The sequence below is a fragment of the Pristis pectinata genome, chromosome 5 (genome assembly GCF_009764475.1).
Source record: "Pristis pectinata isolate sPriPec2 chromosome 5, sPriPec2.1.pri, whole genome shotgun sequence".
In the NCBI taxonomy this organism is placed as follows: domain Eukaryota; kingdom Metazoa; phylum Chordata; class Chondrichthyes; order Rhinopristiformes; family Pristidae; genus Pristis; species Pristis pectinata.
The window spans coordinates 1,354,295-1,426,217 of record NC_067409.1 but is presented as its reverse complement, the minus strand read 5'-3'; the positions used below and the strand labels follow the sequence as shown (position 1 = coordinate 1,426,217).

The 71,923-nt window shown below is 48.4% G+C and overlaps 3 protein-coding genes across 4 annotated transcripts in view; all 3 read left to right on the top strand.

The window, feature by feature from the left end:
* LOC127570696 (latent-transforming growth factor beta-binding protein 4-like) overlaps positions 1 to 15,091 on the top strand; it is a 254,323-nt gene extending 239,232 nt beyond the window's left edge. For both annotated transcript variants that reach the window (XM_052016480.1, XM_052016479.1), the window contains 2 exons: positions 11,197 to 11,259; positions 14,972 to 15,091. In XM_052016480.1, the coding sequence (XP_051872440.1) occupies positions 11,197 to 11,259; positions 14,972 to 15,009 (101 nt within the window). In that variant the 3' untranslated portion in view covers positions 15,010 to 15,091. The remainder of the gene's footprint in view (positions 1 to 11,196; positions 11,260 to 14,971) is intronic.
* Positions 15,092 to 22,301: 7,210 nt separating this feature from the next.
* On the top strand, positions 22,302 to 32,047 carry LOC127570702 (fucolectin-6-like). Its single transcript, XM_052016489.1, has 4 exons — positions 22,302 to 22,314; positions 26,332 to 26,453; positions 28,066 to 28,342; positions 31,866 to 32,047. The coding sequence occupies exons 2-4, from the start codon at positions 26,393 to 26,395 to the stop codon at positions 32,005 to 32,007; spliced, it is 480 nt and encodes a 159-aa protein (XP_051872449.1). The 5' UTR covers positions 22,302 to 22,314; positions 26,332 to 26,392; the 3' UTR covers positions 32,008 to 32,047.
* A 27,171-nt stretch (positions 32,048 to 59,218) lies between these two features.
* LOC127570464 (protein rapunzel-like) lies at positions 59,219 to 60,391 on the top strand. The gene is given in 4 exon segments (XM_052016075.1): positions 59,219 to 59,947; positions 59,949 to 59,997; positions 60,151 to 60,318; positions 60,321 to 60,391. Coding segments are annotated over 4 exon segments (1,017 nt in total).
* Positions 60,392 to 71,923: the final 11,532 nt, after the last annotated feature.

Here is a 71,923-nt window from a genome sequence, read left to right as displayed (position 1 = left end):
TCGCCAGCAAGTTTGTCTGGCATGGCCTGCGCAAACAGGTCAATGAGTGGGCCAGGACTTGTCCGCACTGCCAGACATCAAAAATCCAGCGACACACCAAGGTCCCACCACAGCAGTTCGAGCCTACCCGTAGGAGGTTCGACCACATACACGTCCGACCTCGTGGGCCCTCTGCCAGTTTCAAGAGGAGCCCGGTACCTCCTTACCATCGTGGACCGGTTCACGAGGTGGCCTGAGGCAACCCCCCTGACTGACATCACAACTGATTCCTGCGCCCGAGCGCTGCTCACAACTTGGGTCTCACGTTTTGGCGTTCCGGCCCACATCACTTCAGACAGAGGCACCCAATTCACTTCCAGTCTCTGGGCTGCATTAGCGAACCTGCTAGGGACACAGCTGCACACCACCACGGCCTACCATCCTCAATCAAACGGGTTGGTGGAACGTTTTCACCGCCATCTAAAATCGACCTTGATGGCCCGCCTGAAGGGTCCTAACTGGGTTGACGAGCTGCTTGGGTCCTGCTCGGCATACGCACTGCCCCCAAAGAAGACCTCCGCACTTCGTCAGCTGAGCTTGTATACGGGGGCGCCACTAGTTGTCCCGGGGATTTCATACCTGCCCTTCGGGACCAAGGGGAACAACCCCCAGCAGTCCTACAAAGACTGTGCGAGAAGCTTGGCGCCTTGGCCCCGTTCCCACCTCAGGGCACGGTCAAGCCCCATCCTGCCAGCCCAAGGAACTACGGGACTGTAAGTTTGTTTTCGTTCGCAGGGGCAACACCTCGGCGCCATTGCAACGACCATATGAGGGACTGTTCCAAGTCATACGGAATAACGGATCCACTTTTATTTGGACATTGGAGGCAGGGAACAGGTTTTCACGGCGGACCGCCTCAAAACCGGCCCATTTGGATCTGCAACAGCCTGTCGAAGTTGCCACGCCGCGACGCAGAGGCCGCCCCCCTAAGCGGCAGCTGGCACAGCCCACGGACCTTGGGGACTGTCTCGCCGGTTTCTGGAGGGGGGTTGTGTGGCGACTCACCGTCTAGTCGGGCGAACCGGCTCGGCAGTTGGGTCGTGCGGTGTCGGAGCGACGAGGCCCAAGATGGCGGCGGGCCTCGTCTTTCCGAGCGACGGGGAGAACCCGCGCGCGGGAAAGTCCTGATGACGTAGGACTTACGTCATTGCCGGTTTTTTGGGGCGGGAGTTTTCTCCCTTAAAGGGCCCGTGCAAGGCGGGAAAATAAACCAGTTCTGTTTGGCAACCCTCCGAGTAGAGTCTTTTTTTATTCCGCGGTAGCAACCGCTACAACCGGTTCTTTCTGCTTATGACAAACAGAACTCAAATCCCAAATCGTTTTCTCACTCACATCGGCACAGCTGCAGGAGCCATTCTAATTCAAACCCAATGAAGTTTTGCAGGAGACACCGTCCCTAGAATCGCCCATGGCCTTGTCTCATCAGCCCTCTTTTGCTTATCCAACATTAACTACGAACGAGTACATGGCTGACAGCCACAACTTGCCATCAACCTTATGATTCCGGGCCAAGTTAGCTAACTTTGCTCTCCAACTAACTCTTCATCTCACTGGAGAACTCCTGATTATTACCTCCTTATTTAAATGATTACGATGAAGCACTGCCCTCACAGGCCCAGGAGTTTTACTCACTGCTTCTTCTTCGCTGTACGTAATTCTCATAACCTAACGAGATCCATCACAACACTTACTCTTCCTGAATCCAACTCACTCACCAGAACATTTCCTTACTTACCTTCAGCTGATCCCAACACTCCTACATATTCTCAAACCCGAACATATCACAACGTTCATTTTGGAATTATAGTTCAACAGAAACATTAGATTGTGGATCTAAAAATAAAAGTTCAAGTCTTTTTAATTACCAGTTGTGGTCTGGGACCAAAGAGGTGCTAAGTCTTTCATTCATGGTTCAACTCCATGGCTCAGTTAAACTAATAAAAAATCATAGTTTCTCAGGATCCACGGTGACTTAACCGTTTGGATGTAGAATTGGCTTGCCCATAGAAGACAGAGGGTAGTGGTCGATAGGACTTATTCCAGCTGGAGGTCTGTGACCAGTGGTGTTCCGCGGGGATATCTGTTGGGATCTCTACTATTCGTGTTATATATATAAATGACTTGGACGAAAACATGGATGAGTGGATTAGTAAGTTTGCAGCTGACACAAAGGTAGTATGGAAGATTGCCAAAGGATACAGCGGTTTACAGATCAGGTGCAGATATGGGTGGCAAATGGCAGATTGAGTTTAATCCGGACAAGTGTGAGGTGTTGCCCTTTGGGAGTTCAAATGCAAAGGGACAGTATGCAGTTAATGGCAGGACCCTTAACAGCATTGATTTCAGAAGGATCTTGGGTTCCAAGTCTATAGCTCCATGAAAGTGGCCTCACGTTCACGAGGTGGTATTGAAGGTGAATGGCATGCTTGCCTTTAGTAGCCAAGGCATTAGGTTCAAGAGTCAGGCAGTTATATTGCAGCTTCATATAACTCTGGTTATGCTGCATCTGGAGAACTACATTCAACTCTGGTCACCGCATTATAGGCCTTGGAGAGGGTGCAGAAGAGGTTTCCCAGGATGCTGCCTGGATTAGACGCATGTGTTATAAGGAGAGGTTGGACAAATTAGGATTGTTTTCTCTGGAGTGGCAGAGGCTGAGAGGAGACCTGATAGAAGTTTTTAAAATTATGAGAGGCACAGATAGACAGCCAATATCTTTTCTCCCAGGGTCGAAATGTCTAATACCAGAGGGAATGCATTTAAGGTGAGACGGGGAAGTTAAAAGGAGATGTGCGGGACAATTTTTTGCACAGAGAGTGGTGGGTGCCTGGAATGCGCTGCCAGGGGCAGTGGGGGAGGCAGATGAGATGGAGACATTTAAGAGGCTGTCAGACAGGCACACGAATATTCAGAAAATGGAGGGAAATTGACCATATGCAGGCAGGAGGGATTAGGAGTAACCAACTTAATTACTTCGGCACAACATCGTGGGGCGAAGCGCCTGATTCCGTGCTGTACTGTTCTATGTTCTATGAGTTACTTTTTTTTTGGAACCAAAAACACTTGCTGCAACTCCAAGCAACAGCTATGAAATAAATCGTTTTAAACTCACTTTACATCTTCTTCAGATAAGTTTTTACTTATCTTTGCTCCTTCTTCTTTACCAACTTACTTCTTCCACTTTCTCACCACAAGAGCTCGCTAATCTCCACTGATCTCAACTTACGTAAAAACCACGGTTAAAATTTCGTTTTTCCTTATCATTGCTCCCCAGTTCAACTTTCTAGATCAAGGCCTGGAATCTATCACAACAAACTGAAATTGAACTAATATCAGACCACTTGACATCGACAGTTTGACATGTCTTCCAGGACCACCCTGTGTGTTGCCCTCCAGATCACATGATCCATCCTCCAGTTTGCCCTCTGATACCCGCGCTCACGCCCAAAGCACAATTCTTTAAGCGTCTCCTTTGATTTCTTATTACAATAGTTATCGTCATCACCACCAACAACGTATTTAAAGGCTTTATTAGATGAGAAGGAATGGTCATCATATCATTGCTTCTCATTGGCTGATACAGTCGAACAGATGCGAGAACTGCTGCCCTCTGAGCCACAATCTATAACCGCATTGGAGATATTCTGTTAATTCTTAGCATAGCATGGTGAGCTATAAATGTCAATGCACGAGAAACCCAACTACTGTTTATTTTATCCATAGCATAAATTCACCTTTACCACCCCTTGGCCTAGTGTTGGCTGTTGTGGGAAAATCAGCACAGTTCTGTATTGAATATGAGGAGAGGCTTAAGGTGCTAGGGCTTTATTCACTGGAAAGGAGGAGGATGAGAGGAGACATGATAGAGGTATATAAAATATTGAGAGGCATAGATAGAGGAGACAGTCAGCACCTCCTTCCCAGGGCACCAATGCTCAAGACGAGAGGTCATGGCTTTAAGTTTATGGGTGGGAGGTTCAGGGGAGATGTCAGAGGGAGGTTTTTCACCCAGAGTGTGGTTGGTGCATGGAATGCACTGCCTGGGGTGGTGGTGGAGGCAGATACATTGAACAGGTTCAAGAGCTTGTTGGATAGGCATATGGAGGAACGTGAGATAGAGGGATATGCGGGAGGAAGGGGTTAGGTAGTGTGAGGGTGGTCTGATAGACAGCACAACATGGTGGGCCGAAGGGCCTGTTTTGTGCTGTATGGTTCTATGGTTCAAAATTGGCTTGTTGGAGAAGTGGTAGTGGGCTGCTGTTTTTTTTTCAGATTGGACGCATGTCACGTGTAGTGTGCCACAGGGATCAAGGTTGGGTCCTCTGTTTGTATTGTTGATTTGGATGAGAATGTGGGTGACATGATTGGAATGTTTGTGGATGACAACATAATTGGTGGCGTAGTGCACAGTGAAGAACATTATCTACGGATAACGTGGGCCAAGGAACGGCAGATTGAAACTAACTCAGAAAAGTGTGAAGTGATGCATTTTGGGAGGCTACGCAAGGGCCGGAAAACAGAGTGAATGGAAGGGCCCAGGTGGTGTTATAGAACCGTACAGCACAAAGACAGGCCCTTCGGCCCACCAAAGGGGGCCGAGGGACTTATTGAGCAGAGTTCCCTCGACATGCATGTTCACAGTTCCCTGAAAGTTGCGACACTATGAGGCATGGTGTTGACAAAGGCGTATGTCCCATTTCCCTTCATCAGTTGGGGTACTGACTACAAGAGTTGGGACTTCCATGTTACAGGTGTACAAGGTGTTCTTTAAAGATATGGCATGTTATGCGTAGTTCTGGTCACCCCGTTTTAGGAAAGCTGTGATTAAGCTGGAGAGTGTGCAAAAAAACTCAGAAAGGTGATGCCAGAACTGCAGAGCTTGACTTATAAGAAGGGACTGGATAAGGTGGGATTGCTTCCCTTGAGTGAGGGTGACTGAGGGGTGACTTTATATAAGATCATGATGGCAATGATTTAAATGAGACCTGAGCAATGAGCTTTTCTCACAGAGGCTGGTGGTTGGATAGAACGAGCTGCCAGAGGAAGTGGGAGAGATGAGTACAATTGCAACGCTTAAAGGGCACTCGGACACAAACAAGGTTCAGAGGGATTTGGGCAAAACGTAGGCAACTGGGATTAAATCATTTTGGCATCTTGGTCAGCGAGGAAGAGTTGGGCTGAAGAGTCTCTTTCCACTCTGTAAAACTCGATGACTCCAAATGAAACCTACAAGTAGATTGAGATTTCTACAACTTCTATTTGGGAGTTGATCCTCAGACCCAGTGTTTGCCCTGACCTTTTCCCTCCTCGCTCTAAAACGACATGGTAGCCAAAACCACTGACAGTGAAAACCCATGTATACCGCAACAAACTTGATACTCCTTCCTGAAAATATTTCAAGGTCTTTTACTCACAATATTCAGCGCCACAGAAATAACCTGATTTTATATCACCTTTGAAGCAATATTTATCCCAACCCTTATTATTATCACCCGATGGGCGAATTAGATTGAACACCTAAACACAGGTACATATTTCCTATTTTATACACTTAAGTGTCCCCTCCCTCTACTGAATGCCCAATTAATTTTACGAAAATACTTAAGACTCTCTGGATACTCATCATTCCATACTCGACATACATAAATCATCTTCATTCTCCAATAATTTCTGATGGGTCGTCTGCTTATTCACCATCCTTGTCACAGTACCTCTTCACAGAGTCCATCTCGAGGACAGTTTCTATCCCTCTATTATAAGACTCATGAACAGACCTCTTACACCATGAAGATGAACTCTTGATATCTCAATCTACCTCATCATGTCCCTTGCACTTTATTGCCAACTGCACTGTGCTTTCTCTGTAACCGTAATGTAGAACATAAAAAACCTACAGCACAATTCAGGCCCTTCGGCCCACAAAGCTGTGCCGAACATGTCCCTCTATTTTTCTCAGCTCCATGTACCTATCCAAAAGTCTCTTAAAAGACCCTATCATATCTGCCTCCACCACCGTTGCCAGCAGCCCCTTCCACGCTCTGATTATTATTCCTGACATCTCCTCTATACCTACTCCCCAGCACCTTAAACCTATGTCCTCTTGTGGCAACCATTTCAGCCCTGGGAAAAAGTCTCCGACTATCTACCCGATCAATACCTCTCATCATCTTATACACCTCTATCAGATCCCCCCTCATCCTCTGTCTCTCCAAGGAGAAAAGGCTGAGTTCCCTCAGCCTGCTTTCATAAGGCATGCTCCACATTCCAGGCAGCATCCTTGTAAATCTCCTCTGCACCCTCTCTATGGCTTCCACATCCTTCCTGTAGTGAGGTGACCAGAACTGAGCACAGTACTCCAAGTGGGGTCTGACCAGGGTCCTATAAAGCTGCAAACCACCCGGCTCCTAAATTCAATTCCCCAATTGATGAAGGACAATACACCATATGCCTTCTTAACCAAAGAGTCAACCTGTGCAGCTGCTTTGAGCGTCCTATGGACTCGGACCCCAAGATCCCTCTGATCATCCACACTGCCAAGAGTCCTACCATTAATACTACAAGCATAATATTATATTCTACATTCTGTTTCATTTTCCTTTTTTACTGCCTCAATATACTCAGGTATGAAACGATCTGTCTGGATGGCATGCAAGCAGAAGCTTTTCACTGTAATTCAGTAGATGTGACACTAATAAAACAATTACCTTTGGTTACGCTGAGCCCACGTTGAAGCCCCAATCACTGGCACCATGATCTTCGCTGCAGGTTTATTGAAGATAGGTGGCTATGGAAGAATGGTAATTGTTGTTATAGTTAACCCTCTTACAAAATAAATACCCACCCATTACTGATCCCAGCCCTTTGAGAGATTCTGATAATCAGCTCTATCTGCTAAGGACAAATGGACTTCAATCCCTAATCGCCTCCTCAATCACATGGTTGCAGGAACCATTGTAATTTAAAGCCAATGAAGATTTGCAGGAGCCACTGGCTCTAATAACCTCCCCCGGCTTGTCTCATTAAGTAACTTTTGCTTATCCGCTACTAACTATCAATGAGCACTTAACTGGCCCAGACTAATCATCTTGCTATTCATAGCAACCTCATGGTGCCCAGCCAATTTAGCCAACCTTCCCTTTCCTCCAGCTCCTAATCTAGAAGTAGAACTCATTATTATTTTAGTGATCAAGTTGAAGTGTTGTCCTCACAGGTCTAGGAGTTTTACTCACACTTCTTCCTCACTGTACGTGTTCCTCAAATTTCTACAAGGTCCAACATCATTACACTTTATCTTCCTAAATCCAACTCACTCATAGAAACCATAGAAACCATAGAACAATACAGCACGATACAGGCCCTCCGGCCCACCATGTTGTGCCGACCATTAAACCATGCCTAAATCTATCTAACCCCTTCCTCCCACATATCCCTCTACCTTAAATTCCTCCATATGCTTATCTAACAATCTCTTGAACTTGATCAATGCATTAGCCTCCACCACCACCCCAGGCAGCGCATTCCATGCACCAACCACTCTCTGGGTGAAAAACCTCCCTCTGATATCTCCCTTGAACTTCCCGCCCATTACCTTAAAGCAATGCCCTCTTGTATTGAGCATTGGTGCCCTGGAAAATAGGCACTGGCTGTCCACTCTATCTATTCCTCTTAATATTTTGTAAACCTCTATCAAGTCTCCTCTCATCCTCCTTCTCTTCAAAGAGTAAAGCCCTAGATCCCTTAGTCTCTCCTCATAATCCATACTCTCCAGTCCAGGCAGCATCCTGGTAAATCTCCTCTGCACCCTTTCCAACGCCTCCACGTCATTCTTATAATGAGGCGACCAGAACTGGACACAGTACTCCAAGTGTGGTCTAACCAGAGTTTTGTAGAGCTGCATCATTACCTCACGGCTCTTAAACTTGATCCCATGACTTATGAAAGCTAACATCCCGTAAACTTTCTTAACTGCCCTATCCACCTGTGAGGCAACTTTCAGTGATCTGTGGATGTGAACCCCCAGATCCATCTGCTCCTCTACACTACCCAGAATCCTGCCATTAACCTTGTACTCCACCTTGGATTTGGTCCTTCCAAAGTGTACCACCTCACACTTCTCCGGATTGAACTCCATCTGCCACTTCTCAGCCCAGCTCTGCATCCCATCAATATCCCTCTGCAAGCTCCGACAGCCCTCCACACTATCCACAACACCACCAACCTTTGTGTCATCTGCAAACTTGCCAACCCACCCTTCCACCCCCTCATCCAAGTCATTAATAAATATCACAAAAAGTAGAGGTCCCAGAACTGATCCCTGTGGGACACCACTAGTCACAGACCTCCAATCCGAATGCACTCCCTCCACCACAACTTTCTGCTTTCTACAGGCAAGCCAATTCTGAATCCACATGGCCAAGCTCCCCTGGATCCTTTGCCCTCTTGACCTTCTGAAGAAGCCTATCATGTGGAAACTTGTCAAACGCCTTACTAAAATCCATGTAGACCGCATCTACTACACTACCCTCATCAATCTTCCTGGTCACCTCCTCAAAGAACCCTATCAGGCTTGTGAGACATGATCTTCCCTTCACAAAGCCATGCTGGCAGTCCCAAATCAGTCTATGATTCTCTAAATGCTCATAAATCCTGTCACTTAGAAACCCTTCCAACAGCTTGCCCACCACAGACGTAAGGCTCACTGGTCTTTAACTCCCTGGACTATCTCTACTACCTTTTTTGAAAAGGGGACAACATTTGCCACCCTCCAATCCTCCGGTACCATTCCCATGGTCAGTGAGGACTCAAAGGTCCTAGCCAATGGTTCAGCAATCTCTTCCCTCACCTCGCAGAGCAGCCTGGGGAATATTGCGTCAGGCCCCTGGGGCTTATCTGTCCTAATATTTTCTAACAACTCCAACACATCCTCTCTCTTGATATCTACATACTCAAGAACATTACCCCTACCAACACTGTCCTCAGCATCATCAAGTCCCCTCTTCTTGGTGAATACTGAAGAGAAGTATTCATTGAGAACCTCACCCACTTCCACAGCTTCCAGGCACATCCTCCCACCTTTGTCTCTAATTGGTCCTACCTTTACTCTAGCCATCCTTCTGCTCTTCACGTACATGAGAAAAGCCTTGGGATTCTCCTTAACCCTACTCACCAAAGCCTTTTCATGTCCCCTTCTCGCTTTCCTCAGCCCCTTCTTGTTCCCTCCTTCATACCCTATATTCATCACGAGCCCTATCTGATCCTTGCTGCTTACACCATATGTATGCTGCCTTCTTCTTCCTAGCTAGTTGTTCCACTCTGCCTCACCAGGACAAATTTATCCCTAACATCCTGCAAGAGATCCCTGAACATCGATCACATCCCCATAGTACATTTCCCTTCAAAAATGTCATCCCAATTTACACTCTCAAGTTCTAGCCTTATAGCCTCATAATTTGCCCTTCCCCAATTAAATATATTCGTGTCTTCCCTGCTCCTATCCTTGTCCATGACAATGCTAAAGGTTAGGGACCGGTGGTCACTGTCCCCCAAATGCTCACCCACTGAGAGGTCTGTCACCTGACCTGGTTCATTACCTAAAACTAGATCTAATATGGCATTCCCTCTAGTCAGCCTGTCAACATACTGTGACAGGAATCCGTCCTGGACACACTTAACAAACCCTGCCCCGTCTCAGGAGAACATTTACTTATTCAGCTTCAGCTGATCCCAACAGTTCTACATATCCTCAACCTGGAACTCAACTTGCAATGGACATTTTGAAATCATAGTTTAGCAGACATTAGATCGCTGTTCTAAAAATCTTTTTAATTAACAAGAGGGGTCTGGGAGAAAAACCATTGTAATCGTTTCACTCATGGTTCAAGTCTAGTGGTCACTTAAGCTCGTGAAAAAGTAAAGTTATCTATTGCTCTCAGGAACCAAAACCTCTTGCTGCAACCCTTCGCTCAAGCTCCGATCTCCATTTTTCTTCCTTCCTCCTCATCTTTTACTCACTTATTTCTTCCACTTTCTCACCACAAGAGCTCGCTAATCTCCACTGATCTCAACTTACGTAAAAACCATGGTAAAAATTTGTTTTTCCTTATTAAGATAAGATTTCTTTATTAGTCACATGTACATTGAAAAATAGTGAAATGCATCTTTGCGTAGAGTGTTCTGGGGGCAGCCCGCAAGTGTCGCCACGCTTCCAGCGCCAACATAGCACGCCCACAACTTCCTAACCCGTATGTCTTTGGAATGTGGGAGGAAACCGGATCACTCAGAGGAAACCCACGCAGACACGGGGAGAACGTACAAACTATTTAATAGACAGCGGCTGGAATCGAACCCGGGTCGCTGGCGCTGTAAAGCGTTATGCTAACCGCTACACTACTGTGCCTGCCCTTGATATTCTTGTTCCCCTATTCAATTTTGTAGATGAAGGCCTAGAATTTATCACAACAAACTGAAATTGAACTAATATCGGATCACTTGACATCGACAGTTCGACATGTCTTCCAGGACCTTCACCCCTGTTGCTCTCTACGTGACATGATCCACCCCGAGTTTGCCCTCTGATACCCGCACTCAGACCGAAAGCTCAATTCTTTAAATTTATCATGTTATCCCTACAACTTATTTCAACTCTTTATCGGATGAGGAGTGGACATCATATCATTTTTTCTCATTGGCTAATGATACAGTAGAACAGATGCTAAAATGCTGCCCTCTGAGCCATAATCCATAATGACGTTGTTATAGATAATGGCTGTGTTAAAACTCTGAGCATAGCTGTATTAATTCTTAGCATTGCATACCGAACTATAAATGCCAGTTCTCGAGAAACCTAACTGCTATTTATTGCATCCAAAAACATAAACTTAACGTTGCCATTCCTTGATCTAGTCTTGGCCCCTGCTGGACAGTTCCGTCTTTCCTCGCGACTCCCTTCAGACACAGAGGGGCCCACACACTCTGACTTACTACATTCGAGCACAATAGTGGAAGCCAGTATCTTTCTTCTAATTCAGCTCCAGCCCCTAAGACAAATCAATCAATTAGTGCTAACAACCTATCTTCAGGAGCATTAACCACGTTATTTACATGTGCTTTTACTCAAAATGATATTTAAATTATTGTTGTCTTCTCTTGCCTTAACAGACATACTATTCTTACTTGACTTCTTCTCAAAATCCACCATCAGTGAAGCTATGAATATAACAGGTGAGATGAAGGGCCTTGATCTGAAATGTTGACTGTCCATTTCCCTCCACAAATATTGCCCGACCAGCTGAGTTCCCAGAGCATTGTGCTCCAGATTCCAAATCTGAAGTCTCTTGTGTCCCTATAAATATATCTCTGCTCAATGACTGAGCCCTTAACATAATCCTGGTTGCAACCCATTCACCCTTCTTGAACTTTACATCTAGTTTCATTCACCCTAATACAATTTCTATGATTCTCCCCACACTCACCAATTAATTGGTATTGGTATTGGTTTATTATTGTCACTTGTACCAAGGTACAGTGAAAAACTTGTACACCAATCGTACAGGTGAATTCATTACACAGTGCAGTTACATTGAGTTAGTACAGAGTGCATTGATGTAGTACAGGTAAAAGCAATGACAGTACAGAGTAAAGTGTCACAGCTACAGAGAAAGTGCAGTGCAATAAGGTGCAAGATCACAACAAGGTAGATCGTGAGGTCAGAGTCCATCTCATCATATAAGGGAACCGTTCAAAAGTCTTATCACAGTGGGGTAGAACCTGTCCTTACGCCTGGTGGTACGTGCCCTCAGGCTCCTGTATCTTCTACCCAATGGGGGAGTAGAGAAGAGAGAATGACCCAGGTGGTTGGGGTCTCTGATTATGCTGGCTGCTTCAGCAAGATAACGAGAGGTAAAGGCAGAGTCCAAGGAGGGGAGGCTGGTTTCTGTGATGCACTGGACTGTGTCCACAACTCTCTGCACCGACAAGGACAGGCTGTTGGTGACATTCACTCCCAGGAACTTGAAGCTCTCAACCCTCTAGACCTCAGCACCATTGATGTAGACAGGTGCATGTACACCGCCCCCTTTCCTGAAGTCAATGACCAGCTCTTTTGCTTTGCTGACATTGAGGGAAAGGTTCTTGTCATGATACCATTCCACTCAGCTCTCTATCTCCTTCCTGTACTCCGACTTATTGCTGTTTGAGAAACGCCCTACAACGGTGGTATCACCGAGCAGAATCTGGCCACACAGTCATGAGTGTATAGGGAGTAGAGTAGAGGGCTGAGGACACAGCCTTGTGGGGCACCAGTGTTGAGAATAATCGTGCCAGAGGTATTGCTGCCTATCCTCACTGATTGCAGTCTGTTGGTTAGAAAGTCAAGGATCCAGTTAAGATAAAATAAGATAAGATCTTTATTAGTCACAGGTACATTGAACCACACAGTGAAATACATCTTTTGCGTAGTGAATTTTGGAGGGCAGCCCGCAAGTGTCACTACGCTTCCAGCGCCAACATAGCATCCCCACAACTTCCTAACCCGTACGTCTTTGGAATGTGGGAGGAAACTGGAGCACCCGGAGGAAACTTGCACGGACATGGGGAGAACATACAAACTCCTTACAGACAGTGGCCGGATTTGAACCTGGGTCTCTGGCGCTGTAAAGCATTATGCTAACCACTATGTTACCGGGAGGTGTTGAGTCCTAGGTCTCGGAGTTTGGTGACCAGTTTTCTTGGGATTATAGTACAGAAAGCAGAGCTGTAGTCAATAAAAAGATAGTCTAACTATGTGTCTTTACAGTCCAGATGCTCCAGAGCCAGTGTAGGGCCAGGGAGATGGCGTCCGCTGTAGACCTGTTTTGGTGATAGGCAAATTGCAGTGGGTCGAGATTGTCTGGGAGGCTGGAGTTGATACGTGCCATGACCATCTTCTCAAAGCACTTCATGATGGTGGATGTCAGAGCCACTGGTCGGTAGTAATTGAGGCATGTTACCTTACTTTTCTTCAGTACCGGGATGATAGTGGTCTTCTTGAAACAGGTAGGAACCTGAGATTGAAGCAGGGAGAGGTTAAATATGTCTGCAAATACTTCTGCCAGCTGATCAGCACAAGATCTGAGCACACCGCCAGGGACACCATCTGGGCCAGATGCTTTCCTTGTATTCACTCTCTGGAAGACTGATCTTACATCCTCAATGGTGACCATGGAAATACCCCACTAGTATTAAGCCCAAATGAACAGTTAAGCTCCTTGCTGGCCTTGCCATCATTTCAAACATAACACTGACAAAAACCCAAATCGTAACAATCCCGTAATGCTGCACCACTAAAGCCTCCACAAATTATCACCCAACTACTATCTTTGTCTCCACTAAACCAAGCTCACCCATCAGCAACGTACTTGTCATAAAAGATTCCCTAAATAAACTACAAGATATCCTATTACCGCTCTGACCATGACTCAGATTCCTTCACTCCAGGGAAAACAATCCCAGCCCATGCTGTCTCACCCTAGAACTCAAGCCCTCCAATCCAGGCAGCATTCTTGTGAACCTTTTCTGCACCTTCTCGAGCTCAGCCACACCCTTACTACAGTGAGGCTACCAGTACTGGATGGACCACTTCAATTGTGGTCTTGCACAACTTTGTATTGACGTCCCAACTCTTGCACTCAGTGCCACGGCCGATGAAGGCAAGTATGCCGTACACCTTCTTCACAACCCTGTGTCACTGCATCACCGTGTTGACGGAACTATGTGCTTATAGATCTAGGTCTCTCTGGTCAAAATCAACGCCAGGGTCTGCTATTCACTCTGCGTGCTCAGTCCTAGTTTAACTTCCCAAAATCAGTCACTTTGCACTTGTCCGAGTTAAATTCCATCTACCGTTCCTTTGCCCATTTTGCCAATTGATGTAGATCACGTTGTAACCTAAGACAACATTATTCACTGTCCACTGTACCAACAATTTTGGTGCCATCTGCAAACTTATGAATTATGCCACCCATATTCTTATCAAAGTTATTAATATATGTTTGACAGACATAATGGGGCCCAACCTGAAGTCAATGACCAGCTCTTTGAATGCTAACATTGTATTTGCCTTCCTTACTACAAACTCAACCTACAAGTTACCTGAACTAGGACTACTGTCCCTTTGCACCTCTGATTTCTGAATTCTCTCCCCATTCAGAAAATAGTCTATATCTTTATTTTTCCTACCAAAGTGCACAACCCCACACTTGCCGACGCTGTGTTCCATCTGCCACTCCTTTGCCCACCCTCCTAACCTGTCCAAGTCTTTCTCCAGACACCCTGCCTTTACAACACTACCTGTCCCTCCATCTATCTTTGTATCTCTGCAAACTTGGCCACAATACCATCAGTTCCTTCAACCAGGTCATTAATGTATCAAGTGAAAGTCTGTCCTCCAAAACTGACCTCTGATGAACACCATTAGTAACTGGCAGCCATCCTGAAAAGGACCCTTTATCCCCGCTCTCTGCCTTCTGCCAGTCAGACAATCTTCTATCCATGTTTAGACCTTGCCTCCAATATCGTGGACTCTTATCTTGGTTAGCAGCCCTGTGTGCAGCACCTTATCAAAGGCATTCTGAAAATCCAAGTAAATAACGTCCACTGCCTCGCCTTTGTCCAACCTACGTATTCCTCCTCAAAGAATTCTAACAGATTTTTCCTCTTAAAGAAACCTTGCTGACTTCGCCCTATTTTATAATTCCAAGTGCTCCGAAATTGCATCTTAATAATGGACTCTTAAATACTACAGTCCCCTGAGGTCAGGCTACCTAGCGTATAGTTTCCTGTCTTTTGCCTCGCTCTCACCTTAAACGGGGATGTTATATGTGTAGTCCTCTGGGACCCTCGCTGACTCCAGTGATTCTTTAAAGACCACTACTAATGCCTCCACAATCTCTTTCAGAACTCTGGGGTGAAGTCCATCTGGTCCATAGGACATAGAACATTACAGCACAGTACAGCACCCGGAGGAAACCCATGCAGACACGGGGAGAACATACAAACTCCTTTCAGACTGTGGCCAGAATTGAACCCGGGTCGCTGACGCTGCAATAGCGTTATGCTAACCGCTACACTACCGAGCCTGCCCATACCTGGGCATAGGAAGCTACGGGCAAGTATACGGGAAGATAAGATTGGAACATAGAACATAGAACACTACAGCACAGTACAGGCCCCTCGGCCCACAATGTTGGGCTGATATTTTATCCGCCTCTAATATCTATCGAACACTTCCCTCCCAAATGTTAACCCTTCCCTCCCATTTCTCTATCATTCATGTGGCTATCTAAAATGTCCCTACTGTATCTGCCCCCATAACCTCTGCCAGCAGAGCGTTCCACACACCCACCACTCTCTGTGTAAAAAACTTACCTCTCACATACCCCTTATACCCGTCTCCAATCACTTTAAAATGCCTCCATGTGTTAGCCATTTTCGCCCTGAGAAAAAGTCTCTGATTGTCCACTCTGTCTGTGCCTCTTATCATCTTGTAGACCTCTATCAAGTCATCTCTCATCCTCCTCTCCAACGAGAAAAGCCCTAACTCACTCAACCTATCCTCATAAAACATGCTCTCCAATCTAGGCAGCATGCTGGTAAATCTCTGGATCCCATGCCTCCTGACTTTCTGAATAAGCCTTCCATGAGGAACCTTATCAAACGCCTTACTAAAATCCATGTACACCACATCCACTGCTCTACCTTCATCAATGTGCTTTGTCACATCCTCAAAGAATTCATTCAGGCTTGTGAGGCATGGCCTGCCCTTCACAAATCCATGCTTACTGTTGCTAATCAGCCTCTGCTTCTCTAAATGCCCATAAATCCTGTCTCTAAGAATCTTCTCCAATAATTTGCCACCACTGACATAGGACTCACTGGTCTGTAATCCCTTGAGTTATCCCTACTCCCTTTCCTAAACAAAAGAACAACATTTACCACTCTCCAATCATCTGGCACTACTCCTGTGGCCAGTGAAGACGCAAAGATCATCACCAAAAGCGCAGCAATTGTCCCGCAATGATCAGCGCTGGGTCATCCTTGTTTTTAGATTTGGATGAGGATGGTGCCATGATCAGCAAGTGTGCGGATGACACCAAAGTTGGTGGTATATCACACAGTGAAGTAGGTTTGGTCAGGTTACAATGGGATCTAGATCCAATGGGAAAGTGGGCTACTGATAAGCCTCTGGAATTTAACTCAGATATGCAAAGTGATGTGCGTTGTGAAGTTAAACCAGGGCAAGACATATACTGAGTCATGGAGAGTGTTGTATACCAGAAGAACCTACAGGTACAAGTTCCTATTTCCCTCAAAGTGGCAACACAGGTAGAGAGGGTTGCGAAGAAGGCAAATGGTGCGCTTGCCTTCATTGACAGAGGCATTGAGTAGAAGACTTGGGATGCCATGTTGTGGCTGCGCAGGATGTTGGTGAGACCAGATTGTGTGCAGTTCTGGTCACCATGCTGCAGGAATAATGTGATTGGGCTGGAGATCGTACAGAAAACATTCACAAGGATGTTACCGGTCTTGGAGGACTTAGGTTATAAAGAGAGCGAAAGGGGCTGACAGATGATCAAAGAGGGGGTTATATAATCCCAAGGTGCATAGATAAGGATTGACACTGTGATTTACCCAGTGTGGGGAACTCTTAAACTAGGCATAGGTATAAGGTGAGAAGGGAAATATTTAAAGGGGACCTGAAGAGCAACTGTTGGTGAGCATATTTATGATCCTGTTCACGTGACGCCTCTCTCTTTCCCTCTCTCCTTGTCCCAAATCTTTCCTCCTCTCCCACTCCCTCCACCATCCCTCTCTCTCCCTCTCCTCTCACTCTCTCTTGCTGAGTTTGCCTCGCACCATCTATTTTCTCAGCCAATGCTACTCGGTGAATTCCGACCCACTGATGGTGTGACCAACAATAGAACAGCACAGCACAGTACTGGCCCTTCGGCCCACGATGTTGTGCCGACCTACATGAACACCTGCTCTGTGATCAATCTAACCCTTCCCTCCTGCACAGCCCATAACCCTCCATTTTTCTTACATCTGTTACGGACAGTGAAAGTCCCTTTAAGATAGAGAGTGTGCGTGTATGTGTGTGTGTGGGGCGTGCTTACGTCAATAGAAGATAAAGGACGTAATGACGTTGTTGAAGAAGTCAGAAGAAAAGAGAGAGAGGGAAGGGAGAGAGACACCAGCCTGCTTGTTTTCTCTATCGATGGATGAGAAACAATAACTGTGTTTGCCACTGAAATCCATGTATGGAAGTTGGAAGTAATCCGGTGGAGTTCACTTTGTTGCCGACCTGTAGAAGGAAACAGGTATTTGTGTGTGGACGACCACGGTTCGGATGCTTTTCGGGGTGAGGAAGTCACTACCGAGTAAACACTGAAGTGTCGTTTGGGTTCCATCGTGGAACATTTGGATTTCGTATTTACTCTCTCTATGTTCTCTACATCTACGTCTTATCTTCTGACAACGGTGGTTGTTGAAGAAGCCCTTGCTCATGTTTCACCTTATGGCTTGCGGAACTGAACTTTAAGAACCATTCCGGAACTAGTTTTGGACTTTGTCACACACACACACGACGAGTTTAGTTTTGGAGTTAACGTTTGAGGTTTAACATTTTTGAATTCTAACATACTAACATTTTTACTTTTATTTTACGTATTATCATAAGTAGTGATTAATAAAATAGTTTTAACACTAAATCATGCTCAGTGTGTTTCTTTTGTTGCTGGTTCGTGACACATCCATGTGCCTATCTAAGAGCCTTTTAAATGTCCCTATTGTATCAGCCTCTACCACCACCCCAGCAGTGTGTTCCAGGCACCCACCACTCTCTGTGTAAAGAACCTACCTGTGACATCCCCCCTGAGCATTCCTCCTCTGACATTACATGTCCACTGGTATTGGCCATTGCCACCCTGGGGAAAAGGTGCTGGCTGTCCACTCGATCTATTTCCCCTCACAATCTTATAGACTGCTTTCGTGACCTATCATCCTGCGTCGCTCTAAAGAGAAAAGCCCGAGCTCGCTGAACCGATCCTCATGAGACATGTTCTCTAATCCAGGCAGCATCCTGGTAAATCTCCTCTGCACCCTCTCTAAAGCTTCCACATCCCTCCTATAATGAGGTGACCAGAATTGAACACAATACTTAAGTGTGGTCTAACCAGAGTTTTATAGAGCTGCAACATTACCTCGTGGCTATTGAACTCAATCCCCCGACTAATGAAGGCCCACACACCATACGGCTTCTTAACCACCCCATCAACTTTCGCAGCAATTTTGAGAGATCTATGCACTTGGATCCTGAGATCCCTCTGTTCCTGAACACTGCTCTGAATCCTTCCATTGACCTTGTACTCCACCTTCATGTTCTTTCTTCCAAAGTCTATCATTTCACTTTTGCAGATGGAACTCCATCTGCACTTTTCCACCCAACTGCACCCTGTCCATGTCTACATCCGGCTGTAACCTGCGACAAGCTTCTACACTATCCACAACATCTGAAACCTTTGTGTCATCTGCAAACATACTAACCGATCCCCCCATTGCTCCATCCAAGTCAGGTGTAAAAAATCACAAAGATCAGGGGTCCCAGAACAGATCCCGTGGAACACCATGACACCGACCTCCAGGCAGAATATTCTCCATCTCCTACTCCCCTCTGCCTTCTGTGGGAAAGCTAATTCCGAATCCACACAGCCAAGTCTGCATGGAACTCATGCCTCATGACTTTCTGGATGAGCCTACCATGGGGAACCTTGTCAAACGCCTTGGTAAAGTCCAGAAACACCACATCCATCGCTCTACCTTCATCCATTTGCTTTGTCACCTCCTCGAAAAACTCAGTTAAGCTCGTGAGGCACTACCCGGTCCTCACAAAGCCATGCTGACATTCCCTAAGTGATCTGGCAAAGTGATCTTGCAAAGTGATCTGAACCAGCTGGGAAAATGGGCTGAAACTGACAGATGGAATTTAATGCAGACAAGTGTGAGGTGATACACTCTGGGAGGACAAACAAGGGTAAGGCTTACAGAGTGAATGGCAGGGCACTGAGGTGTGCGGCAGAACAAAGGGACCTGGGAATACTGATCCATAATTCCTTGAAAGTGTCATCGCAAGTAGATCGGGTCGTAAAGAGAGCTGTTGGGACATTGGCCTTCATAAATCAGGGCACTGAGTACTGGAGTTGTGATGTTGTGTTGAAGTTGTATAAGACGTTGCTGAGGCTAAATTTAGAGTGTTGTGTGCAGTTCTGGTCACCTACCTACAGGAAAGAGATCAATAAGCCTGAAAGAGTGCTGAAAAAAATTACACGGATGTTGCTGGGACTTGAGGACCTGAGTTAGAATGAAAGGTTGAATAGGCACGGTGGTGTAGTGGTTCGGGGTTCGATTCCGGCCGCTGCCTGTGAGGAGTTTGTACATTCTCCCGTGTCTGCGTGGGTTTCCTCCGGGTGCTCCGGTTTCCTCCCACATTCCAAAGACGTACGGGTAGGTTAATATGGGTTTAAAATGGGCAGCGTGGACTCATGGGGCCGGAAGGGCCTGTTACCACACTGTAAATAAATTTTTTTAAAAAATTTAAAATTAGGGCTTTGTTCCCTGGAGCGCAGGAGAATGAGGGGAGATCTTATAGAAGAAGACAAAATTATGAGGGGTATAGATAGGGTGAATGCATGCAGGCTTTTTCCCCTCAGGTTGGGTGAGACGAGAACTAGAGGTCATGGGTTTAAAGTGAAAGCTGAAATATTCTCCATTCAGAAGGTGGTGCGAGTGTGGAACGAGCTGCCAGCAGAAGTGGTGGAGCAGGTTCAATTGTAACATTTAGGAGAAGTTTGGATAGGTGCACAGATGAGAGAGGTATGGAGGGCTATGATCCAGGTGCAGGTAGATGGGACTAGACAGAAAACCAGGCCGGCATGGACGATGGGCCAAAGGGCCTGTTTCTGTCCACAGTGCTCTATGACTCAATGACAATGCTTCTCTAAATGTTCATTAATCCTGTCCCTAAGAACCCTCTCCAATAGCGTGCCCATCACTGACGTAAGACTCACTGGTCTATAATTCCCAGAATTATTCCTATTACCTTTCTTGAACAATGGAACAATATTTTCCATCCTCCGATCCTCTGGTACCACTCCTGTGGCCAGGGAGGATGCAGATATCATCGTCAATGCCCCAGCAGTATCTTCCCTCACCTCCCGTAGTAACCTGTGGTTTATCCTACCCGGTCCCGGGGACTTATCTATCCTAATGTTTTTCAGAAGCTCTAACACCACCTCTTTGTTAGCCTCAACATACTCCAGCACATTAACCTGTTCTATGCTGGATTCACACTCGTTAAGGTCCCTCTCCCTAGTGAACACTGAAGCAAGGTATTCATTAAGGACATCCCATACTTCCTCCGCCTCCAGGCACGTTTCCCCCTTCATCCCTGGGCGGTCCTACCGTCACTCTAGTCATCCTCCTGTTTTTCTCATGGACATGTAGAACACCTTGGGGTTTTCCTCAATCCTACTCGCCAAGGCTTTCTCATGCCCCCTTCTAGCTCTCATAAGTCCCTTCTTCAGTTCCTTCCTGGCTACCTTATATTTCTCAAGAACCCTGCCTGATCTTTGCTTCCTAAAGCTGCCTTCTTCCTCTTCATAAAATATTTCACCTCTCTTGTCAACCGTGGTTCCTTTACACTGCTATCCTTTCGCTGTCTCAGTGGGACAAACCTACCCAGAAACCCATGCAAGTGTTCCCTAAACAGCCTCCACATTTCTTCTGTGTATTTCACTGAGAACATCTGTTTCCAGTTTACGCTCTGAAGATCCTGCCTAATACCATTGTAATTTGCCTTGCCCCAATTAAAAACTGTCCCATATCGTCTGCTCCTATCTCTGTTTATGGCTTTGCTGTTTATGGTCAGGGAGTTGTGGTCACTATCTCCGAAATGCTCGCCCACCAAGAGGTCTGTCACCTGACCAGGTCCATTACCTGATACCAGACCCAGCATGGCCTGTCTACATGTTGTATCAGGAATCCTTCTTGGACATACTGAACAAATTCTGCCCCATCTAAACCTTTTGCACTAAGGAGGTGCCAATCAATATTAGGGAAGTTGAAGTCTCCCATGACAGCAACCCTGTTATGTTTGCACCTTTCCAAAATCTGCCTCCTCTTCTGCTCCTCAGTGCCCTGGTGGCTATTGGGAGACCTATAGAATACTCGCAATGGAGTGATCACTCCCTTCCTGATTCTAACTTCCACCCACACTGACTCAGGAGACGATCCCTCCACGACGTCCTCTGATTAGCAATGCCACTTCACCCCCCCCCCCCCCTTTTACCTCTTTCCCTATCCCTTTTGAAACACCTAAATCATCCCGGAACATCAAGCAACCAATCCTGCCCTTACGTCAGCTGAGTCTCTGTCATGTCCACATCGTAATTCCACAGACCGATCCATGCTCTGAGTTATCACCCTTGTTCTTAATTCTTCTCGCATTAAAGTAAATACATTTCAACCCATCCAACTGACTGCATTTATGCCCTATCCATTGTCTATCCTTCCTCACAGTCCCTCTGCATAATGCATCTACCTTTACACCAAATGTTCCATCATCTGACCTCACACTCTGATTCCCATCCCCTTGCCAACCTAGTAGTAAACTTGCCCGCAAGTTCATTGGTCCCTCTCGAGTTCAGGTGTAACCAGTCCCTTTTGTACAGGTCATACCTTCCTCAGAAGAGATCCCAGTGATCCACAAACCTGAAACCCTGCCCCCTGCACCAACTCTTCAGCCACACATTCGTCTGTCATATCTTCCTGTTCTTACTCTCACTGGCACATGGCACAGGCAGCAATCCAGAGATTACCACCCTTGAGATCCTGCTTTTTAGCTTTCTTCCCAACTCTGTATATTCCCTCTTCAGGACCTCATCCCTTTTCCTACCTATGTCGTTGATACCAATGTGTACTACGACTTCTGACTGCTCGCCCTCCTCCTTAAGAATGTTGTGGACTCGATCCGAGACTTCTCTGACCCTGGCACCTGGGGGGGGCAGGGCAACATATCATCCGGGAGTATCAATGAATGAGCTCCCACAGCTAAGGCTGACACAGGCCCAACCGGAACCTGAGAGGGCTTGTAATGATCAGCTGGGCTCAGGGGCGTGTCTGAGCCTCCCTACAAATACTGGCAGCAGGCGGATGCTGCAGGTTCCTCCGAGGATCCTTTGCGAGGTAAGCAACACTTTGCATCTCTGTCTGCTACCTGCCGTGGGATTCCATGTTTGACGAGTGTGTTGAGATGTGACTCATGGACTAGATACAGACGGACAGTGTATGTGGGGAGAGAGATTCAGAATGCTTTCAATGAGATCTCGTACAGGAGATCAGTTAAGCTCGGTGCACCCAGTACTGGGGGAAATAAACGGACATGGGTTGAGAACAGTAAGTAAGGAGTGAGACTAAACAGATCCTCTGGTTCTCAGGCTGTGACTAGTGGGACACTGCAGGGATCAGTGCGGGACACGCTGTTCACACTCTGGGTCTGAGAGGACCAACTGTCACACTTCCAACAATACAAGACTCAGTGGGACTGGGGGAACAGAGGAAGAAGTAAAGACCTCAGGGGTGTGATCTCATGGAGTTAAATGTGAGATCACCAGCTACTGGCACTCCTGACAGAGAAGCAGCGTGTTTGATAAATGGCGGGAGATTGGTCGGTGTTGATATCCAAAAGAACCAGGATGTGTTTGTACACCTCTCATGGATATGTGGCAAGAGATTGGGAAGCCAATGTTAGCAGGTGACGAAAATGTTTGATGACAGTAGGGCAGTGGGTGTTCTATGCATGGATTTTAATAAAATTTTTGTCACTGTCCTTCATGGTAGGCTGATCCAGAAGATTAGGACGCGTGGATCCATGGAGACATGGGAGATTGGATTAAAAATTGGCTTGTCCATAAAAACAGAGAGTAGTGGTGGATGGGTGTTAATCTGACTGGAGATCTGTGACCAGTGGTGTTCTGCAGGGGCCAGTCTGGGACCTCTGCTGTTTATGATATATACTAAAATGTAGGTTGGCTGATCAGTGAGTTTGCAGATGACCTAAGTATTGCTAGAGTTGTGGGTTGTCAAATGATCCAGCAGGATATAGACCCGTGGGAAATGTGGGCAGAGAAATGACAAGTGGAGCTTAATCCGGTCACGTGTGAGGTGTTGCAGCTTGGAAGGTCAATTGTAAGGTTTGATTAGATTAGATTACATTAGATCATTTTCATGTACACAAGACAGAATGAAATTCCTTGTTCACACGAAGCTCACAGAGTAAAAGTGTAAATAGTAACAACTGCAACGTTCTATACAACGGCGAGCGTAAGACAGCAGAACAGTGCAACGATTGGGGTACAAACTAAAGTAGTGCAAAAAAAATGCAGTAACGGAATAATCGAAGAAGTAGAGTTAAGAGTTTGAGAAATTGGCAGCACCACCGCGAAGGGAGTGAAAGAGGTGATGAAGGTGATTGTCGGGGCTTTGGTAGAATCGAGAGGTCTGGGGAAATGAGGAAAACGATGCTGAGAGCAATGGGGAAAATCTGTTCCTAAGTCTGAACGTCCAGACTTCCAAGTCCCTGCATCTTCTCCAAAAAGGTAGAAGAGAGAAAAGGGAATCGTTGACAATACTGTCAGCCTTCCTGAAGCAACGCATCATGTGGCTGGACTGGATGGGAGTTATGATCCTGTGATGGACTGGGCTGTGTTTACCACTCTGCAGGTTTCTCTGCAGGCGAAAGTAGAAAGTAACTGGCAGGGCCCTTGGGAGCATTGGAGAAGGAGGGATCATGCGGTGCAAATCTCAGAAAATGGCCACGGAAGTAGACTGGGAGGTAAAGATGATATACGGCATACTTGCCTTCATGGGTCGCGGCGCTAAGCATAAAAGCCGGAAGTCATGTTGCTGCTGTATAAAAAGAGAAACCAGGGGATGGGTCAGAGGTAAGGAAGCTGTGGATGTTCAGTCACTGAGTTCATTCAGGACCAGGATGGAGAGATGTCGGGGCTTTGGTAGAATCGAGAGGTCTGGGGAAAGGAGGAAAACGATGCTGAGATGAAAGTTCAGTCATCACCCTGGAGACTGGTAAAGCAGGCTCAAGGGTCGACTGGCCTCTCCGCCTTATGATTCCTTTCAGCTGCAATGTCAGGGTGGTGGTGTCAAGCGGGGGGATGGGCGGCGAAAATGATGCTGGTTAGTAGTTAGCTGATTGCGTGCAGACTGTAGGATGGGAGCCCTCCGTCATGGCCTTCCCTGACCTCAGTAACTCCCCTCCTGTTTGTCCCCCTGAAAGCCCATCCCTCCACACACTCCATCCACGTTGAAACTTTCTGAGATCCTGCCACGAGCTTCGTGCCCGTCTGCTCCCTGCCCATCTGATTCTCTATCCCCTCTGCCCTGTGGGGTTCCGTGAGGTCTCTCCGGAGGGTTGGGGGCCGTGGAAACTGAGGCTCATTACACTGCAGAGAGTCATACGACACGGAAACATATCCTCTTACACAGCCCATGTCTTCTCCCCACATTCACATCAATTTCCCCACATTATCCCACTCACCGACATGTATTGGTATTGGGATTGGTTTATTATTGTCACTTGTACCGAGCTACAGTGAAAAACTTGTCTTACAAACCGATCTTACGGGTCAATTCATTACACAATGCAGTTACATCAAGTTAGTACAGAGTGCATTGATGTAGTACAGGTAAAAACAATAACAGTACAAAGTGTCACAGCTGCAGAGAACGTGCAGAGCAATAAGGTGCAAGGTCACAACAAGGTAGAGCATGAGGTCATAGGTCATAGTCCATCTCATTGTGTAAGGGAACTGTTCAATAGTCTTATCACTGTGGGGCAATTTGCAGAGGTCAGTTAAACTAACGACCCCACATGTATGAAAGATGTGGGAGAAAACAGGAGATGCAGGGTCAAGGGGAGAACATGCAAACTCAAAACCGACAGGACTGGAGGTCAGGTTCGAACCCGGGTCTCTGGAGATGTGAGGCAGCAGCACCACCCATTGCGCAACAGCTCCATGTGTAACATCACAGAACCGGGGACAGCTATGGGCCGCGTCACACAGCGGCTCAGCGCCATCAAACGGGGGCCGGTACTTTCTTATGAGCTGACGGAGGATTTTTGCTGCCTTCTTCAGAGTGAGAAGGGGTTACTTTGAGCAAGGGAACTTCGATCCTTCCGCCAGACGTACTTGCATCAGGACTGGGAAATGTTTGCAATGAAACAAGTGTCAAGTTACAGAGAAAGGGGGTAGGGAGAATTGAAGGAAATGTCGGAGGCAGGGGAGTTAATCGGCAGAGACTGGTTGCTGGGGCATCTTTGGGGAGCATTTTGTGCTAGCAATCATAACTCAGACTTAACATTGACCAGGAAAAGGACAAAGTATAAGAGTAAGGGTACTGATCAGAGGGAGCGAAATCAGTCTCAGGAAGTTTCAGGAGCACCAGTGAGCTCAGGATAACATGTTGCAGATAGTGTGGACGGCCGAGAAGGACCAGGGACAGAGAGGGTGAGAAATGGGAGAAAATGAGAAATGGGGGTTAATACAATAGTCTGGCTGGAGGAGGGCTGAGAGGGTTAAAGTGAAATCAAAACAGAGGAGTTGGGAAGCAAAGAGAGGAGCAGGAAAAGACTGGCACTAAATAAAGAGCATGCCCAACAGGGAGATGACAGACGAATCTGAGTGGAGACGGGCGGACTGGGTAAATGGCCATCTTCACCAAGTAGAGGATGTGGTATTGTAGCAAGGAGAGATGTGGTTTGATCCAGAGTGGAGTTCCCTTTACGTTGTCCTGTCACTTATTCCCAGTGCTAGGGTAATACACAGAGAGAAACTCCCTCTATACTGTCCCGTCTCATACACCCGGGGCACGGTTTGGACACAGTGGAGTTCTCTCCGCACTATCCCGTGACACACTCGCAGGGCACGGGTTAGATGGAGTGAAGCTCCCTCTACACTATCCCGTCACGAACTCCCAGGACACAGTTTATACACAGTGAGCAGCTCCCTCTACAATACCCGTCACATACTCGCAGGGCATGGTTCAGACACAAGAGTGAAGCTCCCTCTAAACGGCCCCGTCACACTCTCCTAGGCACGGCTTAGACACAGAGCCTCGGAAAAAACCATTAACTGATCTCTCACTCCGAACTCCCGAGTGCTTCCAGCATTTTCTGTTTGATTTCAGGGTTCCCGTTTCTGCAGGGTTTTGGCTTCGACTGGACATCCAGCTGTTGCGTGTCGCCGGGATGAGGGCAGCTGTGTGGATTGTTCTGGCTGCTTGCTGTGCTGCCGGTGCGCGGAACTGTGGTAGGGGAAGCTTCCTTTACCCTCCTTGTGCTTCACTGCCCTTCAGCGTGCAGGCTGTCTCATTCAGGTCCACTCCTTCCGTGTGTTCCCGGGATCATTTCTGTACACGGAGAGATCCCAGCATCCGGTCCGGACTGTGTGACACAGAAGGCGCGCCGCTCCGAGAACCCTTTCAGTGAATCCACACACGCAGCCACACACACATGCACACCCGTCCAACCATCCCATCCCCACGCCACCACCCCTTCTGCCCCTCCCCCGCCCCGGGAGGCCCCAACGCCAGCTGTTAGGACAGTGTTCAGGACGTTTGCGAGCCTGTGGTCCTGGGATCCACCGGGGTGTGGATGGTGCGCCCCGTGCTCCTGACCCAGGCTGTCCCAGAGAGCGGGCATGGAGAGGGGAAAGGCTGTTGTCAGGGGTTGTGCTGAGGTCGGGGGTCTCGGCAGAGGTTAGGACCACCAGGCCTGATAGTTGGACACTGAGTATGACGGAGGCGGCGACCGAGAGGCCTGGCCGATGATTCGGGAGAGGTGGAGCCGCGTCTGTGGGAAGGGAAGGGTCCTCAGAGAGGACAGCGGTGAGTCGGAACAGAGGCACGGAGCTGGTTATGTAGCCGTGTCCAGCTTGGTGGGGGCGGGGAGGGTGTGGTGGATGGAACATTTGGATGGAGTAAAGCGGGGGTGAGGGCACGTCAGGAGGGGGACACCCCGCGGGAAGCTGCCTGTGGAATCCGCGGTGACACCGTGAGAGGGATGGGCCGCTTCACCCGGCAGTGGGTGGCCGAGGTTCCGTCCCGTTCCCGGTACAGGCATGGAGGACGGAGAGGCTGCAGAAAGGTGGAGGGATCTGGTCAACGGGGCGGGGAAGCGGTTAGGCAGGTCTGGTTGGCCACGTGAGTGTTATGGACAGGGCGAGGTAATGGATCAGGCGAAGGGGAAGCAGCTGAAGACAGTGGTGACTGTCCCCTGACGGCGGCAGAGGGGAGGGGGTGGGCAGCACTGGTGGGAGTGGGGTACTTTCCAAAGATTGTCCCCATTCCACTGTCGTACAACGCAGGGACAGGCCCTTCGGCCCATTCACTCCTTGCCCACCATCACCCACTCGTTTACACCAATCCTGTACGAATCCCATTCCATTCTTTCCATATTTCCATCAACCCACCCAACTCCCCGCTCACACTGGAGACATTTTACAGCGGCCCATTAACCTCCCTACCTGCAGGTCTTGAGTGACGTGGGGGTAAAACGGACCACCCGGAGGCAACCCAGGCGGTCACATGGAGAAGGGGCAAACTCCACAGGAGGGGAGGTCTGGATCAAAGGCAGGTGTGGGACCCGTGAGGAGTGAGCACTGCCCGCTGCATCACTTTGTCGCCCTGGGTTTGTACACCTCTAAAAGGTCCTCACTCAGTGTCCTTCTCTCCAGCCTATCAGTCTCCCGCGGTGGTGGATTTTACCAAAGTCACTTACCAAGTCTGGAAGATGATTCCGCTGTGATTACCTGCCCCTGGCACCGCCCCGTTTTGTTGCTTTGGTCACTTTCAACGCCCGTCGGCTGGGGAACGTGTTGCCGTTCTGCCAAGGTCCGACCACAGGGCGGTTTGTGTTTGCAGGGAACGTCGCGCTCCGAGGAAAGGCCACCCAGTCAAGCACGTCCTCTGGCGGAGTCGCAGACAGGGCCATCGACGGGAATCGGAATCCTTATTACTTCAACCATTCGTGCACTCACACCAAATCGGAATCGCATCCGTGGTGGAGCATTGACCTGTTCCAAGAGGAATACGTGCTGGTGGTGAAGATCACCAACAGGGCCGACTGCTGTTGGGATCGCTTCCAGAACGCAGTGGTCCGTGTCGGCACGTCCCCCTATCTGCGCAACAAGAACTGTGTGTAAGTGTGCCCAGAGAAAGTTCAAGGGTCAGAGTCAAGTAGGAGAGGTCAAAGTTCGTGGTCAAGGTGATCTCAGTCGGAAATGTCCTGGGAGGATCTGGGAGCCGGAGGATGATACAGTATAATGTAGAGTCACAGAGTCACACAGCAGGGGATCAGGTTCTTCGGCCCACCCTGCCCGTGCCAACCATCCAGTACCCATCTATACTCAGCCCAGTTACCGTACCTTTCTCTGCCTTGGTGATTCAAGTGCTCGTCCAGATACTTCTCCAGTGTTGTGAGCCTCTCCTCCGCCAACCGCTCTGGCAGCGCGCTCCAGATTACAACCTCCCTCTGGGAGATAAATCTCTCCCTCAAATCCCCTCTGAATCCTTTGCAACTTTACCCTAAGCCCGTGCCCTCTGTTCTCAACACGTTTACTATGAAGAAAAAGCTTCCTCCCATCAACGCTACCCGTAGCCCTCATAACTGTGTCTCCTTTTATCAGATCCATCTTCGGCCTCCTCCGCTCCAAAGAAACAAACCCAGGCTGTCCAGCATCTCCTCATAACTGAAACGCTCCATTCGGGGGAACACCCAAGGGAATCTCCTCTGCTCCCCCTGCAGTGCAATCACGTCAGTCACTCTGAATTCCCCAGGGTGGATGTTGGGAGGGCGGTGAACTGGTGGGATGGGTTTGGACGGAACAGGGCTGGGAGTCAGCAGGTCACTGTCAACCTCGGTACCCCAGAGGTGCTGAGATTTGACATGGTGTGATTGTGGGTGTGATAATCCAAGCCTTCAAACGTCATATGTTTAAGGTGAGAGGCGAAAGATTTTCTTGGAACCTGAGAGGCAAAATGTTCACCCAGAGAGTGGTCCCTACATAGAACGAGCTGCCAGCGGAAGTGGTGAGGCAGGTACATTAAGAACTTGGACAGGTACATGGACAGCAAAGGTTTAGAGGGATATGGGCCAAATGCGGAAAAATGGGACCAGATCAGATGAGTACCTTAGGCAGCATGGACCGGTTGAACGGAAGGGTCACTCTATGACTCTACCTGTGCAAGGTCTTCTCCAGGAGTTCCCTGTTCAGCATCTCCCTTTGCCTTCCCGCCCCACATAAGGCGAGCTTTGGTCCTTGCGCCAAATATTGTCAGAAGGCGCATGATGGGCCACGGAGATTCAGCTGCTGCATTGTAACCACCCCTCCCCCCCCCCCCCCCCCCCCACACACACACACACACACTTCCGTGGGTTGTTTCCAACGGGTGGAATTCTCCAGAACGCCCCCAGAAGGTGACCTCTCATATCTCCGTGTAACTTCCGAATGCACCAATTGGGCGAGGAGCGAGATTTAACCAATCACAATCACAGAAGGAAGACTTTACTCACGTCGCTGCTAGAGCCTTTTGCCTCTTTATCTGCTCACCTTTCCGATATCCTGACCTTTCAGCCATTGGTCCTCATGGCGAGCTCAGGGATAAGCACTTCACACAGAGGGTGGTGATTACACGGAACGATCTACCAGAGCATGTGGTGGAGGCAGATACAATTACAACGTTTAGTAGACATTCCGAAAGGGATGATAAAGGCGTATCAGGATATGGCCTACTGCAAGCAAATAGGATCAGCGTCATTATAATCGGCATGGACAAGGTGGGCCGGGTTCAAATTCGTTTGCTGTCATGGGCAACATACCCAGGGTATAGATGCCATGAAAGTTAGCATTTTTGTAGCAGCGACACATACAGTAACATAAACTTAAATTAACATAAATTATACATAACTCACAGGGCAAAATAAACACAGCGAAATTAGTACAAATTGAGAGAGTAAAGGAAATATAGTCCGAGGTAGTGTTAAGGTTTTTCAGGTCGGTTCAAAAATTTGACGGCAGTGGGGAAGAAGCTGTTGTTGAACCTTGAGGTGTGGGTCTTCAGGCTCCTGTACCTCCTGCCTGATGGCAGCAGTAAGAAGAGGGCACAGCCCGGATGGTGAATCCTCATCGGATGGTGACGAACCTTAATGATGGATGTCGCCTTCCTGAGTTATCACCTCTTGTAGATGTCCTCGGTGGTGGGGAGAGCTGTACCTCTGATGGAACTGGCTGAGTCCACCGCGCTCTGTCGCTTCTTGCATTCCTGCGCATTGGAGTATCCAAACCCAGGCTGTGATGCAACCAGTCAGAATGCGTTCCACTCCGCATCTGTAGAAGTTTGTTAACGAGTTCGATGACATGTTGAGCCAGCTGAGTGCAGGGAAGATGTTTCCCCGGGCTGGGGCTCAAGAACCAGGGGTCACAGGCTCAGAATAGGGGACCAGCCATTAAGGACTTAGGTAGGGAGAAATACCTTCACCCGAAGCATAAGGAATGGATAGAATTCTCTTCCCTAGAGGGGTGTGGGGGCTCACGCACTGACTGGCATGGAGTGAGCGATAGATTTTGAATATTATGGGAATAAATGGATATGGAGTTTGGTGCAGGAACAGGGTGCTGAGGTCAAAAGTCAGCCGTCATCTCGTTGAACGATGCAGCGAACTCGAGAGGCCGAAGAGCCTCCTCCTGTTCCTGGTTAACAAGGCAGCTACCGAGAATGGAGGGAGTGATGGAGGTTGGGGTGAGAGAGGGAAGAATATGCGTGAGGGAGGAGGGCAGTGATTGAGGGGGAGGAGTGATGCAGGAAAGGTAAGAGCAAGGGAGGTAGGAGTGAGAGCGAGAGGCGAGGAGTAAGAGTATAGGGCAGGAGGAAAAGGGGGAGATGCGGGGAGAAAAGTGTGAGGATGAAGGGAGGGGAAGAAGGAGTGAGAGGGAGGGAAGGAGTGAGAGGGGAGTAGTGAGGGGAGGGGAGGAGAAATGAGAGGCGAGGAGCGGAAGGAAAGGGGAAGAGTAAGGGAGGTGGGAGAGATCTAGAGGTGAGGAGTGAGGGAGGGAAGGAGTGAAAGGGAGAAGTGAGAATGGATGGAAGGGTTGAGAGAGGTGAGGGGAAGGGGAGGAGGAATGAGAGGGGAGGAGTGAGACAGGGGAGGAGAGGGGGAGGAACGTGGGGCAGGGAGGGGAGGAGGAAGTGTCGTCAAAAGCCCAACACAAGAAGAATCAGCACCTGAGAGCTGTGGGTGGGTGAACTCTACCTGAGCACGTGGGTGGGTGAACTCTACCTGAGCGATGAGGACCATCTCTGTGGGATGAGAGTGTTTAGTGAGTGGGGACCGTCGATGAGAGTGAGGGGTCTCAGTGGGTGGACACCGTCAGTGGGGTGGGGGGTCTGTGGGTGGAAATCTCTGTGGTCGGTTGTCTATATGGGCGCTGCACTGTGGGTGGGTCCGTGTGGGTGGGTGTCTGTGGATTGGTCTCTGTGGACCGGGCTCTGTGGGTGGATCTCTTTGGGCGGGTGTCTGTGAATGGGATCGTCAGTGGGGGAGTCCGGCCCGTGTTTCCGTAACATTCCAGGGCACCTGATATCCCCCCACCCCGGCCTGCGACCGAGGGCGAGACTGTGGCCACCACCGTTTGCTGAACACTGTGAAACTTTCTTCCTTACAGCTGTGGGATGATCAGTCAACTGGGATGCGGAGAGACCGCTGTCCTGAACTGTAAAGGGATGCTCGGTCAGTTTGTCAGCGTGACCCTGAGCGGCGTCGGCATCCTGACCATGTGCGAGGTCGAGGTTTATGTGGTTAGCTGAGACGGGAGGCGCCGATCAATAAAACTGTGAAGCATCCACATCCCAGTGTCCAGCTCTTGATTCACAGCTCGGGGCCCTGCCTGGGTGACCAGACCGCTAGGTCTTCCAGTCCCGGTGGGAGGCGATGTGCAGTTGGGGAGAGTAAAGTGGAATTAGTGGAGATCAGTGGAGCGCTAAGCCATGGTTAAACGTGGTGCCCCTGTTCCAGAGCCCGCCAGATGCGGAGGCGAGGGTTCCTACACGTGCACTGTGTGGAATCCTGCCCACTGACTGATCCTGGGGCTAACGCCCGGCCTGTGGTAAAAACTGATCGAGAAGGACTCTGTCTTCCTCCCTCCGATGCGGCCCACACCTGACTCCCCGTGTCCCCGGAACACGCGCGATGGGGCACAAACACTGATCACAGAACCGTTCAGTTTTCCCTTTCCAAACATCGATTGGCACTGCCATTGTACTGAGGGCTTGGGCGGAGAGTAACTTGTCACATATGTTCAAGAGAAATTTCTCAATCAACATGGAGTTGTCCCTGTCGAGAAGGAGCAGAACTCGACCTCCTCTTGGGAAATAAGGCAGGGCAAGTGACTGAAGAGTTGGTAAGGGAACTCTTTGAGACCAGTGGTCGTAATCTATTAGATTTAAATGGTAATGGGAAAGGATAGGACTGGTCTACATCTTAAAGTCCCAAATTGAGGCAAGGCCAATTTTGATTAATTTTAAACAGGAACTTTCTAAAGTTGATTGGGAGAGGCCGTGTGTGGGTAAAAATGTGGGTTGGCTTAGGGTTAGGTTTAGGGTTAGGGTTAGCTATAACTCAGCTGATGAGGTCTATCATGGCCAAAGATCCGCCCCTGGGTGGTTGGATTAATCTGTGATGCCTGGATGACAAGGTACTGTCCCTCATGCTGTGAGACACCAGCTGGGGCATCGCGGCCCGCGGTGAGAGTGATGCGCAGCGCCTTCTGTTTCCACGGCTGTCTGCTACACATCGTATTCTCCATCACACCGTGGCTCGGTAATACAGTGCGACCCGTTATGACATCCTTATGATTCAGTAAGGCTGAAAGCAAAAGGTAGAAAGGTTAGGGAACCTTTGGTGACAAAGGTTGTTTGAACGTTTCATCGAGACAGGAAACAAAGTACATTACGGGTATAGAGTTAGAGAGTGACAGACTAATACAGCACTGAATAGGCCCTTCTGCCCAACTCGTCCACGCCGACCAAAGTTCCCATCTGAGCTACTCCCATTTTCCCGCGTTTGGCCCAAATCCCTCTGAACCTTTCTTGTCCATGTGCCTGTCCAAGTGTCTCTTACATGCTGTAATTGCACCCTGCGCAACTACTTCCTCTGGCAGTTCCTTCCACATACGCACCACCCTCTGGGTGAAGAAGTTTCCCTTCAGGTCCATTTAAAAGCTTTCGCCTCTCATCCTAAACCTATGCTTTCTAGTTTTCAGTCCCCCTTCACAGGGAAAAGGGACCAGTGTTTTACCCTATCTCTACCCCCTCATGATTTATACACTTCTATAAAGTCACCTCTCAATCTCCTTCGTTCCAAGGAATAAAGTCCTAGCCTGTCCATCCTCTCCCTATAACTCAGTCCCTCGAATCCCATAAATCTTCTCTGCATTCCAGTTTAATGGTGTCTTTCCTATAACACTGCGACCAAAACTGTACACAATATTCCAAAGGGGTCTTAACGCCTTGTATAACTGCAACATAACGTCCCAAATCCTTTCCTCCATGTTTTAACTGATGAAGGCCAGCATTGCAAATGCCTCCCTCATCACCCTGTCAACCTCTGACGGTGTTTTCCGTGAACTTTGCATTGCACTCTTAAGTCCTTCTGTTCCACAATGCTTCCCAGGGGCCCGACCATTCACTGTATAAATCTTACCCTGGTTTGACCTCCCAAAATGCAACACTTTGCACTTACCTGAATTGAACTCCATTTGCTAATCTTCGGCCTACTTGCCTGGCTGGTCAAAATCCCCTGTAATTTTTGATAACCTTAACTTTCTACGATTCCACCTATTTTGATATAACCCACAAACTTACTAACCACGCCTTGTGCATTAACATCCAAATCGTTCATATAAAAAACTAACAAAGGTCCCAGCACCGACTCCTGTGACACACCATTAGTTACAGGCCTCCAGTCCGAGGAATAACCCTCACTCGCTGTTTCCTGCCATCGAGCCAATTATGAATCAAATTGGCTCTCTCTCCCTGGATCCCATGCGATCTAAACTTCCAGAATAGCCTGCCATGCGTGACTTTGTCGATGGCCTTGCTAAAGTCCAGAATAGACAACGTCCACTGCCCTACCCTCATTTACCCTCTTGGTTATCTCTTCGAAAAACTCTGAGATTTGTCAGAGACAATTTCTTATACACAAAACCATGCCGATTGTTCCTAATTAGACTTTGCCTATTCCAAATGTTGATAGATCCTGTCCCTCAGAATCCCCTCCAGTAACTTACCCACGACTGATGTCAGACTCACTGGCCTGTGGTTCCCTGGCTTGTCTTTGCTGCCCTTGGTAAATAATGCTACGATGTTAACAACCTTCCAGTCTTCCAGGACTTTACCCAAGGCTAAAGATGAAGGAAATATGTCTGGAAGCGTCTCTGCAATTTCTTCCTTAGCTTCCCACAAGTTCGGAGAGTGCACTCGATCACGTCCTGGGAATTTATCCACATTAATGCACCTTAAAACCGCCAATACGTTCTCCTTGGTAATCCGTATGCAGCCCAACACATCGTAACTCATTTCCTTCATTGCTTTAGCATCCATCATTATAAATGGCCACGGGTGAACCCTGCCCTCTCCCCTTGTCCTTCCTGGTGGTCACCCAACTACCTGTAACTCAGTTGTGACCACCTTACTAAAAGATATCTATCATGATCTCAGTATCTCGGATGATACTGAGTGCATCCAGCTCCGGCTCTTCCTTGATGTTGTCAGCTCGGAGCTGCAGCTGGGCGCACCTCCCGCAGAAGTCCTCATGGACACTGGAAGGCTCTCTGATCTCCCACATCCTGCAGGAGGAGCACGCCACTGCCCTAACTGCCATCTCAACTGCGCTGCTTGAAAAATAAATTTAAAGGGACCTGACTGTCCTTACCTGTGCCCCGATCAACATCTTCTAACCAAAGCCTCAGGAGTCAAAGCTTCAACATTTCCACTCAAACACTGGCCACTCTCACAAAGGCTGTTCCAAAATGGCCACGTCTAGTTTTTGATTCTCTTTCCCTGGGAAAAACACTGTGTATCCACCCCATATATGCCCCTTATGATTTTATACATGCAACCACTGTGAGGGGAATCCCTGGAGGAATATAGAGGTGTAGCAGAGAAGTTAAGAAGGAAATTAGGAGGGGAATAAATGGCCAGTAAATATACTTGGCAAGTAAGATTACGGAGAATTCTAAGTCCATAAGCATATTTGGAACGAGATGGATCCTAGGGAAAAAGTGGGTCCCCTTAGTAACAAAACGGGTAATTTATGTGTGGAACCAGGGTATGTGGCCAAGATTCTAAATGAATATTCACCAACAAGGACATGGAGATAAGTGAGTTCAGGGAAGGAGACGGTGAAGGTTTGGAACAGGTCAGTATTAAGAAGGGGGTATAATAGACGTCGTGGAAAGAATATGGGTGGATAAATCTCCAGAGCTGTGTGAGTGTATTGTGGAGGTCGTGGCTGTCACGTCACGACACTGCCCCCACCTGGTCAGATGACAGCACTGCCCCTATCTGGTCGGAAGACACACCACTGTCGATCAAGGCCTGGCTCCACCACACCCATCAAGTCGATTGGTCTTTTAAGCACCTTTGTACCGGGCCATTGGCACTTTTGAACTACCTGGGCTGGACCACCCCTAGCCTCCCAGCACTATAAAGAGTGCTGCATGTGCTTGGTTCTCTTTTTTGTCTCTGAGGGATGCTGAGGTAAGCTGTGTATTGCTTAAGAGAAATTAGTTAGGATATCCCTCTAGCATAGAGCCGTGCCTACTCTGAATCAAGTGGTGGCAGGTATTATGTTGACTGTTCCTTGATTGTATAAACCCAGTTCGTTGTGTGTGTACGTGTGTGTATCTTACCCTTGTTGTGATTCCCCCATGCTCGCTATCACTGGCGCGTGTGTATGTGTGTGTGTTGTCCCCGTTACCTTTTCCCCGCATTTGTCTTTGTAAATAAATAATTTTAACTGCAAAGACTGTGTCCAGAGTCCTTGCCCTTCAAGTCCTTTCGAACTTGTTTCACAACAATGAGATCTATCCAAAAATGCTATGGGAATCAAGGAAGGAGATTGGTTGGGCCCTGAGAGAGATATTTGCATGTTGGCTAGCCACAGGTGAGGCACTGGAAGACTGCAGGATAGCTAATGTTGTTCCTTTATTTAAGAAGGGCCAAAGGGGTAAGGCACGTACATACAAACTGGTGAGCTTTCCATCAGTGGGAAGGGAATTATTGGAGGAAATCCTACACAACAGGATTTATGTACATTAGGCAAGACGGAATTACCAAGGATAGTCAGCATGTCTTTGTGCTTTGTGATCGAGTCTTTGGAGGAGGTATCCAGAGTGATTGATGAAGGCAGTGGTAGATGTCATCTTTATGGACTTCAGTAGGGCATTTGGCAAGGTCCTGCATGGTACACTGGTCCAGAAGGTTAAGGCACATGGGATCCATGGCAAGCTGGCTACTGGATCCAAAATTCGCTTGTTGATAGGAGGCGGATGGTGGGGGTGGCAGAATGTTGGAAGAATGTCAGCAGGCTGGAACTTTGTGACCAGTGATGTACCGCAGCTGTCGGTGCTAGGACCCAACAGACAGCAGCTGAAAGGAGGAAATAAGATATTTTAAAAGTCCATTGACAGGTAACAATTTGTTGATTTCAATCCCGACAGACTCATCAGCTGAGGGGAGGAGCCATAATGCCATAAGGTATAAGAGCAGAATTAAGTCATTCGGCCCATCAAGTCTGATCTACTATTCAGTCATGGCTGATATAATTTTCTCAACCCCATTCTCCCCGTAACCCTTAATCCCTTTACTAATCAATTATCTATCAAACTCTGCCTTAAATACATCCAATTACGGCCTCCACTGCCCTCCGTGGTAACAAATTCCACAGATTCACCACCCTCTGGCTGAAGGAATTCTTTCTCATCTCAGTTCTAAAGGGACGCTCCTTTATTCTGAGGCTGTGCCCTCGGATCCTAGATTCTCCTGCCAATGGAAACATCCTCTCCATGTCCGCACTATCCAGGTCTTTCAATGTCCGTTAGATTTCAATGAGATTCCACCCCCCACCCACCCCTTACCTTTATGAACTCCATCGAGTACAGAGCAATCAAATGCTCCTCATACATTAAGCCTTTCATTCCCGGGATCATTCTTGTGAACCTCTTCTGGACTCTCTCCAGGGCCAGCACATATTTCCTTAGATGTGGGGTCCAAAATTGCTCACAATCATGTGCTTATCTAAGAACCTCTTAAATGGCTCTATTGCACTTGCCTTCACCACCAACCCTGACAGCACATTACAGGCGCCCACCACACTCTGTGTAAAAAAAAAAAAAAATCTTGCCCTGTACATCTCCTTTTTCAGGTCCCCTCTCAGCCTCTGCCACTCCAGAGAAAACAACTCTAGTATGTGCATCTCGATATCATCTGTCCTCCAAATCAGGGCAGCATCCTGGTAACTCTCTTCTGCACCCTCCCCAAAGCTTCCACATCCTTCCTATAATGGGGCGGACCAGAATTGAATGCAATACTCCAGATGCAGCCTAACCAGAATTTTATAAAGCTGCAACATAACTTGTTGACTCTTGAAATCAATGTCTTGACTAAGGCTCCTTCACACAAAGGGTGGTCTGTATTTGCAATAAGCTGCCAGAAATAGCAGTTGAGTTTGGGCATATTAGCAATGTTTAAAGGCTATGCAGATGTACATGGATAGGAGAGGTTTAGAGGGCTATGGGACAAACGCGGGCAGATAGAACTAGCTCGCCGGGCAACAACAGTTGGCATGGACAAGTTGTAAACAGGCCTGTTTCCATCTGTGAGATGCTGACTCTAATAGAGGCAAGCATGTCTACACCTTCTTTACCACTTTATCAAATTGCATGGCACTTTCAGGGTCATTCCTTTAACTGTTTACTGTCCCTTGACATTGATCGCCCAAAGTGCAACACCTCACACTTTCCCGGATTAACTCCATCTGCCATTTCTCTGCCCATATCTGCAACTGATCTATATCCTGCTGTATCCTTTAGAATATTTTAGTTCTATCCATAATGTCACTGATCTTTGTGTCATCTGCAAAACATACTAACCCACCCATCCATCTTTTCAATCCAAAAACATTCAACAGCAGAGGTCCTACTACGGATCCCTATAGAACCCCACCTGTCCCTGACCTCCAGCCAGAAGAAGTCCCATCGACCTCTACCCTCTTTCCTCGATGGCCAAAGCCAATTCTGAATCCAAACAGCCAAGTCACCGTGGATCCCAAGCATCTGAATCTTCCGGATCAGCATACCACAACGGATCTTGTCAAATGCCTTCCCAAAATCATAGTTATACCGCACGGAAACACTGTTTCCTTTGGCCCTACTGTTCCACGACGACCAAGATGGCCCCTTACTAAGCAAAATGGGAGGAGCCAGATCAGCTGAAGATTTCGTTGGCAGCTAAGGACTCGTTAATTTCCTTCCTGACGGACGCAGCAGCAGAGAGATGGAGCCAGTGCATTTTCAAAGTTTGTTGGCGGGTACAAATGTGTTAATTTCAAGCCCCTACAAGCTCAGCAGCTGAGGGGGAGAATCGGAGCAGTTTAATAGTAATTGGTAATTATTAGATGGTGATTGGTTTAATACTGTCACGTGCGCCGAGATACAGTGAAAAAGCTTTGGTGGCAAGTCATGCAGACAGATCATTGAAATAAGTCCGTGGGTGACATACTGAAGGAAAAACTATAACAGAAAGCAGAATATAATGTCGCACTTACAAACAAGGTGCAGGCAGGTGTTCAAATGAGGTGCAATGTTCATGAGATTGAGAAATCAGGAGTTCTTTTTCATACAACGGATCCGTTCAGAAGTTGTTATAGCGGGATGGAAGCTTGTGTTGCGTGTTTTCAAGTGTTTGTCTCTTCTGCCCGATGGAGAGGGTGAGAGACAAGAGAAATGACTGGGGGTGGGGAGGGGGTCCTTGGTTATGTTGGCTGCTTTCATTATGTCTGAATTCATAATGTTTCATAATTCCTCCTTTTACAAACAGCTTCATTCCGCACTACTTGCTTCTTCTTCTGGAAGCTTGCCACCAGGTCACTCGTAATATTCTCAAGTAGACTAACCCCCCGAGGCGAAATCAATCTTATTCTTTCTATTTCGGAGCAGATGTTCTGCTTGATCCAAGTCCTCTACGATGTTATGAGACCGTTGCCCGCTATAGTTGGTGTGGGTTTTACTCGTAATCTCAAAGCGGAGTCCTCTATCTGATCTTTTCCCAAATCCATGTTCACCACCACAACTGGCAATGGGATTACCTTCGTCATTCATTCCACGAGTGCCTGTAGGATTTCTTGGTATAATTCTATGTTTATCCGATATTTGTTTGTTGGTCTTCGTTGTTAGGACCTTCACAATGTCAATATTAATATATCTTGCCCCCTTAAATCGTTCCTCCTGAGATATGTTCTGAGCTGTGTCCACAACTTTCTGCACCTTCTTGTCGCCTTGGGCAGTGCAGTTGCCGTACCAAGCTGTGATGGATCTGGATAGGATGCTTTCTATGGTGCATCTATAACAATTGGTGAGGGTCCCTGGGGGCATATTGAATTTCCTTAACCTTCTGAGGAAGTATAGACACTGGTGTGCTTTCTTGCCCGTGGCGTTGCATGGCTGGACCAGGACAATGTATTGGTGATATTTATACCTGGGAATTTGATGCTTTCAACCTCAGCACCATTGATACAGACAAGGATGTGTACTCTGCCTCACGTGTGTCAATGACGAGCTGTTTTGTTGAAATTGAGGGAATACTTGTTGTCACTATGCCACTAGGCTCTCTAGCTCCTTCCCATACGCTTGTCTCCTCATTTTATGATATCCGGTAGTGTCATCTGTAAACTTGTAGATGGAGTTAGAGCAGAATCTGGCCACACTGTCGTGAGCGTCTGGAGAGTAAAATAAGGAGCTAAAGATGCAGCCTTGTGGGGCATCAGTGCTGTGGACGTGTTTGCTGCCTATCCTTACTGATTGCAGCCTGTTGGTCAGGATCTAGTTGCAGAGGGGAGTACCGGGTTCTAAGACTAAGAGTTTTGGAGATGAGTTTGCTTGGAATTATGTTATTGGAAGGCAGAGCTATGGTTAATAAATAGGAGTCTGACATAGGGTCATTGTTATCCAGATGTTCCAATGTCGGGCCAGGAGAGATGGCGGCCACTGTGGACCTAATTCTGCGGTAGGTAGAAGCTGCCTGGGGAGGCTGGAGTTGATGTGAGCCTCTCGAAGAACTTCATAATGACGGATTTTCAGAGCCACTGGGTGGTAGACATTAGGGCACGTTCCATTATTTTTCTTTGGCACCGGGATGACAGTAGTCTTAAAGCAGGTGGGAACCTCGGAATAGTAGAGGGGAGTGATTAACTAATTCGTTGGCAGGTAAGGATTTGTAAATTTCACTCCTGACGGCCTTAGCAGCTGAGTGGAGGAGCCAGAGCAGTTACTATTTCGTTGACAGGTGAGGATTTGTTAATTTCAGCCCTGACAGACTCGGTAGCTGAGAGGGACAGCCAGAGCAGTTTAATCGTTCATTGGCAGGTTAGGACCTGTTGAATTCAGGTCCCGGCAGACACAGCACATGAGATGAGGGACCATGGCAGCTAATAGTTCGTTAGCAGGTAAGAATTTGTTGGTTTCAGTCTCGACAATCCTAGCAGCTGAGAGGAGGAGCCAGAGCAGTTTCTAAGTCCGTTGCAGGGAAGACTGGAGGACAAAGTTTTAAGGTGAGAGGGGAAAGATTTAAAAGGAACCTGAAGAACACATTCTACACGCAGCGGGCGGTACGTATGTGGAACGGACTGGCAGAGGATGTGGCTGAGGCAGGTACAGAATGTATAAAAGATGTATTAAAGATACATGGTAGGATAGCTTAGAGGGAGATGGGTCCAACATGCACAAATGGGCTCAGATTAGATGGGCATCTTGGTCGGCATAGACAAGTTGGTTTCAGTGCTGAGTTCCTCTATGACTCTAGGACCAGACGTCAGGATTGAACCTGGGTCTCTGGAGCTGAGAGGCAGCAGCAGTACCCACAGTGCCACTGAATCCATTTCGGTCCTTGTTGGGATGGCTTGCTCATTCTATGGGGAGGGGAGAAGTCCATTCAGTCTTCGGACTCCTCCGCTATTGTTTTCATTTGATCTTAGCTCCATGAGTAACATTACAGAAGCGGGGATATTGTGGGGCAGTGTAACACAGGGGCTCAACACTATCAAACAGAGAACGGACCTTCCCAGTGTAGGATCTTCGCCGCCTTCCTCAGGGTGGGAAAGGGAAGGATTTTCATCAACAGAACTTCCATCCTTTCATCCAGATTAGGAAACGTTCCGAACGAAACAAGTGTAAGGTTGCAGAGAAGGCGGAGAGGAGATTGAAGGAAAGGTCAGAGGCAGTGGGTTATCGCAGAGGCTGGGAGCTGTGGCGTCCTGGTTTAGTTTCAGTTGGAAAGGTGGTAATGAGTATCAGCGGGGAGCATTTTGTGCTAGCGATCATAACTCAGAATTACCATTGTCCGGTAAAGGCATAAGTATAAAATTGGAGCAAGGGTCCTAACCTGGAAGGTGACAGGCCGGAAGGAGACCGGAGAACATCTGCCTGAAAACGAAATCAGTCTCAGAACATTTCAGGAACATCATTGAGCCCAGGATAAACAGGTTGCACATAGTGGTGGATGGGCCAAAAACGGATCAGGAACAGAGGGGGTGAGAGATGGGAGATAATGAGAAAACGTTTAATCTAACACCGGTAGCTGGAGCAGGGCTGAGAGTATTGACGTGGAATCAAAAGAAAAATTGGGAAGCAAAGAGAGGGGCTGGAAAAAATACTGCCAAAGGAAAGAGCAGGTCCAACCGAGAGGACAACAGATGGCTGTATGCAGAGACGGACAATGTGAGTAAATAATGAATGCGTTGTGACTGCCTTCACCAATTATTGGATGGCGTGACGACGTAGCAAGGAGAGCTCGGGTTAGACCTGGAGTGAAGTTCCCTCTACAACCGTCCCATCAACACACACCCGGGGTCAGACACAGAGAAAAAGCTCCCTGCACCACACTGCACCACAGTGCACAGGTTAGACAAAGCGAAGCTCCCCTGCACTTTTCCTGAACACGGATTAGACACAGAGTCTCAGGCGGAAACATTAAAACCGTCTCTCACTCCTGACCTCTCGGGCGTTTCCAGCATTTTCTGTCTGATTTCAGGTTCCCCGTTTCTGCAGGGTTTTGGTTTCGATGAGGGCGGCTGCGTGGATTGTTCTGGCTGCTTGTTTTGTTGCCGTACGCGGAACTGTGATGGGAAAAGCTTCGTTCATCGTTCGTGTCGCTTACTTTCTCGCAGCGTGTGGCCTGTTTTATTCAGGTCCACTCCCTCCCTGATCCCAGGATCGTTTCAGCACACGGAGAGATCCCAGGATCAGGCCCGGACTGTGTGGGACGTTTGCACAGCCGTACCTCAGGTGCACCTACAGGAGAACAGTCCCACCTGCTCCACACCTGGGGCCCCACTCCGAGAAACCCTGCTAGTGAACAAACCCAGCGCTCCCACACACCCACACCCACCAGTCCAACCTCCCCCTCCGGGATCTCCAACACTGGCGTTGGGACAGTGTTCTGGGCCTTTGTCAGGGAGGGCGAGGGCCTGTCGGGTCGGGGGGTGGAGCTGGCTGGACGACGTCTGCATCTCAGGATGGGCGGAACCTTTAGATGGAGCGCATGAGCGGTACGGCAGGACGGCTACAACCCTTGCGGGAAGCTGCCCATGGCCTCGGCGCTGACACGGTGAGAAGGTTGAGCCTCAGCAAAAGGGTACGGTGTAGAGGGGCTGAAGAGAACCCCCTCCCCCCCCCCCCCCCCCCCCACTGCCCCTTCAGCGATGGAAAGGCGATGAGTTGAGGGATGGTGGGGCAGGAAAGAGGTGGAGAGATCTGATTAACAGGGTGGGGAGTGGCGGAGACGGGGGCTGGGGTGGTCGTGTGGGATGTTGGAAGAGAGGGTGAGGTAATGTATCAAGTGAAGAGGCAGCATCTGAAGACAGTAGTAACAGTCACCTGACGGGGGCAGAGGGGTGGCTCAGCGCAGGATGGGAGTGGGGGACTTTCCAAAGAATTTCCCCCTTCCATGGTGTCACACAGCGCAGGGACAGGCCCTTCGGTCCACTATGTCCACGCCGACCTGCCAGTATTGATCCCATCTATCAGGACTCAGTCTGTCCCCTTCTGTGCCTCGAGCTCGCCCAGATACTGCTGAACGCTGTGAGAGTCTCTGCCTCCACCACCCCTCAGACAGTCCCTTCCAGATTCCAGACTCTGGAGACGGTGGGAATTCCCTCTCAAATTTCCTCTGAACCCCTTACTCCTTAAACCAACGCCCTCTGGTCATGGACTGCTCTGCCATGCGGACGTTTCCTCCTGCTATCTCTGCCTTCCCCAGTGTCCCCGGACAGCAGACCTTCACCCCGCCTCACCAGTGCCACCAACCGCACAATTGTTGCATGACACCAGTGGGATCTTGGTGTGTCAGAATTTGCTACATACAACACATGCCGAAGATCCAGAGCACATCAAGCCCGTTCATTCGCCGCACACAGACGTGACAATCCAGACGAGGGGGCGTCTCCCTGATAAGACTATTTCAGGCTCTGCCCGAACGATGTCCGGGCCACAGAGTGATCCGTGTCTCCCTCCAGCTGCTCCGCCTCCAGCCAGCCTGTGCGGGCACTGTGCGAGGCAGAGCGCAAATCATCAGAACTAATCCAGGCCCTCAAGGCTTGAGGGATGTTTCCCCAGTTCTCCTCGGAACTTTCTCCCTCTCATTTTAAACTATGCCCTCTAGTATCTTGCATTTTGCACCTTACTTATGCTTCTTTTAATGGTATGTACTTCTGTCAGGTCGTTTCTCAGCCTCTGACGTCCAAGTGAAAACAATCTTATATCTAATACTGTCTTATCCAGGCAACATCCTGGTTAAGCGATGTTCCATCAGTTCAGGGTCTCAAAGGTTTTGTACAATCATCCGTTTGTATAGTCATTCGGCTCAACTCGTCCATGCCTACCAAGTGTCTACGAGAGCAAATTCTATTTATCCTACGTTTTCCTCGTATCTCTCCAAAACTCTCCTGTCCATGTACCTGTCCACATGTTTTTTAAACTTAATTGTACCCACCTCTCTCACTTCCTCTGGCAGCTCGTTCAATATACCTGCCACTCTCTGTGTGAAAAACCTACCCCTCAAGGTCCCTTTAAAATCTTTCTCCTCTCACATTAAACCTGTGCCCTCTAGTTCTAGACTCCTCTGCCCTGGGAAAAAGACTGTCAATCTGCCGTCTGTGCACTTCAACTCCTAACCCTCTTTAAGGCCCCCTCTCACCCTCTTCACTCCCAGCCTATCCAATCTCTCTGTAGCTCAAGTCCTCCAGCCCAGGGGCACATTCCTGTGAATCTTTTCCGCACCCTCCGAGCCTCCCATAGAGTAACAAACAATCTCAGAATCAGAATCAGGTTTATTATCGCTGACATATGTCATGAAATATGTTGTTCTGCGGCAGCAGTACAACGCAAGACATACAAATTACTAGAAGTTACAGAAATAAATAAATAGTCCAAAAGAAGGATAATGAGGTATAATGTGTGTTGATGGGTTCACCGACCATTCAGAAATCTGATGGCGGAGGGAGAGAAGCTGTTCCTGAATCGTTGGGTGTGGGTCTTCAGGCTCCTGTACCTCCTCCCCGATGGTAGTAACGAGAAGAGGGCATGTCCCGGGTGGTGAGGGTCCTTAATGATAGATTCCGCCTTCTTGAGGCACCGCCTCTGGAAAATGTCCTCAATGATGGAGGAAGTCAGAGGATTGAGCAGTATCTGTGGGAGGAAAGGAATTGTTGACGTTTCAGGTCGAAACCCTGCATCTGGACAGTGGAGAGGCGAGTTGACTGGTAAAAAGAGAGAGTGAATAAAGAGTCCGAGGCCAGCATCTGCAGTCTCTGTGTCTCCTTCCCAGAGAGTGGCAAACAGAACCTAACAGAATTCTCCAAGTGCGGCTTAAGCCACGATTTGTACAACTCTGACAAGGCATCCCAGCTCCAATCTTCAATGCCTCAGCTGATGAAGGCAAGCATACCATGTGCCTTCTTCACAACAGTCTCTGACTTTGTCACAACTGTGAGGGAATGGTGTACCTCTAGGTCTCGCTATTCTACAACACTGGCCAAGGCACTGCCATTTCAAGTGTAAGTCCTGACTTGGCTAAACTTCCAAAAATGCATCATTTCGCACTTGCAGTCATGCAGCACAGAAACAGGCCCTTCAGCCCAACTGCTCCATGCCAACCAAGATTCCCATCTGTTAGTCCCATTTTCCCACGTTTGGCCCATTTCCCTCCAAACCTTTCCCATCCATGTACCTGTCCAGTTGTCTTTTAATACTGTTAATGTACCTGCCACAATCTCTTCCTTTGTCAGCTCATTTCATATACTGACCACACTCTGGGTGAGAAAGTTACCCCTCAGGTTCCTATTTCCCTCTCACTTTAAAATCCCATGTCTTCTTGTTCTTAATTCCCCAACCCTAGGAAAAAGACTGTGTGTATTCACCCCATCTATGCCCCTCATGATTTTATACACCTTCAGAAGATCACTCCTCATTCTCCTACGCTCCAATCAAAGAAGTCCAAACCGGTCTAACCTTTCTCCATAATTCACTCCCTCGAATCCTGGCAACATCCAAGTAAATCTCATCTGCGCTCTTTCCAGCATAGTGCCATCCTTCCTTTTGCAGGGCGACCAAAACTGAACCCAATATTCCAAATGCGCCTCGCCAGCATCTTGTACAACTGCATCACAAATCCCAACTTCTATATTCAATGCCCTGACTTATGAAGGCCGGCGTGCCAAAAGCCTTCTTCACCACTCTGATCACCCTGTCTACCTGTGACGCCACGTTCAGGGAAACATGTACTCCTTGGTCCCTCTGATTTTCAACATTCCATTGCTCACTGTGAAAGTCCTACCCTGATTTGTCTTCCCAAAATACGACACCTGTCACGTATCCGATTTAAACTCCATTTGCCATTCCTTGGCCCACTGACCCAGCTGATCAAGATCCCTCTTTAATTGCTGGTAATCATCTTCACTGTCAACGGCACCACTTACGGGAACCCACTAGATGCATGGAATGAGGAAACTTGGAACACTCGGTGTTCATGTCATTGGGTTGCAGACTACCCAGGCGGAATATGAGGTGTCTCTCCAGTTTGCATTGGTAGCCTGTCAGTGCAGAAGGCCGAGGATGAGCAGGCCAGTGTGAGGATGGGCAGGGGAATGCAACTGAAAGCCCGGATGGCCAGACCGAGCGGAGTCGCTCTGCGTAATGCTCACCCAGTCTGACGCCTGGTCTCGCCGATGCAGAGGAGGCCACATCGGGAGCACCGAATGCAGTAGACGAGCGTGGCGAAGGTCCATGTAAATCTTTGCCTCACATGGAAGGGCTGATTAGGTCCCTGGATTGTATTGAGGCAGGAAGTGTAAGAGCAAGTGTTGCACCCCCTGCGAATTCAGGGGAAATTTACAGGTGTCGGGGGGAGTCATGAAGGGACTGTTCCCTGCCGAAGGCGGAAAGAGGTAGGGAGGGAAAGATGTAGCTGGTGGTGGGACCATTCATGTAGATGGGCAAAAGGTCAGCATGGGCGTGGTGGGCCGAAGGACCCGTTACTGTACTGTGCTGCACTGTGACTCAATGAGAAGAGCATTGCTTCAAACGTGAACTTCAGCAGCTGATTGAGATGAGCTCACTGGATGCTTGCTGAGGGGATCATTATTTATCGTAATTATCTGTCACTGATATTGTACAGCTGTATGACCGTAAACTGTATGTGTTTGTTTTTTTTTACGGATTACAGCATTTTTATTGCCCATCACTAACTGCCCTTGAGAAGGTGCAGGTGAGCCGCGATCTTGAACACTGCAGCTTACTGTTGGTGTAGGTGCTCCCGCAACTGGGGCCCGAGTCCGGGATTTAGACCCAGCAATGATGAAGGACCTGTGGTATATTTCCAAGTTTGGCTGGTGTGACTTGGAAGGAAACCTGCAGGTGGTGGTGTCCCGCTGTACCTGCTCCCCTTGTCCTCCTTGGTGCTAGAAGTGGCATGTTTACAATGTGCTGCTGGAGCAGCCTGGGCGAGTATCTGCAGTGGGTTTTGTAGATGGTGCACATCATAACCATTGTGCGCCAGTAGTGGAGGGAAGGAGTGTTTCGGGTGGTTGATGGGGTGACTATCAAGCGGGCTGCTTTGTCCTGGATTGGGTCGAGCTCCCTGAGTTGGATCTGTTGGAGATGACCCATTCCAGCCTCAAGACATCACTTCAGGGGTTCCTCAGGTTAGTTTACTGAGCCCAATCATCTTCAGCTACTTCAATGACCTTCGTTCCATCATAAGTTCAGAAGGGTGATGTTCGATGATGGTTGCACTCTGTCCAGTTCTAGTCACAACTCCTCTGCAAATGAAGCGGTCAATGCCTGCATGCAACAAGACTGGGACAATAATCAAGCATGGGCTGGAAACGGCAAGGAACATTCGCACCAATAAAAGTGTCAGATCATGAATATTTACAACAGAAGAGTCTAACCACCTATCCTTGACATTCAATGAGTTACCATCACCGGGTTCCTGCGTATCACCAGTGACCAGAATCCCAACTACTGAGGACAGTCTCTCTCTCTCTCTCTCCCTCCCTCTCTCTCTCTCTCTCACACACACACACACACACACAAACAAACAAACAAAGAGAGGCACGTAAACGCACACACACACACACATTACATGCACAATACAAACCATGCACCCAACACACAACACATTCGCTCGCAATTACCCTAATTGTTCTGGGGTAATTTGCAACCTCCTCACCTTGTTTACAGAACTCACTCCTGTGAACCTGCCTCTGGTCACGTTCATCATGCTTGCTGATGATAAAGTCTATCAGTCTAACAGGTAACTGAGATAACAATACTTGACAGTTAGAGGTCCAGGTGACTCAGCCCAGTGACATTCACTCTAGCCATCCAGAACCAAAGTTCAGGTGAACGTCAGTAGGATCATCGGAGGGAGGGAGGGAGGGAGGGAGGGAGGAGTGTGGGGTCTAGGTTTGGATCCCTGACAGCCCGGGCACCAGAGGTTGCTGGAAATTATCTTCCGCCAGATCTGCTGCTTTAGAGCCAGAGAGTTGTAGAGTTGTTCAGCACAGAAACAATCTCTTCAGCCCAACACGTCTGTACCAACCATCATACCTATCTATACTAATCCCACCTGCCTGCATTAGCTCCACATCCCTCTGTGCCCTGCTCATTCAAGTACCTGTCCAGGTGTCTCTTAAATGTCATTGTTCCTGCCTCTACCACCTCCACGCAGCTCATTCCAGATACCAACTACTCTTTGTGTGAAACAATTTACCCCTCAGACCCCTTTAAACCTCTTCCCTCTCACCATAAACCTATGCCCTGTAGTTTTAGACTCTCCTACCATGGGAAACAGACTCTAGATATCCACATGATCTATGCCTCTCATTATTTTATATCCTGCTGTCCTGTCATTTCTCACGCTCTTTCGCTCCAGGGAAAATAGACCCAGCCTATCCACTCTCTCCTTATAACTCAAGCTGTCCAATCTAGGCAACATTCTTCAGAATATTTTCTACATCCTCTCTAGCATAATCAAATCCTTGCTGTGGTTGTGTGACTAGAACTGCACACAATACTCCAGGTGTGGCCTAACCGATATGTGTACACTTTGTCTGTGTGTGTGTGTGTGTGTGTGTGTGTGTGTGTGTGTGTGTGTGTGTGTGTGTGTGTGTGTGTGTGTGTGTGTGTGTGTGTGTGTGTGTGTGTGTGTCACTCTCACTCTGTTTTTTTCTAATGTGCCCAACACTGTAAATATTGATATGCTGATTGAGGAGCTTTAATAACTGAAGGTCACCCTTATTCTTAGAAACTCCCGGGAGTCAATGTCCAAAGTGCAGGATGATCCAGGGCAGTGGGCAGGAGCGGTAAGACCACGGGAGTACCCTAGGGTCAGTGGGACAGGTTGCATCAAGCTTCCAGTTGATTGTGATGTGGATGGAAAAACTGGGAGAAGAACATGGGAAAGAGTGCGGATGGAGCATTCACTCTCTTAGTTCAGGATGTGGAATTCAACCTGTAATGAATATTGGCCGGGAAACCTCCTTATGAGGGAGGGAGGAGCATCCCGATCGGTTCAGGTCACTGCACTTCAGGAAGGATGGGAGGGTCCCAGAGAAGCTGCGGAGGGGATTTACTGCGGTGGTCTTTGGGAATGATGGATTCCAGCTCCACTGGAGGAGCAAGGGTTGTTCCACTGGGCAACAGAAGGTGGAGGGGGATCTGTTAGAGGTGGATAGCGTCAGTACGAGTTCAGAGACGGGGATGTAGAAAAGCTCTTCTCATCAGCAGATGTTTCAACGACTAAGGGACATGGGACTAAGGGTATTGGTATTGGTATTGGTATTGGTTTATTATTGTCACTTGTACTGAGGTACAGTGAAAAGCTTGTCTTGCAAACTAATCTTACAGGTCAATTCATTACACAGTGCAGTTACATTGGGTTAGTACAGAGTGCATTGATGTAGTACAGGTAAAAACAATAACAGTAAAGTGTCACAGCTACAGAGAAAGTGCAGTGCAATAAGGTGCAAGGTCACAAAAACGTAGTTCATGAGGTCATAGTCCATCTCATTGTATAAGGGAACTGTTCAATAGTCTTACCACAGTGGGGTAGAAGCTGTCCTTATGTCTGGTGGGACATGCCATCAGGCTCCTGTATCTTCTACCCGATGGAAGAGGAGAGAAGAGAGAATGTCCCGGGTGGATGGGGTCTTTGATTATGCTGGCTGCTTTGCCAAGACAACGAGAGGTAAAGACAGAGTCCATGGAGGGGAGGCTGGTTTCCATGATGCGCTGGGCTGTGTCCACAACTCTCTGCAGTTTCTTGCGGTCCTGGGCAGAGTAGTTGCCATACCAAGCCGTGATACATCCAGATAGGATGCTTTCTATGGTGCATCGGTAAAAGTTGGTGAGAGTCAAAAGGGACAGCCCAAATTTCTTTAGCTTCCTGAGGAAGTAGAGGCGCTGGTGAGCTTTCTTGGCCATAGCATCTACGTGATTTGACCAGGACAGGCTGTTGGTGATGTTCACTCCCAGGAACTTGAAGCTCTCGACCCTCTCAACCTCAGCACCATTGATGCAGACAGGTGCATGTACACTGCCCCCTTTCCTGAAGTCAATGACCAGCTCTTTTGTTTTGTTGACATTGGGGGAAAGGTTGTTGTCATGACACCCTTCCACTATGCCCTCTATCTCCTTCCTGTACTCAGACTCATTGCTGTTTGAGATAAGGCCTACAACGGTGGTATCATCTGCAAACTTGTAGGTGGAGCTAGAGCAGAATCTGGCCACACAGTCATGAGTGTATAGGGAGTAGAGTAGAGGGCTGAGGATGCAGCCTTGTGGGGCACCAGTGTTGAGAATAATCGTGTCGGAGGTATTGCTGCCTATCCTCACTGATTGTGGTCTGTTTGTTAGAAAGTCAAGGATCCAGTTACAGAGGGAGGTGTTGAGTCCTAGGTCTCGGAGTTTGGTGACAAGCCTGCTTGGGATCATTGTATTGAAGGCAGAGCTGTAGTCAATAAACAATAGTCTAACATATGTGTCTTTACTGTCCAGATACTGGGGGCTGGGTGAGGTTACGCCATTCCAATTCAGCAGGTAGTGAGGTTCTGAAGTTCTCTGCCTGTCCAGGAAGGACTTGAAGGTCACTGGCATGCCCAGCGTTTATTCTCCATCCCTAATTGCCCCTGACATAAGGAGGCAGCCAACCACAGGAGAGCGTATGGAGTCAGCTGTAGGCCCGACCAGGTGTGGACGGCAGATTTCCTCCCCTGAACCACATTGAGTATAAACGTCAGGAAATCATTGCGCAGCTGTATAAATCTTTGGTCAGGCCACATTTTGAGTACTGTGTGAAATTCTGGTCGCCCTGTTACATGGAGCTTTGGAAAGGGTGCAGAAGAGGTTCAGCATGATTCTGCCCGGATTAGTGGGTACGGTCTATATGGAGAGATTGGAAAAAATTGGGCTGTTTTCTCTGGAGCTTCGGAGGATGAGGGGAGACATGATAGAAATTTATAAAATCATGAGGCATAGATGGGGTATATAGTCAGAATCTGTTTCCCAGGGTAGAAATGTCACGTACTATAGAACATGCATTTAAGGTGAGGCGGGAAAGCTTCAAGAAGATATGCGGGGCCAGTTTTTTTCACACGGAGTGTAGTGGGTGCCTAGAACGGGCTGCCAGGGGTGGGGGTGGAGACAGATACGACAGTGATGTTTAAGAGGCTGTTTGACAGGCACATGAACCTGCAGGGAGTGGAGGGATGTGGATCATGTGCAGGCAGAAGAGATTTACTTTCATTCTTGTTCGGGCGCAGACAGTGTGGGCCGAAGACCCGTTCCTGTGCTGTGCTGTTCTGTGTTCTATGTTCCATTAGTGATCCAGAGGAGTTTCGCAATCCTCCGTTGCTTCTGTTACTGAGACAAGCTTTACTTGTTTCCCAAATTTAAATCCCCTGGTGGGATGAGGACTCCCGAACTCAGGCTGCAGCCTAACCAGTGTAACCATGCGGTCATATAGCGCGGGAAAAGGCTCTTCGGCCCACTCTGTCTACGCTGACCTCAATCAGCCATTTACACAAATCCTACACTGATTCTATTTATTGTCCCCACATTCCCATTAACTCCCTCTAGATTCTACCCCTCACCCACACACTGGGGCAATTTACAGTGGCCAAATAACTCTACAACACAAGCCTTTGGGATGTGGCAGGAAACCAGAGTACCGGGCGGTCACAGGGAGAACGTGCAAACTCCACACAGACAGCACCCGAAGTCGGGATTGTAGTCTCTGATGCTGCGAGAAAACAGCACTACTGGCTGCACCTCTGTACTGCCCCTATACACAATCTTCATCTCAACCACTCCGACCGCCCCCATCCTGTTCCACAATGCAATACGATCACGGCAGATCATTCAAAATCACCCAGTTTTCTCCCCGTATCCACGATCCCCTCAGCCCGAAGAACAATGTCCAGCTAGTTCTTGAACATGTTCAATGATTTGGCTTCAGCCGCTCTCTGTACCCGAAAATTCCATACATCTTCATCACTCTCTGAGAGAAGACATTTCTCCTCATCTCGATTATGAATAGCTTCCTCCTTATATTTCGACAGAGAGCCCGGTTCCTGACCTCTCCAATCACCGGGAACAACATTCCTGCATCTGGTCTTCCTAATCCTGTTGGTATCTTGAAGGGTCCTGTGAGCTCCCTCTCATTGCTTTAAAGTCTAATGACTGCAGGCCCAATCGGCCCAACCTCTCCATGTTTAACATTCTTTCCTCAACCTCCTCCGCCGCTCTCTCTGCAATGTAAAAGTTGTAAAGTAACCACACTGAAATGCACCTGCTTCTTCCCCACCCAGCGTTGCTGGCCTGCGGAGGCCTTTGTGGCATTTTCCGTGGTATTCAGGAGAACACAGTTCTCGATCCCTCCCCATGGGACTCCCTGTGATCTCCAGCAAAGGAAGCGCCCTGGCAGCATCTACTCTGTCCGAGCCCCGAAAAAAATCGGACGTTCTTCAGTGAGGTCACCTCTCATTCCTTAAAAACAGGCCAATAAAGGCCAATTCCACCCAACCTTCCGTCAATGGATCCCTTCTCATACTAGGAGCACAGATTTTCTCTAAACACTGTACTTCAGGCATGGGCACTGCCGATGACTTTCCCTGTAGCAGACAGTGGGGAAACCCCTCAGTGGTCACCACTTGTTTGGAGATGGTCACCATTATGCCGAATCGGAGGTCCCCGGAATATCTTCCTATTCCCAGATGTGATTCAATAGATTGAGTGTTAGTGATTAAAGTTCTCCACTACCAAACTTCAGAACTTCATCTGGGAGACGTCCTAATCCAGATACCTTCAGGCTTTTATTTGGCAAATAGCCTCTTGCACTTCGGGTGTGGTTGTGAGGCTGAACCAGGTGGTTCACTGTGGGACGGACTCAAGGACAGAATGGCGGTTGAGGTGGTCACCCAAAGGGTTCCTCCCAGTGGTCCTGACTGCCTGCCGTGTCTGACAGTCTCTGTTCTTGGCTTTTATTGCTGCCGGGGCCGGTGGATGATCCTAAGTGCCCTTGTGCTGTCGGACCTCCTGCTCTCTCACCACACAACATACTCAGTTAAACTGCATTTATTTCAATGCGCAAGGCTCAATAGATAAAGCAGACGAACTCAGAATGTGGATTGGCTCTGGGGACTGGGATGTTATCGCCATAAACAGAAACATGGCTGAGAGCAGGGCAGGACTGGCAGCTCAATGTTCCAGGTTATAGATGCTACGGGCGTGACAGAGGTACAGGTAAGCGAGGAGGAGGTGTTGCCTTTTTGGTAATAGTCAGTGGGAACTTGAGGAGCAGGTGTGTAGAGAAATTGCTGATAGTTGTATGAATAATTTGTTTATATTGGTGGGAAATTTTAATTTCAGAATGTTGAGGGTCAGGACGGGATGGAATTTGTGAAATGTGCCCAGGGAAGTTTCCTGAGTCAATATATGGAGAGCCGTAATTGGGAGGGTGCAATACCGGACCTCCTCTTCAGGAAAGAGGCATGGAAAGTAACTGAAGTGGTAGTCATGGAGCTCTTTGGCTCCAGTGAACACAAGATTTGAGACAGTGTTGGAAAAGGGTAGGACAGGTTCACAGGTTAGGATCCTAAACTGGAGCAGAGCTAATTTTGGGGGAAATAGGCAAGATCTAGCAGAGATCGATTGGGTGAGCCTTTTTGAAAGGAAAGGAATGAATGGCGAGTGAGAGGCTTTTAAGAGTGTGATATCAAGGGCCCCGGGGCAGCACGTTCCTGTTCGGGTGGAGGGTAAACTTGTCAAGTTTAGGGAACCCTGGCTGATGAGGGATATTAAGACTCTGGTCAACAAAAAGCAGGAATACACATTGGGTTTAGGAAGTCACGGATGAGTGAACCTCTTGATGACAAAAAATGATTAAGAATACACTTAATAGGGAAATCAGGAGGGAAAAGAGAGGCTATGAGATGGATCTGGTAGGTTAAGGAAAATCCCAAGAGGTTCTATAGCTATATTAAGTAAAAGGGTGGCCAGGGAGAGAGTAGGTCCCCTTAGAGATCAGCAGGGCTACCTATGTCTCTCGAGCCACAGGAGATGGGTGGGATTTTTAACGAATATTTTCTCCTCAGTAAACACTGAGAAGAAAATCATGGTGGCTCAGGAGATAATGGAAACAAGTGGAGATATTTTGGGGAACATTCATATTACCAGGGAGGAGATAGTTGCAGCCTTACAGCACATTAAGGTGGATAAATCCACAGGGCATGATCGACTGCATCCTCAGACTATGTGGGAGTCTGGAGCAGAAATTTCAGAGGCACTTGCAGAGATATTTAGAACATTACAGCACGGTACAGGCTCTTCGGCCCACAATGTTGTGCCAGCATTTTATCCTGCTCTAAGATCTATCTAACCCTCCCCCCCCCCAACATAGCCTTCTATTTCTCCATCATTATTGCTTCATCATTAGCCACTAGTGAAGTTCCCAAAGACTGAAAGGTGGATAATGTTGTTCCGTTGTTTAAGAAGGGCAGCAAGGAGAAGCCAAGGAACTACCAGCCAGTCAGCCTGAAGTCAGTAGTGGGGAAGTTACTGGAGGGAACTCTGAGGGACAGGATCTGGCAGCATTTGGACAGACAAAGCCTGATTAGGAGGAGTCAGCATGGCTTTTAGCGTGGAAAGTCATGTTTGGCGAATCCTTTGGAGTGTTTTGAAGAGGTAACCAAAAGGGTAGATGAGGGGAGGGCAGTGGATGTTGTCTATTTGGACTTTAACAAGGCCTGCGACAAGGGCCCATATGGTTGGCTGGTCTGGAAGGTTGGGTCCCATGGAATCCAGGGAGAGCTAATTAGGTGGATTCAAAATTGGCTCGGAGGTAGGATGCCGAGGGTGGCGGAAGTTGTTTCTTGGAATGGAGGTCGGTGACTAGTGGTGTGTTGCAGGGGTCGGTGTTGGGACCCTTCTTATTTGTAATTTATATAAATGACTTGGATGGGAATGCACAAGGCTTGATCAGTAAGTTTGTGGATGACACTAAATTAGGAGGTGTTGCTGATAGCAAAGAAGGTTATCGTAGATAATGGTGGGGGGGGGGGGTTGATCAGTTGGGGGAAGTGGGCTGAGGAACAGCAAATGGATTTCAATGGAGATAAGTGTGAGGTGATGAATTTTGGAAAGTCAAACCAGCGTAGGGACTTGTACTGTGAATGGTAGGGCACTTGGGAGTGTAATGGAACAGAGGGACCGAGGAATACAAGTGCAAAGCTCATTGAAAACGGCGTCACGGGCAGACTGGTTTAAAAAAGGACATTCAGCATTCTCGCCTTGTCAGTCGGGGCACTGAGAAACGGAGTAGGGACATTATGTTACATTTGTATAGTCGTTGGCTAGGCTGCACTTGGAGTACCGTGTACAGTTAGGGTCACCCTTTCAGAAATACGTGGTTAAACTGGAAAGAGTGCGGAGAAGATTTACGAGGATGTTGCCAGGTCTCGAGGGCCTGAGTTATAGGGAGAGGTTGGCCAGGCTGGGTCTTTATTCCTTTGAACGTAGGAGAATGAGGGGTGACCTAAGAGAAGTGTTTTACAATTATGAGAGGTATTGATAAGGTGGACGGTAACAGTCTTTTCCCAGGGTAGGGGAGTCCAAAACGAGGGCGCATAGGTTTAGGATGAGAGGGGAAAGATTTAAAAAGGAACCTGAGGGGCAACTTTTTCACGCAGAGGGTGGTGAGTGTATGGAACGAGCTGCCAGAGGGAGTGGGTGAGGCAGGTACAAACAGTATCATTTAAGAAGCACTCGGATAGGTACATGGAGGGGCGGGGCTTGGAGGGATAGGGGCCGAACGCAGGAAATTGGGACTAGTTGCATAGGAACCGTGGTTGGCATGTACTGATGGGGCTGAAGGGCCTGATCCGTACTGTATTGCTCTCTGACTGTGTGACTCTATAAACCCACAGAACCCGAGTAGAAATGTCATAGTGTATCTCAAGGGAGAGATGCGGAGACATTGTGCTGTGTGAGAACTTGCTAGATCCCTGGGCTATCGCAGCAAGACTGCCTTTCACTCCTTTCCAACAACGGAAAGGCCAACATATCATTGACTTCTTAAATGTGTACCTGCACAGCAACCTCCAGTGACCCACTCTCAGATCCCTCTGCACGTCAGCTGTTAACATCTGCACTCCGGCAGAAACACCTGGTTACCCTGTTCTTCCTCACGCACCAAGAGGTAGTCACACATCCTCGGAGATCGACCACAGGCTGTTCACGTGTCCCGCTGAGATCCTTCTCCGCCGCTAATGTCACGGGTAGACATCTAGTGGGGACGGATTCACAGCCCCTGATGTTCACATCTTCCTTCCCTCAGTCCCCTAATACTGCCAACCGGCCCTGGCTTTGAGATGTGGGCTTCGGAGGCTGAGCCGCCATTGAATTGCCTATCCCTTAATTGTCCTTGAGAAGCTGGTGGTGAGAACTGCTGCGGGTGTGGGTATGCCCACAGTGCTGATAGCGAGTTCTAGGATTTTAACTCAGCGACGGTGATACATTTCCAAGTCAGAATGGTGTGTGGCTTGGGGATTGGTGGTGGGGGAGGGGGGGGATGAGCTTCCAGGTGGTGGTATCTCCATGCTTTTGCTGCCCTTGTCCTTCTCGCTGGTGCACGTCATGGGTTTGGAATGCGCTGTCCAAGGAGATTTGGGGAGTTGCTGCATTGCACTCGCCAGTTCCTGGCAGCGAGGGAGCAAGAAGGCGGACAGCATCTATGAAACGAGAAACAGGGTTAACGTTCAGGTCTCCGTGTCCGCACCCATCGATGGCTCGTTTCATTGCTGTTATCTCCAGTGCTGCTATAAACCCTCTGCCCAGTTTGTATTGCCGGGCTCCTGATAGGGAGGGAGGGACCGGGGGGAGGGTCTCTTCCTCAACTGTCCCTCCAACAGGGTGGAGCACATGAATTTAAGCCTGGGGATGAATTAGGGAGTGCAGAACCGTTGAAGGACCTGGAGAGGGACGGCAGAGGAAGCAACTCAGAGCTCAGCAAGCAGCAGCCAGCAAGACTGCACAGCATGCGTAACGGGTCATCACTGGCCATCACTGTGGGTGAGGGGTGGTGAGAGATGTTGTCCACGGAAAATCGTGATGGTCGTGAACTGTGAGGCAGCTGGAAATAGAATTATTCGGGGCTTTCACTGGGGTTTGGGAGCTGCACTGGAGGGGGTGTAATTCACAGGGCAGGAGAAGAGTGCGGGATGGGAGTGAGGTTTCTGTTCCAGTGGGACCAGTGCAGGCTGCCTCCTAGATAGTGATGGGGGGTGGGGATGCTGAGGGAGTGAGGTCACGGCCTCACCACTCGTCCTTCCTTCAACTCAAGCACCCAACTTGCAGTGTCCGTGTGTTTAACGAGGTGCAGGGGACCAGGAATCCCGTGCTATCTACAACCCGCCTCTGAGATGAGGACTCGTTGGGGCTGCAGGGCAAACCAGCGAGAACAGCTGCTGGCTCGGTGGGCTCTTCTTGTGCCGGAGACCGGGCGGTCCCAGTGGCAAACTTCACTGCAATGCTGGACCTTTGCAACCACGGAGGATACTGGCCCAGCCGGGGGCAGTCTGAAGCCGGAGCCCGGGTTCAAACACAGCTGCCCGAGTATAGAGGGAGTGGCAAGTGCGCAGAGACGGTGGGCTAGAGTACGGCTTGGGCGCAGGGTACCTGCCACCCATTCCCCCGAACCCCACACTGATCCCATTCCATCCCCCCCCCGACCACATTCCTATCAGCTGCCCCCAGATTCTACCCCTCACTCAACCACTCGGGGCGGGGAGATTTACGGCACCGATGTGAGAGGAAACCGGAGCACCCGCGGTCACAGGGAGAACGTGCAAACTCCGCACAGACAGCACTCGGGGTTAGGACGGAATCCCGGTCTCCGGAGCGGCTGCACTCGCTCCGCCGCCCTGAAGAACGGGTTGGAGTATACACAGGTGATTGGTGGTCGGCGCGGACTCGGTGGCCGAAGGGCCTGTTTCCGTGCTCTATCTCTCGGTAAACCGAGAAGGGCGATATTCGTTCAGCCCTTTCCTCTCGATGACCTGCTGCTCTGCTTCATTCGCTCTTGGTCTCAAGTTTATACTTCAGCCTCTGTCCCCACCTATCGCGTCTCCCACGCCTGCCAGCTCCTTCTTTGCCCCTTTCATAGAACACGGGACAGTGCAGCACAGGAACAGGCCCTTCGGCCCACAATATTGTGCCGAACCAATTACATGAGTAATAAAATGCCCAACTGAACGAATCCCTTCAGCCGACACAATGTCTGTATCCCACCATTTCCCTCACATTCAAGAGCCTATTCAAGAGCTTCCTGAAAGCCGCTGTCGTATTTGCCTCCGCCACCCCCAGCAGCGCATTCCAGGCACATCGTCACCCCTTTATACCGGCTATCTGCCGTCTGGCTTTCAGTCCAGATGAAAGGTCTCGATCCGAAATGTCGACATTCCTTTCCCTTCACAGATGCTGCCTGACCCGCTGAGTTCCTCCAGCATCTTGTTTGTTCCTCCAGATTCCGGCATCTGCAGTCTCTTGTGCCCCTGTACGTAATTCCCTGGCAGTGAAATGGCCCGCATACTCCGGATGCAGATTAATTTAATCCCCCTTGGACCTATTTTTTATTTTCACCAGCGGCGGGGTAAGCATCGAACTCCGAAAACTTTGTTCTAGAATCCAACATGGGGACCAGCGAGGAACTGGAGCACGCTGCTGCAGAGCTGAAGGCCAACATGAATGATGCAAAGGCTGCCATGCAAGTATTCCAGGACAGGGCCCGGTTCTCAACTGTCGCTGGCGTGTTGAAGCCCATCTTCCAAGTGGCCGGAGCCATTCTGAAACTGGTGCTGGGCAAACGGGAGAGCGAGGAGCTGATCTACATGAAGGAGCAGTTCCAGACCGTCAGGAACCAGCTGGATGTCATTTCAGAGCAGATCAGGCAGGTACTGTGGGAGATCGAGAGAAGCACCATCAACAACCAGTACTTTCCCATTGAGGAAAACCTCAAGAACCAGTTCAGGAAGTACATGGACATCCTCAACGCAGCGCCAGAGTTCCGACAGAAGGAGAAGGAAGAGTTCCTGACACACTTTGACGTGACCAAGGGAGACCAGAACCTCCGCACTCTCTATGATGCGGTGATGGGTTTCTCTGCCGTCTTTGGCAAACCCATCCTGGAGACCGCCATGAACTGTGACCAGAGGAACCGGCGCCTGATGGAGGGGCTCTGCGCCCGATTGAAAGAGCTCTTCTGCATCGGTCTGATCGCCCTGTTGGGACACGCCGCCGTCACCGGGAACGACGTCGAAGCGTTGAAAAGAGAATGGGACGAGAAATTAGCTAAAGTCGAGGGCAAAATGAAATCCATGATAGATCGGTGCATCCATGAGTTTGCGCAGCAGGCGGAGATAGGATGTGGAGAGACTGGTGAAGGAGAAGGGTGAGAGAGATACAAAAGCTTGTGCAACCTTTGTCATTGAGGCTTTTAGCAGACAAGTATGACTGGGTCCTTTGTCGGTGCGGGTCTATGATCCCGTCTCTGGGTTTGACAATCACTGCGTTAGTGGCCCTACCCGCTTTCACTTTTTCAGGCTTAATAACGTTAACGTTGTAGTCTCCTACACCACCGACCCAAAGCCCATTGACGAGGTCCACATCACGCAGTTAATGCAGGGGAAAGACAGCTGGAATGATGCCAGAGATGTGGTCGAATACATCTCCAGCAACCTGCTGCCCACCTACGTGGTCCACGCAGTCAGGCGCTACAAAGACCTGTGAACCATAAGAACTTCCCCAGAGACAGCCACTCCTGGGAGACCTACAGCGGGGTCACCCTCTGCGTCCATTCCGCATGAGGGCACCTGCTCCCCAGCGCTGGCCTTGGGTTAACAGGCGCCAGTCGACTAATGGCATGGATTTGTTGATCTTTAGAAATAGAATTAGAAATAGAATTGAACAGGAGATTCAATGGATACCGGGTCAGATCAGTTGGCAGCGTGGCCGCGTCCAATCAGCATGAGATTACATTTATTAACGCTGAAACTCGCCGATTACAAATTCCAATCAGAGGTCACAGTGGGCTTGTGACTCCATCGGGTTCCAACCAATCAAAGAACGCGATCCCCAACCCCTTGCCCAATCTGTCCCTCCACTGACCACACAACTGCTACCGATACTTCCGATTAACTCTTCTGTAATCAGTCTCGGCTGGCGGTCACTCGATGTCATACCAAAGGTTGCAATGGGCACAAACTACGGGATTGAACGGGATTCTGCTCAACGCGTTCATGCTTTTGGAAATTAATCGTTGTAATTGCTGGCTCTGCTTAAAGTGATTGATTGGATGTTAGAAATAAAACCGTTTCAAGGTGTACATGTTAATTTGTTGAATAAACTCAGATCCAAAGCTCAGTGCTTGTGTAACTGTTGCCAACACGCCGCTGCGCACACCAGCTGGGTCAATGCGTCTACAGTTGTTCCTGACGCTTCCGTGAGAACACAACTTTCCGCTTCCGAGCCCCTTCAGTCACGTTGAAGAATGATAGGTAGATAGTAGGACACAATTCACCCGTGACAAAGGTGTCTAAAGCCAGAGCGTATTTGTTTAAGGTACGGGTTAAGAGGTTTAGAGGAGATCTGACGAGGATTCCCCCTCGTACCCCAAGGCAGGTTGGAATCTGCAACGCACTGCCCGGGGAGGGTGGCGGGGGGTGGGGGGTGGGGGGAGGTGGAGAGACTCTCACAACGTTTAAGCAGTACCTGAAGCAACACCTGAATTGTCAACGCATAGAAGGCTGTGGACTAAGTGCTGGTAAATGGGGCTCGTGTAGGTGGGTGATGGTCGGCATGGACGTGGTGGGCCGAGTGGCCTGTTTCTGTGCTGTGTTATTTATACCAGTGTGAGGGGGTCTGTAGGACAAACTGCGGAGCAGCTCGGCACCAGTGTGATCAGTCTCCGAGCAGGTACTTGGATTCTCACTGAAATTAAATTGTTGTGTATGCCTAGGGAAACAAACCAAGTGTGAGTCGAATGGGGAATTCGCACCTCAGCCGCCAAACCCCAAACCAGAGACCACTGGGCAGCCTCCAGCACTCCCTGCCCCTCAACAACAACCCCACCCCCGCCCACCCCACCCACTCCATCACGTCAGACCCAGAGCACTGTGTGATAATTCCTATCCCATCCCCGAGGTTTGGCTGTGCTCAGGGATCCCGCTCGCTTCAGCCCACGAGGACTCGGTAACCTCATGCAGTGCCGACATATTCAGCACACGGTGTCTTCCCACACTCCCCGCATAGCAACCATCCACGTCGCCTCCTCCTCTGTTGGCATCAGCCACAAGCAGTCAAGGGGAACACCAGCTGAAGCAGGGCGATGGACATCAATGAAATCCTGCAGTCCCACCCTGCACTTCTACACCGCGGCCCCTGTTGGATGTCCCTTTCCTCACGCCTCCCGCTTTACAGCACAGAAACGAATCCTTCAGTCCACCTTGATCCGACGCCATGGGGCCTAAATGGGCGAATCCCACTTGCCCGCGTTAGGCCCGTACCCTGCTGCATCTTTCCTTTCCAAGAACCTGTCCAAACGCCCTTTAAGCGTTGCAATATTACCCGCCTCTACCACTTCCTCTGGCAGCATCATTCCATATACTCATCACCCGCCGTGTGAAGAAGTTGCCCTTCGGTCCCCTTTAAATCTCACCCCTCTCAAAACCCATGCCTTCTGGTTTTAGGTTCCCCTAACCTGGGGAAAAGTCTACCTATCCTATCTAAACCTCTCAAATTTGTATAGTCTCTATAAAGATCACCACTCAGTCCAGTGAGAAAAACACCCAGCCTATCCAATCTCTCCCCACGACTTCAGACCCCCAGTCCAGGCAGCGCGGCCCCGTATCCATTCCTTTTGCACTGTCTCCAATGCTCCAATTTTGGAATTCTCCCCCAAGGGAGCCGTGGAGACGGAGTGGCTGAAAATATTCAAGGAGGAGGCGAGTGGATTTTGGGACGAGAGGGAAGCTGGGAGTTGTGGGGAGGCGAAGGTCAGGACCAGCCTAGAGCCCACTGAAGGGCTGTGGAGGCACTAGGGGGTGAATCGCCGACTCCTGAAGGATTAGTTTTCAAATGTAGGAATATGTAAAGAGATTAAATAAAATCTTAAAATTACTGACACTGTGGGGCTGCCATCGGCTTTTTTTTTATTACATATACCGTCGTTTTCAAAAGAATCAACGATCTATCAAAACCGCGCTCTCCGGCAAGCAGCTCCTGCCCCAGCCGGGTCCGGTCTGTACCTCTGGCACAGCATGACTAGGATGCGTCAGCGAGACAGCCTCCAGGCGAGGAATGTAGTAACATAGAGATTCTTTACGCAGCATCCAAAGCGGAAACAGGCCCTTCAGCCCAACTTGTCCATTCCGACCAAGTCGCTTACCCGAGCCAGTCCCATTTGCCCCATATCCCTCTAAACCGTTCCTAGATAGGCATATGGAGCAATTTAAAATAGGGGGATATGTGGGAGGAAGGGGTTAGATAGTCTTAGGCGAGGTTTAAAGGTCGGCACAACATGGTGGGCCGAAGGGCCTGTATTGTACTGTACTATTCTATGTTCTACGTTCTATCCGTGTACCTGTCCGCATGTCTTTTAACTTTATACTTTTACCTGCCTCTACCACCCACTAGTAGTTCGTTCCACACTCGCACTACCCTCTGTGGGAAAAAGTTGCCCCTCAAGCCCCCCCTTAACTCTTAAACTTATCTCATCTTAAAATTACGCCCTCTAGTTTTAGACACGCCTAAGCTGGGAAAAAGACCGTGACCACAGACCACAGCTAGGCCCCTCATGCTCTGATAAACCTCCATTAGGTCACCCCTAACGTCAGCGTTCATTCCTGGAATAGAGCCTTGCTGCCAATGCTGTGCCATAAAGGCCATTTCCTTAACAAATCTGGCTTGCACTGACCAGCACCTACTGACATCCCGAGGGTGGGAGAGGGGCCAGGAAAGAAGCACCAGGAATCCTGAGCCTTGCACCTCCCAGCAGATACATGCTTTTCAGGACAGATCACTGCAGGTGGCAGTCAGATAACAATGTGGATGACACCAATATTGGTAGTGTGGTGGACAGTGAGGGAGGTTGTCTAAGGTTAGAAAAGGATCTCGATCAGCTGGGAACAAAATCAAAGAATTGCCAGATGGAAGTTAACTTAGACATGAGCAAAGTGATTCATTTTGGGAAGTTAAACCAGGCCAGGACATACATGATGAATGAAGGGTCCTGGGGAGTTTTATAGAACAGAGAGACCAAGGTGTACAAGTAATTGGTACATTTAGTAATTAATAATAGTTACATGGACTGAGATACAGTGAAATTCTTTGTTTTGCATGCTATCCAGACAGATCCTTTCAAAACATACATAGTTCCCAAAAAGTCATTGGATGGGGCATTGAGTACGAGAACCAGGACATCTTTTTCCCAAGGTTGGGGAATCAAAAACTAGAGGGCATAGGTTTAAGGTGAGAGGGCAAAGATTTAAAAGGAAAATGAGGGGCAACTTCTTCACCCAGAGGGAGGTGCGTACATGGAATGAACTGCCAGAGGAAGTGGTTCAGGCAGGTACATTAATAATGTTTAAAAGACAGTTGGACAGGAAGGGTTCAGAGGGATATGGGCCAAAGGCACGCAAATGGGACTGGCTTAGATGGGCTTCTTGGTCGGCGTGGACCAGTTAGGTGGAAGGGCCTGTTTCTGTGCTGTATTTCTCTGTGACTCTGTGACTCTATGTCATGTTACATCTGTACAAGACGCTTCTGAGACCACCTCGGGAATACTCTGTGCAGTTCTGATCGCCATGCTAGAGGAGAAATGTTATCAAACGAGAGTGGAAGCAGCAACCGAGTTACAAGCATGTTGCCTGGACCTGAGGACGAATTTTAGTGAGCAACTGGATAGGCCAGGAATGCTTTACCTGGAGTGAAAGAACACAGAATGTAGAACAGTACAGCACAGTACGAGTGCTTCGGCCCACGATGTTGTGCTCACCAAAATAAACCTGATCCCCATTCAATCTATTCCCCTCTGTACTTCACCTCCCATAACCCTCAATTTATCTTGAATCCATGTACTGATCCAAGAGTCTCTTCTATGACCCTATCGTATCAGCCTCTACCCCACCCCGGCAGTTCATTCCAGGCACCCACTACTCTCTGTGTAAGAAACCTGCCACTGACAATTCTGGTCTAATCAGAGTCCTATAAAGCTGCAACATTACCTCTCGGCTCTTGAACTTAATTCCCCAGATAACGAAGGCCAGCACACCATACGCTTTCGTAACCACCCTATCAACTTGCGTGGCAACTTTGAGGGATCTGTGTTCTTTTCAAACACATAACATTACAGCACCGTACAGGCCTTTTGGCTCACAATGTTGTGCAGTCATGTTATCCTGCTCTACCATCTAACTAACACTTCCATTCCACGTGGCCCTCCATTTTTCTATCACTCACGTGCCTATCTAAGAGTCTCTTAAATCTCCCTAATGTATCAGCCTCCACCACCTCTACCTGCAGTGTATTCCATGCAGCCACCACTCTATGTGTAAAAAACTTGCCTCTGACACCCTCCCCCCCCCCCATATATTCCTCCAATCATCGTAAAATTATGCCCCCTCATAGGAGCCATTTTCGCCCTGGGAAGAAGTCTCTGACTGTTCACTCGATCTATGCCTCTTATCATCTTGTACACCTCCATCAAGTCACATCTCATCCTCCTCTGCTCCAAAGAGAAAATCCCTAGCTCACTCAACCTATTCTCATAAGCACGTTGTCTAATCCAGGCAGTATCCTGGTAAATCTCCTCCGCACCCTCTCCAAAGCTTCCACATCCTTCCTATAATGAGGTTTCCAGAACTGAACACAATACTCTGTGTGGCCTACCCAGAGTTTTACAGAGCTGCAATATTACCCCGCGGCTCTTGAACTCAATTCCCCGACAGATGAAGACCAACACACCATACGCTGCCTTAACAGCCATATCAACCTGCGCAACAACTGTGAGGGATCTATGGACATGGACCCCAAGATCCCTCTGTTCCTCCACACTGCTAAGAGTCCTGTCATTAACCTTGTATTCTGCCTTCAAATTCGATCTTCCAAAGTGTATCACTTCACACTTATCCAGGTTGAACTCCATCTGCCACTTCTCAGCCCAGCTCTGCATCCTTTCAATGCCCTGTTATAATCTACAGCAACCTTCTACATTATCCACAACACCACCAACCTTCATGTCATCTGCAAACTTACTAACCCACCCTTGCACATGCTCATCCAAGTCATTTATAAAAATCACAAAGAGCAGGGGTCGCAGAACAGATCTCTGTGGAACACCACTGGTCACCGACCTCCAGTCAGAATATGCTCCATCTACAACCACCCTCTGTCTTCTATGGGTGAGCCAATTCTGAATCCCATGCCTCCTGACTTTCTAGATGAGCATTCCATGAGGCACCTTGTCAAACGCCTTGATAAAATCCATATATACACATCTACTGCATTACCTTCATCAATTTGTCTTGTCACTTCCTTGGAAAATTCTATTCGGATCTTGAGGCATGACCTGCCCTTCAAAAAGCCATGTTGACTATCCCTAATAAAACTATGTTTCTCCAAATTCTCATAAATCTTGTCTGTAAGAATCCTCTCCAATAGTTTACCCACCACTGACCTAAGACTCACTGGTCTATAATTCCCAGGATTATTCCTTTTATCTTTCTCGAACAATGGAACAACGCTTGCTACCCTCCCATCCTCCGGATTCACTCCTGTGGCCAGCAAGGACTCAACAATCATCGTTAGTGCTCCAGCAATCTCTTCCCTTGCTTCCCATAGTAACCTGAGGTATATCCTGTCCAACCCAGGGGACTTATATATCCTAATGCTTTTTAGTAGCTCCAACACTGCTCTTTCCTAACCTCCACATGCTCCAACACAGTTGCCTGTTCTACACTGACCTCACATCCATCTAATCCCCTCTCCCTGGTGAACACTGAAGCAAAGTATTCACTCAGGACCTCCCTGACCTCTTACGTCTCCAGACACATTCCCCTCTTATCCCTGAGCGGTCCTACACTCACCCTCATCATCCTCTTGTTCCTCATATACGTGCAGAGTGCCTTAGGGTTTTCCTTAACCCTACTTGCCAAGGCCATCTCATGTCCCCTTCTAGCTCTCCTAAGTCCCTTCTTAAGCTCCTTCCTGACTACTTTATAACTCTCAAGAAGCTAAGATGTGACCTTTCAGAGGTTTATAACATCCTGAGCAGCATAGATAAGATGATAGTCACACTATTTTTCCCAGGGCAGGGGAGTCTAAAACTAGAGGGCATAGATTTAAGTTAAAAGAGGAAATACTTAAAGAGGATCTGATTGGCACATTTTCCACACAGACAGTGCTGGGTAACATAGAACATAATGGGATAAGAACAGGTGCTTCGGTCCATAATGTCTACGCCAAACATGACGTCAATCTAAAATAGTCCCATCTGCCTGCACATGGTCTTTGTCCCGCTTTTCCCTGCCTGTTCATGTGCCATGTGCCTCTTAACTGTTGCTATAGTATCCGTTTCCTCCACCTCCTCTTGCATCACAAAAGAACATAAGAGATCAGAGCAGATGTAGGCCATCTGGCCCATCGAGCCTGCTCTGCCATTCAATAAAATCATGGCTGATCTGATCATGGACTCAGATCAACCTGCCAGCCTTTTCCCCATAACCCTTAATTCCCCTACTATGCAAAAATATATCTGTGTCTTAAATAAACTTGCTGAGGTAGCCTCCACTGCTTCCCTGGGCAGAGATCTCCACAGATTCACTGCTGTCTGGGAAAAGCAGTTTCTCCTCATCTCCGTCCTAAATCTATTCCCCCAAATCTTGAGCCTATGTTCCTTAGTTCTCGTCTCACCTGCCAGTGAAAACAACCTTCCTTGGTATTGGTATTGGTATTGGTTTATTATTGTCACTTGTACCAAGCTACAGTGAAAGCTTGTCTTACAAACTGATCGTACAGGTCAATTCATTACACAGTGCAGTTATATTGAGTCAGTACAGAGTGCATTGATGTAGTACAGTTAAAAACAATAACAGTGCAGCTACAGAGAAAGTGCAGTGCAATAAGGTGCAAGGTCACAACAAGGTAGATTGTGAGGGCATAGTCCATCTCATTGTATAAGGGAACTGTTCTTATCACAGTGGGGTAGAAGCTGTCCTCAGGTCTGGTGGTACGTGCCCTCAGGCTCCTGTATCTTCTACCTGATGGAAGAGGAGAGAAGAGAGAATGTCCTGGGTGGGTGGGGTCTTTGATTATGCTGGCTGCATCACCAAGACAGCGACAGTCCAAGGAGGGGAGGCCGGTGTCCGTGATGTGCTGAGCTGTGTCCACAACTCTCTGCAGTTTCTTGCGGTCTTGGGCAGAGCAATTGCCGTACCAAGCCATGATACATCCAGATAGGATGCTTTCTATGGTGCATCTGTAAAAGTTGGTGAGTCAACGTCTTATCTCTCTCTTTCATAATTTTATATGTTTCTATGAGATTCCCTCTCATTCTTCTGAATTCCAGTGAGTATAGTCCCAGGAGACTCAATCTCTCCCCATATGCTAACTCCCTCATCTCCGGAATCAACCTGGTGAACCTCCTCTGCACCGCCTCCAAAGCCCGTATATACTTCCTGAAGTAACGAGACCAGAACTGCATGCTGCAATCTTTCACCATTTAAATAATAATCTTATCTTCTATTTTTCCTTCCAAGTGGACAGTCAGAGACTTTTTCCCAGTGCGACAATGGCTAACGTGAGGGGGCATAATTTTAAGGTGATTGGAGGAAGGTTTAAGGGGAATGTCAGAGGTAAGTTTTTTTACACAAAGAGTGGTGGGTGCATGGAACATACTGCCGGCAGAGGTGGTGGGGGGCAGATACGTTGGGGACATTTAAGAGACTCTTAGATAGACACATGAATGATTGAAAAATGGAGGGCTATGTGGGAGGGAAGGGTTAGATAGATCTTAGAGCAGGATAAAATGTCGGCACAACATCGTGGGCCAAAAGGCCTGCACTGTGCTGTAGTGTTCTATGTTCTATGTAAAGTGGATGACCTGGCTTTTACCAACATTGTACTCCATCTGCCAGACCTTTTCCCACTCACTTAACCTATCTATATCTCTCTTCAGACTCTCCGCATCCTCTACACAATTTGCTTTTCCATTCAATTTAGTGTCATCAGCAAACTTAGATACGCTGCACTCGGTCCCCTCTTCCAAATCATTAATGTATATCGTGAACAGTTGCAGACCCAGCACCGACCCCTGCAGCACCCCACTCACCACTGATTGCCAACCAGAGAAACACACATTTATCCCAACTCACTGCCTTCTATTGGTTAACCAATCCTCTATCCATGCTAATACATTACCCCCAATCCATGTATCCTTATCTTATGGTTAAGTGTTTTATGCGGCATCTTATCGAACACCTTCCGGAAATCCAAGTATACAACATCCACCTGTTCCTCTCTATCCAGTGCACTCATTATATCCTCAAAGAACTCCAGTAAGTTTGTCAAACAGGACCTGCCCTTCCTGAACCCATGCTGTGTCTGTCCGATGGAACTACTTCTATTCAGATGTCTCGCTATTTCTTCCTTAATGATAGCTTCAAGCATTTTTCCGACTACAGACGTTAAGCTAACTGGCCCATAGTTACCTGCCTTTTGCCTACATCCTTTTGTAAACAATGGTGTGACATTCGCTGTCTTCCAATCCACTGGGACCTGCCCAGAGTCCAGAGAATTTGGTAAATTATCACAAATGCCTCTACTATAACTTCCACCATTTCTTTCAGTACCCTGGGATGCATCCCATCAGGACCAGGGGACCTGTCTACCTTTAGGCCCACTAGTTTGCTCATCACTAACTCTTCAGAGACAGTGATTTTATAAAAAGAACTTGCCTCGCTGCAGAGAAAACAATCCAAGTTTATCCAACCTCTCCTTATGATTAATACCCTCCAATCCTGGCAACGTCCTGATGAACCTCTTCTGCACCCCCTCCAAATCCTCCACATCCTTCCTGTAATGCAGCGACCAGAAGTGCACACAATACTCCAAGCACGGCCAATACAGCAACCTGTATACAGGTGTAGAGTTTTATACAGTTACATGACTTGCCGGCTTTTATACTCAGTACCCTGACCAACGAAGACAAGCAAGCTGTGTGCCATTTTACCACCCTATTCGCTTGTGTTGCCACTTTCAGGGAGAGTCACTAAAGCCAAGAGAAGCTGCTGGAGTGATTAGCAGTTCCAGCCGAGACTAGCTCATCATGTGCGCCTTGACAGAGTGAATCAAATCCAGAACTTTGTCTCCTTATTAACTCATCAAATCAGGCGAGTGGAGAATCTAAATGTACAACCGTAATCATCTTATCTCAACAAGCCGCTGAAGGTCACATCATAATGATAAAACCATTCTTGTTAAATAATAGAGTAATACATATTACTCTGTGGAGGTTCACTGTGGAAATGCAGTTCTCCAGCTGACTTGGTCTACGTCATCCTCGCCTCTGGACCAAATATCAATTGGATGCACTGCGTGTGATATCAACTGCCTGAGTGCAGAGTTCCCTAATATCTCTTGATCGCTGTGCCCCACAGTTCATAGTCATAGAACCATACTGCACGTGAACAGGCCCTTCAGCCCACCATGTCCATACTGACCATCAAGCGCTCATCTCTAATAATCTCTTTCACCAGCACTTAGTCTACCACCTGCTCAACCTTGGTGATTCAAGTGCTCATCTTGGTACTTGGTAGGTTTTGTGAGAGACTCTGCTTGCACCACCCCCTCGGGCAGTGCGTTCCAGATTCCAACCATTCTCTAGAAGGAAATGTTCTACCTCAGATCTCGTCTAAACCCTTTGCTTCTTACCCTAAACCTATTCCCAACTGAGCACAAAAGTATCTCATTATCTACCCCATCTATGTTCCTCAGAATTTTGTATACCCTCTATCAGGTCTCCCTTCAGTCTCTTTTCCAAGGAAAACAAACACAGCCTCTCTAGTCCCTCTTCATAAATACTCATAACTAAAACATTCTATCCCAGGCAATGTCCTGGCAAATCTCCTCCGCACCTTCTCCAGGCTATGGGTTCTGACAAGATGGCAGAATGCCCAGGTACAGACAGCCCACAGAAAGCAGGACAAATCCATCCCAGTCAATCTCTTCCCCATCACTTGGAGTGTTCAGATTTGGTTGCCCTACTATAGGAAATATGTTATTTATGGGAAAGAGTGCAGAAAAGATGTTGCCAAGACTCAAGGGACTGAGTTATAGGAAGATGTTGGACAGGCTGGGGCTCTTTTTGGAGCGTAGGAGTCTGAGAGATGGTCTTATGGAGAGGTATACTTGGGATAATTTCCCTGGAGCAGTGGAAGCTGAGAGGAGAGCTGACAGAAGTTTATAAGATTATGAGAGGCATTGATAGACAACCAGTATATTTGTCCCAGGATCGAAATGTCTAATACTAGAGAACATGCATTTGAGGTGAGAAGGGGTAAGTTCAAATGGGATGTGCTGGGAAGTTTTTTACACAGAGAGTGGTGGGCGCCTGGAATGTGCTGTCAGAGGCGGTAGTGGAGGTAGATATGATAGAGACGTTTCAGAGGCTCCTATCTCGACACATGGATGTACAGGGAATGGGGGGATATGGAAGGGCAGAGGGGATAGTTTAGCAGGCATTTAATTACCAGTTGAGTTTATTCAGCTGAAGGACCTGTTCCTGTGTTGTACTATTCTATGTTCTATAAAATCACAAGTGACATAATTAGGGTGAATGCACTCAGTCTTTTTCCCAGGGTTGGGGAATCAGGAACTGGAGGGCATAAGCTTAAGATGAGAGGGAACAGATTTAGTAGGAACTCGAGGAGCACCTTTTTTCATGCAGAGGGTGGTATCTATGTGGAATGAGCCGCCAGAGGAAGTGGTTGAGTCAGGTAGAATAACAACTTTTAAAAGACAGTTAGACAGGTACATGTAGAGGAATGGTTTAGAAGGATATGGGTCAAACGTAGGCAAATGGACTTGCTTGGATGGGCATCTTGGTCGGCATGAACAAGTTGGGCCAAAGGGCCTGTTTCCGTGCTGACTCTTGGCTCTATGGCTCTATCAGCCTTCTGCCAGGGCAGCCATTAGCAGCTAACCAGGTTCAACCTCATCTACTCAAGAGAGCACTCAGCAAACCTCACTATAAAGCATAAAGCGATGGAAGCAGTGTTTCCCTAAACCCATAGTCTCTCTGCCTCTCCATCCTCCCCACCCTCTCTGCAACTTTAATCTGATTC

Coding starts and splice junctions, on each gene's coding strand:
- LOC127570702 (XM_052016489.1), top strand. CDS start 26,393: ATGAGGGCAGCTGTGTGGATTGTTCTGGCTGCTTGCTGTGCTGCCGGT. Junction 26,454..28,065: donor TGCCGGTGCGCGGAACTGTG/GTAGGGGAAGCT, acceptor TTGTGTTTGCAG/GGAACGTCGCGCTCCGAGGA. Junction 28,343..31,865: donor CTGCGCAACAAGAACTGTGT/GTAAGTGTGCCC, acceptor TCTTCCTTACAG/CTGTGGGATGATCAGTCAAC.